The sequence below is a fragment of the Emydura macquarii genome, unplaced genomic scaffold (genome assembly GCF_026122565.2).
Source record: "Emydura macquarii macquarii isolate MOO-44397 ecotype Brisbane River unplaced genomic scaffold, CSIRO-AGI_Emac_v2 contig_1498, whole genome shotgun sequence".
NCBI classification, from domain to species: domain Eukaryota; kingdom Metazoa; phylum Chordata; order Testudines; family Chelidae; genus Emydura; species Emydura macquarii.
The window spans coordinates 1-57,914 of record NW_027131635.1 but is presented as its reverse complement, the minus strand read 5'-3'; the positions used below and the strand labels follow the sequence as shown (position 1 = coordinate 57,914).

The window sequence follows — 57,914 nt, the reverse complement described above, 5'->3', positions numbered from 1 at the left end:
TGGATAATAACTGTAACTGCGCAAACAATAGCTTTTTTGGTTCAGTGACAAATGAAAAAGTGAAAAAAAAATTGGTGCAGGCTGGCCCAAAGTGAAGGGGGTTTTTTATCATTATTTTATAGCAAATCAAAAAGTCAAAAATTAAACATTTTTTATTGAGGGTTTTTAAACTTTTACTATGTTTGTTTTTAATAAAACTGAGGAAAGCTCTGAAATAAAATGTCTTCCTAAACAAAAACTCAATATATTTCATTTAAAAAATATGAAAATTAACCATTTCAAAGTTTCTGATATGTATTTTTTATTCAACTAAACCACTTCCCTGAAACTGACTGAAATTCAGTGATTATTTCAGGTGACCTGAATCTCCATTCTTCTGTAAAAATAAATAAAATGGTTGGCAGGAAAAATTTCACCCAGCACTAATAATCATAATAATAATGAATGTCCTCACTCATCAGTATACTCCCAAAGGAAACCAGGGAAAGTCAAACTCGTTAGAAATAACCAAGTCCCTGGGGTGGACTGGGGAGATGGAACCCTTTATTGCTTGCCCGTTCCACCTCGACGCCACGAGTGAGCAACAAGGGGGTTACTTTACAATTCTTTTATCCATAACAGTATGTAACTGTATACATTTTCAGCAACTACCGTATTTGGTTACACTGACACCTATAAAATGAATATTAACAACTACATACTGAATATAATTATACCCGCCCCTGTTTGTTGTTTACAGGATTACCATACAGAGGTCAGGCACATCACCTTAAAACCTATACATTTTACACTACCATTCTTTGAAGTAAAGGCATGCCAGGGGGAGAAGGAAGATAATACTTTTTCCCACCAAAAGACCTTGCACAGAAATAGCAATAGACTCATTCCCTGCGCAGATGGCCAGGAAGGGAGGAGAAAAGGAGAAATAACAGACGCTAACTAAAATTCACACCAATTAACAGAAACAAAATTTGCCCTTGCCTTGATCCTGTTCCCTGTAATTTAGGCCTGACTACTTGTCCAGCTTTTAACTCTTTACTCTCCTACAGTGCTGGAAAAGATTTCAACAGTTTCCCCGTGAAGGTGCACATGTGGCTGCATTGGCACCAGCTGTCCACATTGCTCAAGGCTTTACAGCAAATGGCACAGCTGACCCATAAACAATCATGATTTTAGCCACAGCTTAGCAGTAGAAGGCAGTCAGACAGATGGGCCAAGACTGGCCACTGAAGAGAGGAAATACAAAGTTCAAGAAGCCTCACCCAGAATCCTGAGGGGTCCAGCAACGTCTCCTGCCCTGATTCCAGTGTGGCGAATGGGAGCATTTTAAAACATCCTTTAGGGAATGTGGCTGCAGAGAGATCAGATACTTGGAACTGGTGTTTAAGAAATAGAAATGGATTGGAAGAGAATGAAAGAAACCTCACTCTCCCATGAAATTTGATTTTTGAAATAAGCAATCATGGACCTGCAGATATTGGAACAAAATCACTAATACATTCTAGCTGGAGCTGGGCAGTAAACAGAATCTCCAGTCTCTGTCAAATCATTTTTATAAAAAAAAATTGTTCTGATTCAGAATGAAAAACTGAAAGTTTCCTGTGAAATGAAAATTCAGAATTTTTTTGATTCAGGACCATTGACACATTTTGTTTTGACAGTCATTTCACCTCATTTTTTACACGTTTATATTATAATATTATACTTTCGTGTAATTAAAGATTACTTATAAGTCAAAACAAAATGAGTCATAGCTTCTAAGGATGGAAGGGACCACTGTGATCATCATCTAATCTGAACTTCTGTATAATGCATAATCACAACACTCTCAACGTGAAATGTTTTGACATTGTAGAAACAAAATTTTGACATTTTCCCCTAGCAAAATTTTTTGTCAACATTTTCACAAAAGTGTGTACATTTTGAAAAAAACACATTTTCAATGGAACTCTATTGCACTGAAAAATTTAAGTGGTGGAGCAACCAACTAGGGGCCATGCTCCTCTTGACCTGCTGCTCACAAAAAGGGAAGACTTGGTAGGGGAAATAGAAGTGGGTGACAACCTAGGCAGCAGTGACCATGAGATGGTCAAGGTCAGGATCCTGACAAAAGGAAGAAAGGAGAACACCAGGATACGGACCTTGGACTTCAGAAAAGCAGATGTTGACTCTCTCAGGGAGCTGATGGGCAGGATCTCCTGGGAGGCTAATATGAGAGGGAAAGGAATCCAAGAGAGCTGGCTGTATTTTAAAGAAACCGTATTGAGGGCGCAGGAACAAACCATCCCGATGTGCAGAAAGAATAGCAAATATGGTAGGCGCCCAAAAAAATATGGTGGCTTAACAAAAAAGTCTTTGGTGAGCTTAAACACAAAAAAGAAGCTTACAAGACGTGGAAGCTTGGTCAGATGACTAGGGAGGATTATAAAAATACTGCTCGAACATGTAGGAATGAAATCAGGATGGCCAAAGCACAATTGGAGTTGCACCTAGCAAGGGACATGAAAGGGAACAAGAAGGGTTTCTACATGTATGTTACCAACAAGAGGAAGATTATGGAAAGTATGGGCCCCTTACAGAATGGGGAGACAACCTAGTGACAGAGGATGTGGAGAAAGCTGAGGTACTCAATGCCTTTTTTTGCCTCTGTCTTCACAGACAAGGTCAGCCCCCAGACTACTGCACTGGGCAGCACAGAATGGGGAGGAGGTGAGCAGCCCTCAGTGCTGAATGAACAGGTCCAGGACTATTTAGAAAGATTGGACATACACAAGTCCATGGGACCAGAGACAATGTGTCCGAGGATGCTGAGGGAGTTGGCTGATGTGATTTCAGAGTCATTGGCTATTATCTTTGAAAACTCGTGGCAATTGGGGGAGGTCCCTGATGATTGGAAAAGGCAAATATAGTGCCCATCTTCAAGAAAGGGAGGAAAGAAGATCCAGGGAACTATAAATTGGTCAATCTCACCTCAGTCCTTGGAAAAATCATGGATCAAGTCCTCAAGGAATAAATTTTAAGGCACTTTGAAGAGAGGAAAGTGATCAGGAACAGTCAACATGGATTCATCAAGGGCAAGTCATGCCTGACCAACCTGATTGCCTTCTATGAAGAGGTGATTGGCTCTGTGGATTTGGGGAAAGTGGTGGATGTGATATAACTTGACTTTAGCAAAGCTTCTGGTACTGTCTCCCACAGTATTCTTATCATCAAGTTAAAGAAGTATGGGTTGGACAAATGGACTATAAAATGGATAGAGAGCTGGATAGATCATCAGAGTCAATGGGTAGTGATCAATGGCTCCATGTCTAGTTGGCAGCCAGTCACAAGCAGAGAAGAAATAGGGGGGATTGGATAGCAGCCTTTAACTAGCTGAAAGGGGATTCCGGGGAGGATGGAACTAGGCTGTTCTCAGTGGTAGCAGATGACAGAACTAGGAGCAATGGTCTCAAGTCGCAGGGGGGAAGTCTAGGTTGGATATTAGGAAAAAAAAGACCTTTTAACTAGGAGGGTGGTGAAGCACTGGAATGGGTTACCTAGGGAGGTGGTGGAATCTCCATCTTTACAGGTTTTTAAGCTGTGGCTTGAGAATGCACTGGCTGAGGTTAGTCCAGCTTTGAGCAGGGGGTTGGACTAGATGACCCCCCTCAGGTCTCTTCCAACTCTAATCTTCTATGATTCTGGGAGCCAAATCTCTGATAGGTGAGTGAGCAAAAAGCACTAATAAAAAGAGTTAGTAAATCTTTTTCTCTCACTCCATGTACATATGTAAGTTTATTTATAACCCTTAAAACAGTTGTGGATATCATCATCATTTTTGTTTACACACACTTTCAGGGGGGAGGCAGTAATTCCTCAAGTTTCAGTACTTATTACTATCACAAGTTCATATGAAAAATATAATTATATATGCACACATACATATTTTGGAAGAATTTATCTTTCTCAGTCTGTGTAGAATTGTGTTCAAATCCTTTAGAGAGCACATCAGCTCCTTCAAAGCAGGGAAACAAGTAATAGCCTCATATCCCTTTCAAATTTCTCTTGATTCTTTGCAGCAACAGTCTGTAATTTGCACCATCTTTGGTAAATCGAGTCCCCTTCATTTGTGTGGTGAGAGAGCCTGCAGTCTACTCCAACAGAACTGGAAAAGCTCCTAGAACACAAATCTTATAACAGTCCCTTCTGGGTCTGGAGCTGTTCTGTTAATAATCTGTCTCCCCCTTGCCAGGAGTGTCCATTTATTCCACTTTACTCTCAGTAATTGACTCGCTGATTAGCAGGCCAGGCTGCTTGCCCATAATGGAAGTCACTTAAGTCATCTTCAAACTGCTAACAAGCATAGCTGGCATCTGCCTCACCCAATGTCTAGATGATTCTGGCCAACCAGATAAGTCACCCTGACTGCCTCCAGCAAGTCATCAACCACACCAAGTACCCCAAAACAAAAACAAGAAACTATGGCCCAGATCCACAAAGGTATTTAGTCACCTAAGTCCTGTTTATAGGCACCACTGTGATCCACAAAACTCCCATTCAGCTGCTGTCTAAACCCAGTAGATACGTAAACTCATTCAGTACCTAAATTTTCAGGGTAAATGTCCCCTAGAAGATGTCTACGTTTCTGCCTCTGGACATGGGCACTGTTGCCTCACTCTAGATGTTTGGACACCTATATCCCACATAAGCCCCAGTGCGATCCATGAACCAGGGAAAGACAGGCATTCCACCTGTCACACACAGGTCCCAAATGGTAGGTATTGTCACCTACTGGAGCACAGCCAATTCATAATATGGCCAGAAGAGAAGGTAATGGTGCTGCCCACCTCATAACTTTTTGACCCTTGGTTAAAGTACTGATCTAGGATGTGGAGAGACCCCTGATTCAAGTCCCCCATCTCTGCAGAGGGGAGGGAAGGATTTGAACAAGGGGTCTGCCATCTTTCCGGAGACCTTCCAACCACTGAATTAGGGGATAATCTGATTGGGCGAGGGAGGGATGTGCAGCATCCCTAACTCCAGCACCTGTGGAGCCGGCCCTCTGTCACAGGAGACCCAATTAAGGAAGGAGAATTGGAGCTGGCTGAGTAAGACTGCACTTAGCTAGCCAATAGGGAGCAGCTGCCGGCCTTGTTGGCCAGTGGCTACAAAAGTTCACAAGAAGGCACTGCAGATGGAAAGAAAGAAGGGGAAAAGCTACAGAGTAAAGAGGAGGGTAAGCATCTTTTGGTGGGTGGTAGAGACTATAAGGTTTCTATGGCTGTTAAGCTGAACAAGGCTGGGACTGGAATTGCTGGTGTTGCTCTTTATGGAATTCATGAGTGCTCACAGAGCTTTCATGTAACATAGCTGGGAGTGATTTTACATGCTAGATGCTGTATGTGAACAGGCCAGGAGTGGAGGTTCTTACAGCAAAGTAGTGTAAAAGGCACTTCAGTTTGGAGCATTGAGGGGACACAGCTGTTCAACAGTCCAAATTTACCCTGGGGAATGTCACTGCGGAAGGTCTTAGCACACACTCCTCTTATTAGCATCTTGCATTGGCTAGTTAAGCTGCTCCCTGCCTACCATGCAGACTTCTGCAGCTTGCATTCTAAGGTGTCTGTCTCTCCCCAGGGACAACTAGGGAGCCTATTCGCCTACCTCAGGCTATATGGATTCCAGTGTTGTTCTGTAACTTTTCTAGGTACCTAAAAGATAGGTACTGTGATGCTTGGCGTAACAGCATTTAAGGCCCTTTGTGGATCTTGGCATGTGTATCTCATTGAATTCCCTGTCTATAAAATAAGGATGATGATACTGGTCTCGCACTGGATGATCTGGGACATGGTGATCATTGCAGGGGATGTCTGGATGGAGTATCTGCTTTTTAAGGGTTGGGCAGAATTTTTTTTTTTTTTTAATGACTAGAAATATTTCCAATTTTCCACTCAAGGTGTGGAGGAAATCCAAACCAGGATCGGTATGAAATGAACCAGAATCAATCAGGGCCCTGCTGTACATGTTTTACTTTCCTTCTTTCTCCCTCCCTCTTTCATTCAACAACTTTTTCTCCAAGTTGCCAGGAGAAACTACTAGCTCTATTAAATGGCACTGTTGCACACATGTACTTATATGCACATGGTTTGAGACAAGCACATACTTTTAAGAAGTATTCTTTTGGGTGGATCGTTGGCAGTGATGAACAAACCTGGAACAGGTGGATCTTAATCTATGAGCCTCTAGTGCCTCAGCTAAAAGATTGAGCTCTCTTTGACCAGGCCATAGTGGGATCCTCAATCTCCAGCTGGCCCAGCCTCTACCAGAGGGGGACAGCACCATACTGAGTAGTCATGGCTTACATTTGGATTCTTTAAAATCAGTGCGGGGAACTCTGCCTTGATGGATTCTTCTCTCTCCATTTGTAGCTGAAGGAAGGGCTGCGTAAGGGGCCCCCGTTCTCCAAGAAGAGCTCACTTCCAATTTCATCATTGTAAAGTCCCTAGTAAGAAGTGATCTAAAACTGCTCCCTGTTTTCCTTTCTGATTCTTGTTAGGTGGCATAATGATACGGGGGGAGAAGCGGTTAAAGAGGACCTCAAAATCAAACAAATAACTACAAAAGAATTGAAATAATATATATTTTTAATGGAAAGCCATCAACCATGCACATAAGAGGTAAAAAATTCTTGGCACAGGACAAGAGCAAATCATAATGAGAAGCGAAAAAAAAGCTAGTTTATAAAAATGATATCTAGGCCACTGGAGTTAAAAAAGCTGTCCATGTGACGTGAGTGGGTGCTGGAACAAACAGCCTCAAGCTGGTTCCACACTCTGGAGGTTGCTCTGGATTTTGGAACCGATTGGCAGTAGCAGCAGTAAGGGCCAAGAACAGAAAGATGGTTCGTGAAAACTTTGGAGGTCTGTGGTTATTGCTCCTTCCGCTGAAAGAGGAGCCATCTCCTTTTATAATAGCTTACTGGCACTCTCTGTGAGCACAGCAGAGAACTTTAACACCATGGTAGGGACCCTGTCCTGAATTCTGCTGTGAGTGCTGTGTTTCAGCAGAGAACTTAAATAAATTATATGGGAGTTGGGTGACTTTAAATAGGACTCCATGCTAAGCACCGCACAAGATGGAGCCTTTCAAAAAATAGATAAGAGTCAACGGGATACTCCAAAATAAGATTCCCATACTTTCCATATTCTCTGCATGCAGAGACTTTAGCTAAACTGTTCCTTTTCACAAATACAGAGGTTTAGCCTTGCACAAGGACAGGCCTCAGGTTTTCCATTTTTTAATGTTGCACAGTATGGAACATGGTAGTTTCTCACACCTGGAAACCTGAAATGCAGAAACATTTTACTGTCAGACTGACAAGTCATATAGCAACATTCATAAACCGTTACTACGATAACACAGGTATGACTCTGATGAACAGAATAGTTCTTAAATATCTTGTAAGATAAGCAAGGGTATGAAAACAGTAAGCCAGGAATATGACTAGAGGGATATCAATGCCCCTTATTCCTGACATCCAGCACCCCCAGTTATTTAAGGTCCGGAACTTAACAGTGCTTTCCAACACTTCAAAGACCTGACTCCTCACACAGCTCAGTTCTACACTGTTTTCCTTGTACGTTGTGACATTATACCTATATTCGTTTCTTTTTAGTTTTTTCGTGGGCCAATAATTTGTGTGCTTTTCTGAATCTTGGGATGACAGCTGGCCAGAAGAGGAATAATCAGGAAAAAGTCAGTTGTATTCATTTCACAGAGCTCACAACAGATCTATTTTCAGAAATTTTTCATGAAATTCTTAAAATGATTTTCCAAATACTTGCTTACAAAAAAAAAAAAAGGTCAGTGACCAGAACATCGAGTCTGCTCTGTAGCAAAGTTTCTGCAGCAAATATGCAGGGAAATAGTAGCACAGTCTTACACATTAGTGGTGAGAACAGTTCCATCTTCCCAGTTCCAGGAGCCTTTGGTTTTGTTATAGAATAATCCTATCCAATAAGAAAGTCTTGTCAGTGGTTTTATGAAATCCTATGGAGAGAGACAAAAATATGGTAGAATTGGTAGAAATTCAACTGAAACTTTTCCATAATGTGCTGTTTCACCAAAGTCAAAATGTTTCCCAAGGATTCTTTAATCTTGACTAATTTTTTATTTGTTTTTCCATTTTAGTTTGACAACTGAAACATTTTTTTTTAAAATTTTTGTCCTCTGGCCATCTCCTCTCCTTTCCTACCTCTCTTCTTTTTTCCTTCTTTCCCCCTTCCCTGCCATGTAAAAAGTGAGAGAGAAAGAGTATGTGGGAGGAAGGGGATGAAAAAAGAGATGGGCAGGAAGGAGAGAGAAACTATAAAACCAGAATACTGAAAAATAAAGTTTTTTATTTAAAAAAAAATTAAATTAACATTTCAAATTAAAATTCAAAATGTTTTCTTTCACTTCTTTATTGAACTTGTCATTGACAGTTTTCAAATAAAAGAATTTAATTCATTTTAGAAGTAAATTTCTTGACCACCTCTTCAGAAAAAAAAACCCAAACAAACAACCAACTAACTCTGTCTCTTGCGTCTGCCCTTCCTGACATTATCTGAATTTGAAGGAAAGGAATAAGGCCAATGTTGTAATGGCGAGGCACTTATGTAGGTCAGACTGCCTGCTGGCCAATCACAGAATTCCTTACACCCAGAAAAGGGGCCATAATGTGGGTTTTGTTTTATGGAGAAAAGTTTCGTTAATGTACTTCTCCTCCTCTCCATGAAGGAATACGTTAAATCATAGTGATTCCAGCTGAGGGGGCAGAATGGGAGCCCTTTGATAACCAAGTCTATGTCCCAGAGAGTTGAGGACCATGAGACATGCCCTCCCTTGGGAGCAGAGTGCACTGAGCCTACAGCATTAATAGCCAACTAGCTCTGAGGGGTGAGACATAATTGAAAGGGATAACTAGATTTCCAACAGCTTACCAAAGATAATACGGCCTTGTCTACACAAACAGTTCACTGCAGGCTGGTGGTGTAAAACCTAGCGTGCACTAGCCTGCTGAGCAGAAAGTGGCCATGTGGAACCTGCTGCCATGCACTAAAAGTTTCTTAGTGCACTTTAATCTAATCATGCTTTGAAAGAGGAGCAACCAAAACAACATATGGAATGAATGAGCCAGCTCTATTTACCACAAGGGCAGTGCGTGTACCCCTGCAGACACTCCCACACCTTTCTGGCTCTCTAGCATAGCAAGACATATTAATCCAAAGATTACAAAGCTCTGCCCAGGCTCAGCACTCGTGGTCACTGCACAGTTAACTCGACTTATCATTCAAGTCTTCCCTCTAACTCAACTCCTGTCCTCCCACAAAAACGTTTATTTGCAGCTGGTTTGTCAGGGGGCAAAGGCTAAAGCTTGAGTTAAGGCAAGTCATCAGCTGCTACCATGATGACTCTAGTGTGGACACAGGCTAGCTACACTGGCGCACTATTAGTGGGAATGCATTGGAGAACAATTCTCCCCCCTAGAAAGAACAGATAAGTTCTCCCACAATTCACTGGGAAAGAACTCAGAGCAGCTCAATTTACTGCAAAGCTGAGAATCATGGGATACACCCCAGAAGTCTTGATAGTACATAGAGGGGAATTCAGTGCTAGTGTGGACACAGCATCTTCAGTGTTATTTCACACTGTGTCTGCTCTCACTCCCACTAGGCCTACTCAATAGAAATAACTCAAGTGTAGATAACTTCCGTTAAAACTGCCATGAAGACATACCCTCAATTCCTTTAACTGCTTAAATCAATGATCATTCTAAATTCTTCCCACTTCTTTAATACATAGCTTAGCCAAGGGTCCCTTTGACTCAGAACAAACATCTGGTATGGATGAGGTACTCTTATCGTGCCAATGTCCATATCAGGAGTAGAAAAGATACAGTTATCAAGAAAAGTCCTTATTTTCCCAGGCTATTAAATGGAGAGTGATAAATGAATAGTTCTGAAGGGCTAGGACGATTTTGTTGTTGGTATCAGTCAAATTTCTACATTTTGTATATATTTTTTCCATAAAATTCTTATAGTGATTAGACACTTCAATAAAATATATAACCTCTTCCTCTCCCATTTTTGGCAAAACAGTCATTTGTAGCTTGGGATATACAGGAATTCAAAAAAGAAATGAAATAGACTCTACCAGTTCTTCTTTGCTGTCTATCCTCAGCAGTCTGGATTCCAGGGAAGAACAATATTCTTTACACGCAGACCAAGATTTTATACCAGACGAAAGCTCATAACAGTCCTTCCCATGCTGTATCCAGTTCTTTGGACAAATAGTGCACTTCTCTCCTTCACAAGAAAATACATGTACAGATGGTCAGACCTGAGTGAGAGTCAGTAAGAAATTGGGGTCTCTTTCCAACAAATCAACATGAGCTGACACTAATACTCCACCCTCTGTCTCTACAATGTGTAGTGTAAATAGAAAAGCTAGCCAAGAAATACCAAATGATTTTCCTCAGGAGTGTTAAAATCATTTTTGTTTTCCAGAATTTCCTGAGGGTTTTTTTTTTAAGTTTCTGCCTCCCCATTCCTCTTCTCTCCCCAATTTTCTAGTGGCAAAAAGTTAAAAGGGGAAATGAGTGGGTGAAGGAAGAGATGGCAAGAAAACAAGGGAAGGGATTATACAGTTCAAAAAGTTTTTTTTTTTATTTTTCATCAAAAAACGTTTCTCAGAATTTCAGATTTTTTTATTATTCTATTATTTATTCTATTAACGAGAGAGAGACAATGTGGGTGAGGTAGCATCTTTTATTGGGCCAACATGTGTTGGTGAAAGAGACAAGCTTTTGGTGAAAGACAGGTTACACAGTTTCTTCCTCTTGAGAAAGCGCTCTGTGTAACTCGAAAGCTTCTCTCTCACCAACAGAAGCTGGGCCAAGAAAAGATATTACCTCACCCACCTTGTCTCGCTAATATCCTGGGACCTGCACAGCTATAACACTGCAAGCAGTTAAAAAGAAAGGCAGTTATTCATCACAAGATGCAGGGAAATTTTTTGATCAGCTGTAGTTGCTAGAGCTTAGCTGAGATGATCATTTTCCTTGGAAGATCACTTAGCACAGTGTGCACCAAGAACAGGTACAGCCTACACACTCTGTGTCGTCATGGACTTTATGTACTGTGCAGACAGCTCTCTTAGGATGTCTGCTACCCTCTTATAAGCATGGCTCATGCTTACAGTGTGGACTGAGTCCACCCGATCTGTCAATCTCATTATGTTACAGACATACGATCTCAACACAGATGATCTGAAAATAAAGCGCTGTACCTGACATACTAGGTTAGTAATAATGACAGCTGACAGTTACATAGCAATTTCCAACCAAAGATCCCAAACTGGTCATTAAATTTTTATAAAGGGACAATGAATCGAAACAACTGTTAAGGAGCACAGCAATGCTATGTTTGACAATGAGAATTTTCTTGTGTGAGACTGTAAAAAATATATTGTATCTAATTAGGCACAATTTAGTTAGATAATATTTTTAGTCAATTTTTAACCCAGAAGGATACCAGAACAATATTTCTGTTTGCCAGACTGGGGGGAAATGGGTCTGGTTTGTTGCAAGAGACTTCAAGAGTTCTTGTTTTTATAGCCCATGTGAAAGATATTCCCTCCAGCATCACAGTGCTCCCTATAACATAATTTAAATTAAAAAAAAAAAATCCTTCCCCCAATTACAAGCAATGAATGAGTGGAGAAAGTTAGTGGGGGGGATGTAACTATGAGGAACCTCTTCCACTCCTGCCAGTTATCAACCAAGTACGTACTGCCACACCCAGTCTCTTCCAAGCTGGTTTATTCTCTTTTACAAGTGGGTAAACAAACAAATCATCTTAACTCACTTTTTGTTCTCAGGCTGCAGGGTTAACCCTCGCAGGGGTCTCTAGAACCCTGCTTCAGGCAGCTTCCCCGATCTAGTCAGCTCAGCTCAGCTTAGCTCTCTTCCAGTAGATCCAGGGCTGCCTCCAAGAGCACCTAGTCCCTTGCTCTAGGGACTCACCACAGGAGTTAGCTCCACTCTACCAGGGCTTTCTTCCATAGGCACAGCCTAGCCCAATCACTCTCTCTTACGCCTGGCCTTTAGCAACCCATTGTAGGCTCAGGTGTAGCGCAGCTCCTTTTAATTGCATGGACTGGGCTAACCAGGGGGGTGCTCGGTGACTGTAGGGCCTACTTCTGCTCCTCCCTTCACTCACGTATCCCAGCAGAGTCCCTCTGGGCCGCGGCCACTGGCTCCCTAGACACCTCTGAGGCGCAGTGGGTGCTCTCTGGGGTTCTCTGCTCGGTGTCCCCTTCTGTCCCTGTAACCCTCACTCCTGTCCCTGTTCTGTCATTTGTTGTCCCCCAAAATCATTTGAGCCCCTGATTCAGTTGCTCCTCCCCTTAGGCTCAGGAAGGGACTGTCTGACGCAGGTGGGCTTGTGCTGGCCCACCTCCCAGAACTCAATAGATACTCTAGCACCAGGGAAGTTGCTCTGTGACCGTGAGGCCTACTTCCGCTCCTCCCTTCACTCACGTATCCAGGCACTGTTCCACTGGAGCACGTCTGCTGGCTCCCTAGACACCTTCGAGGAGCAGTGGGTGCTGTCTGGCAGTCTCTGCTCGGTATCCCCGTCTGGCCCCTTACTTTTGACCCGGTAACCCTCACTCCCTTCCCTGTTTTATCATCAGTTTTTCCTTGGAATTGCTTGGGATCTGGGTCTTGTAGCTTCTCCCCTTAGGCTTAGGGGATGGGCCGTTAGCTGTGGGAGGGTGCAATCCCTGAATTCCCAATATGTATTCTGACACAGGGCACTAGGCCCAGTCTATTCACAGGGACCAGCTACCCTGTGACAAGGGAACAAGGCATCCGATGGCTAAGGGAAGTGAAGCACCCCCCTGGTTAGCCCAGGCCATGCAATTAGTAGAGTTATGCCAGCAGAAAATGTATATTATTGTATATGTGTATAATACCAGTTGTTTGGCCATTTCCTTGAAGAAGGTGTACAAAAGGAGCACACAGATAGATACTTTGGTATAGGAAGCAGGAGAAAAGGGTTCTAATTAACCTAAAATGTCACCACCTGAGCTGCGGAAGTGTTGCAAGCTCTCAGAATGTGAGTAAATATTAGAGTCAGATCATGGCCCACACCACTTTCTTTTTCCACTCTGGTAGTGCAAGAGGATGGAAACTGGCTTCTGGGGATACTTAGAGGGTGAGGGAATCCCTTGCTGGCAAACACCTCCTTCAACCCCTGGCATGGTGTATATTTGGGGAGGAAAGGGGAACATCCCAAGATGCTCTTAACTCCCCCAGGGCTGGGGCCTGTGTAAAACCAGCACCGGTTTTACTCCAGTAACTGACTCCCTCATGATCCTGATCAGCACCACCACGTCCAGCCGAGACTTGGGGGTTGGGTGATGTGGCTCGCATGTCTCTGGTTAGAAAACGGACTCATTAGAGCTAGTTGGACTTTTTTTTTTAGATTGAATTTCAAAAAATGAGGGAAATTTAGAAACAACAGATAACTACATTTCCCACTTTTTCCATGCAGTTTCAGAAGTTGTGTTGAAAATGACCAAGATTAAAACTAAATACAAGTTACACAGTTGTCTGCCAAAGGGACGCCCTTGTACCTCGTGTCTGCAGGTTAGTATTCTGGGTTTGAAAATGATCTCTCTCCATAGTGATGTTTTCCAAAATTTCCTGTAGCTCACGAGTTTGGTTTTCCAGGATAATTTTCTGGCAGGTCAGATTTTGCAGAATTCCCTGCTGCTGGCTGAACTTTTGCTGCCACCTGCGAACTAAATGGAAAATCAGAAAATAACATCCCACTGTCTTGCAAAATAGAAACACAAAGAGACGCATGTTTATTATTTCCAGTTCCAATTATTTTTCATGTCAAAACACTAATTTAAAAACTTCTATCATTCAGATTCTTCTTTCATTTTAACAGTCTTTTCAATGTTCAAGGCCTGTTCAAGGAAAGCTGGGGTCTCCTCTGAAGCCATATGCTTGGCCCCAATGTTCAGCGTGCAGTTGCCTCTGACACACCTACCCAGACTTCCATGCCTTGCCATTTGGAGGGAGAATAGGAAATGGTTTCAGACATGCTGTGTGTACTTGTGGAGACAGTTAAGGGAATATTGGTTGAATGTTTCCTTTTAAGTAGGAGAAGCTGGCAACTAACAACGCGCCCCAGTAAGCGCCATGATAAAGGGGGAGTAACATCCCAATTCCCTGAAGGCTCAAATTGTTGCTACAGAGTTCTCAGTCACACAGAGATTTTGATACCTCACAGCATGGAGCAGCACAGCATGAGCAGTGAGCATCAAACTACTATTTTCCATCTCTGCCCACTGATATGGGATCCCCAGAGACCCTCCTGCCACTATAGGTTTAGTAGCTTTGTCTGAATTGGCCTTCTGTAAATGTAGTGTTACTGAAAGATGACAGCCTGACAACCTCAGCCGTGTGGGTCATTGTTTATCTGTGGCCCAGACAAAGCACTGCACTGACACTGCCCACTTCACCACACTGCCCCATCGATGTGCCTCCTCCTTGGTTTGGAGAGAACACCATTTGGTATGAGAGAGGAGTCATTTCCATGACCCAGTCACATTTCAGTCTGCCTGCAGAGACTGTGACCACGGGATAATCACCATCGACTGTGGTGCTCGTTGTTGTGATGGACACCTGCTCATTGGTATCCACCTGTTTGTTGTGTACAGTCTTATACTTGGACTGTAAGAGCTTTGGAGCGGAGGCTGTCTTTTTCTTATACAGTTGTAAAGCAACCAGCACAATGGGGTGGGGCCTCTAGGTGCTACTACTACTCTGCTAACAAGAAATCATTTCACATCCAACTGTCGGCAGATGACAATAATTTTGGTTTTTAATCTCTCAGAATGACCCGGATTTGAATTTTTGACCTAGAGATTAAAGTCTCTGTATTTCATTACCAGTGTCGTAAGCCAATGGGAGAGATGAGTTTTAGCATCTCTGAAAATATCAGACTTAAGGTGTATCAAATTGGTCACTCAAAAACTGAGGCCCCCAGAATGAGTGGCCACTTTTGAAAACATGGGTCTTAGTGTCTTCTCCATAGTACTTACCTAGAGCACCCAAGACCCCTGATGTTGCCAATAAAGCCAGGCAGAGGATTCCTAAAATTACTGCGCAGAGCCTCCACAGTGGAGAAGGAGAATCTAACAGAGAGAGCAGGAACAAAGACAGGCAAAGTGAGTCCCTCTCCTGAGACTCTGGGGTCAGATTGGGGCTTATTCAGACAGTGGCAGATTCTCAGATCAGAACCATCTAGCCAGGACTGAAGAGCCCAGCAATTTCAAATCTCAGACCAATAATCCATCTACTCCATTGTCATGTCTTCGGCAGTGGCCCATGGCAGTTCTTCAGAGGACAGTGTAAGTGCCCAGTAATGGACAACTATGGAATAATCTGCCCATGCAGGAAATTTCTTCCTAACCCCAACAGCTGTTTTATGTTATAGGCATTGAGGTGGATGTGGAATACAGCAACCAGCAAAATAAGAGCTTCCTTTGTTTGGATGCTTAGTAATTCTGGCAACCAATGAGTGGTGGGGGAAAACAGACTTCATTGTTGGCTGGTAGGTCTGAGAACTTTCCACATGCGCATGATTATTTCCTGCATTTGGATCCCAGGCTCCCTGGAACATGACATTAACACATGCAATAGAGAGCAAACCTAGAACTTTCCAATTCCTGGAATACCCCACTAGGAGCAATGGACAGTTAGTGGACAAAGACCTTTGACTATGGTCAGCAAGGTCATACCACAACATAGTGCCTCCCCGGCTCCAACTTCCCCACCCTATGTGTCTCTGCCCATTTGGAGTAGCAGTGGCAGGGCAATCCACTCCCCACTCAGACAGACAGGTCACCAGCAGAGGCCCCCTTCTCTTTAGGAGAATTAGGGGATGCTGCAGATGCAGTTCCCAATGTTCGTCCCAGCAACTGGGGTGCATCTGCTTAGCTACGCTGACCAGCCCTGCTTCACTCTTTCTCTTCTGGCACATGTAAACTCCATGGGTGGGGTGAGGTTGGCATGCATCTCCCAAGAGCAGTGGGCCTTGAAGTTAACACCCCATTGAGATGAATAGGGCAAATCACACTTCTCAGAGCTATTGTTTCAAGCTCTTTGCAGATTCAGGCAGGCGTGAATGCATTTGTTATGGTCAATTCACATTTTAAGCCTTTTTCATTTTTCACAAACATGATGGCTAGATTTTTTTTTAAAGTTAAAGCTAGGATTCTAATGTAATCATATGACTCCAGGAGCTGGGGTATGAGGCATGGGCCTCTAGTCCCTATGTCTCAATGCAGTCCTCAATAAAACTCCAGAACATATGGAGTCAATAGCTTGTAATGCAAGATACCTTTGTTCTTGGAGTTCTTAGCTCTTCGTCTGCTTTGCTGGTGAGTAGGAGTGTGAAATTTCAGTTCTGAGTAGGTCACCTCCTGCTCACTCATTCTGGAGAGATATAGGATAGAAAATTTAGATTCTTCTTTGGTACACAGAGGTGGGTGTCGGGGTTGAATGAGGAAGTGACATGACAATCACAGAAAGCAAACAAATCACAGAAAGCAAACAAATACATAAATAACAAGATTGTTTATGCTTTTGGTCTATGGGAGCCAGAATATTGGGCTGAATTAAAAATTCATATTGAAAAAGGAGTTCAGTAGGTACTTCTCATCATTTTTATCTACTTCTAGAAAATTTAGTTAAGCTGCAAAGAAAAGTTGTTAGAACATATCGATAACTAAAGCCAAACAGACCTTAACAGAATTGAAAGAAAGCAACCTGATTGCCAGCAAAACCCCTCCAAAAATCACAACTGTAAAGGGTGATCACACCCTCCAAAAATGATTGTGTAAAAATGGAACTTACCCAAACACTTTATTCTGTTGTGTGTATTTGTCTGCTGTCATTATTACTAAAACTAAAAGTTTTATACTTTTTACTCCTGCTCACCCTGCAGAACCAAAGCAGCTCAGAGAGAGGGACCTGGATTATATTCCTCCATGATCAAGACAATTATTACAACAATCCAATCACTTACCCCTGTAAAAATTCACTATTAACACAAATCAAAATTATCTGCATACAATTATCTATCTATCTATCTATCGTATATACATATAAATGTTAATATGCAGATATACAGTCACAATGCTGTGGTTGAAATCAAAATTCAAGACAACACCCCAAAGCCCATTTTGGATATTCTTCACATCTCTCCCACCACCCCAGCAAAAGCAAAAGTGAAAAGATGGACCTTTCCCCATGCCGTGATAATCAACAAAGTCAGTCAGGCTTCGAGTGAGAGGGCAAGAACCCTGCACCAAAAATGCCTAGCTCATGTTCCCCACAATTCATACTGAAGGACTATCAACAAGAACTCATTGATTTCAAGAATACATCTTTTGTATAGGAATAAAATGTTTGTCTTGATTTCATTTTGTTGGGCCCTGTCTATATTTCTAACCTTTTTATATGACTTCTCCAGCTCCTCTAGAGTTCAGAACACCTTTTCTTTTAATATCATTTGAAAATGTTATTAACATGTTAACATGTTAGTTACACCCTTTTCCTGATAAATAGAGAACTTATCACCAATTTCCTATATCCCCTATTAGCTGCAGACCCTAGATTCAATATATTGCATATTTTATTAGCATTTTTGTCTCGTCCCTCAGCAAGCTTTCAGTCCATGAGACAATGCTGATTTCTAAGACAACATGAATTAACTTTTCAATAAGATTTCTTGAGACTTTTCACCAAACAGTTTTCTAAAATCAATATATGTATCCCATTCCTTTCCTTCCCTGGTTAGTGGAGATCTCATATCTTTGTAATAGAATGATATGGAACACACAGTAACAAATGCAGAATCAGAATGCTACAAGGACTGCTCAAAATATTTCATTCCAAATATATTTGTCACTTGTACTAAGTTTTATAGTTTAAAAAATACAAAAGTTATAAATACATTGAATCCCATTACCACTCCTATCATGAACAGGACAGGAGAGGTACATCACACCTACAGTAATTACCTATTTTAACAAGGAAAGTCCCGAAGACCACTTGGTGGTGATACCTGTGTAGATGTCCAGAGGTCTGTCAAGTGAAATTCTGGAGCAGAACTTGAAGAGATGCACTTGTGTAGTCAGTCCTACATCGATGTCCTCAGGGAAAGAAGAGAGTTCAGAGGCTATCCTCTGAGGAGATGGTCAATGTGAGCTGAAAGACAGAAAATTCTTTACTCTGCAATGTTCCAGCTGCATCTGCACAGGAAGTTCTCACTGTACTAAGGTGAAGTGCGCTGCCCCCGCACAAGGCGCTCAGAACAAAGGGACTTTCAGTTTTTTGGGTTAAAGCATCACTAATGAGGCCAATGGTGTTAATTTCAAAGCCTGGTTGGAGCCACTGAAATGCTTGAACTTCAGCAGTAAGCCAGTGTGTCTAACAAAGATTTAGCTGATGTCCAAACATGTTTTAGAATATAGTTTTACTCATCCTCAGGATGGGCTCTTTGCCAATCTGTTCTCTAAAACAGGACTTCTGAACATATTGACTGCACCTGAAGGAGATCAGGGAAATCCTCTGCCTCTGCGTCTTTTGAATTTCCCCTAGTTTCCATCAGAAGCCTCCATATCAGAACCCTGCAACAAAAGTTATAATTACCCTGGGCACAGCAACATTGTCACTAGAAGAATCAGCGTGAGCAGCACTGCCATCAACAAAATTGAATCAACATCAGAAAGGCTTCAATATCAGCAGCCTCATAATCCCTTTTATTCCTTTTACAAGTCACTTTAGTGCCTAAATCAAGAGCAGAACCAGATACAGGACAAAAACAGTGTCAGACTTGGGTCAGTGGGAGATGGTGGGACATGCTGCTAGAATGGGACATGGGGATAAAAGCAGGAACCCAACCCATCCGCCACCCTGCTCTTAAAATGGAGGAATCTTAGAGTTAGGGAAACCTTGTTTTTGACTCATGAGGATGCTTCTTATGGAGGATGATAGGAGACAGGGTGGAAGCAATGGTCTCAGCCGTGTGACTCACTCTAAGAAAACAGGACAGAAACTGAGAATGATGAAGGTGAGTGATTGACCCCAGACATGGTGTGGGAAAATCCTCAGAAAAATAATCTCACTAAAATTAGGGACAGTGTGGATTGGTTTGAGTAGAATAATAAAAGGCCTGGAACTTTTCCTAAAGCTCAAGCCAATCTTTTGGTTACACCAGTGACTCTAATTACACTGTATGTAGAGTTCCAATACTGTGTAATTACACTGTGGTTATGTTTTAAAGCTAGTTACCCTGCTATATAACAGTCAGTTAACTACATCACTGCAATTTCTATTATCCCTTAGGTTTCATATTTAATAGATACACTTTTAGACAGCAGGTCAATTAGCTACAGCCTATTGTATTTACTCACAGTCATATAGCTAGGCTCTTATTAACTAGTGACAGGTATCATAAAATTACAGTCACTGAATTACAGTCACTGAATTAATTGATTGTTGATCAAGTGCCACTGATTTCATTTAATTTGGCAGTTCCTGTACTTCCTGGTTTCAGCTAGAAAAGTAAAGAAAGAAAGACAGGTTACCTGAGGATTTCCCAGCCTGGCGTTCAGGTGCAGGAAACTCCACAGGAAACCATGTACCTGGGAGAATTCCAGGCCAGATATGTCTAGGCATGATACTGATCTCATCTTTATGTAACCTCTCTGATAAATTACTGGGTACCTATTACTTTTGCACAGATTCTCAGGTAACTCTGAAAAGGATTGTGACTCCTCCTTACATGGTACAGGAGCCCTCCCCAAGAAATAGACCAAAACTCAAGGTTTAAATAAACTGTTAAACTGGGGCCTCTCTAGAACATTTATTACTATTGAAGTATGACTATGAAGCGTTACTATAAATAATGGTACTAGCCTACATTTGTTCAGTAAATGAATAACATACATTCTTTGATGCATCATCTCGTCTCTTTTAGTTTGTTCACTTCAGGCTTCACCCAACACCCACTGAAGTCAATAGAAAAAATCCCACTGACTTCAGTAGATTTTGGATCATCGCCATTCTTGCTAAATAGTTTTAAACATCAAGGTCCTAGACACCTAACTACTACTTTAGGCACCTAAGTCCAACATTTAGATCCCACTGAGATCCACAAAATCCCTGCTCAGCTGCCTCTCAATTCTGTAGGTTCCTAAAGACGCGTTCAGGGATGTGATTTAGGCCACACCCCTCTCCTCGGAATTTCCTACTGGCTATCTTAGGCAGCTCCCCACTCAGTGTGCTGGCTTTTGTGGATCCTATTTTTAGGTGCCTAACTCTCCCCATCCACTATATAAAGAGCCTGGACACCTAACCTGAGGCTGAGAATCCCCCTAGGTGGCAAGGCACCAAAAGGTTAGAGCTGTAACACTGAGAATTGTGATGCCTTAGTCTGTGTCTACACTATGGAAACGATAGTGGCATAGCAGCCTACTCTGACCAACGGGATTTTTCTGTCAGTAAGGGAACACCATCTCCCTGAATGAAGGTGGTTAGTTGACAAAATAATTCTTTCATTGATATAGCTGCATCTGCACTGGTGATTGTGTCAACATAGCTATGTCAACAAGGGGTGTGGTTTTTTTCACAACCCTGACCAAAGTAAACAGGTTGAGCTGAATTTTAAGTGTAGACCAAGTTTAAATCCCTTAATAGATCTGCTCCAGAATCTTTTCCCAATTATTTCTGTTCTATGAAAACTTTAAGGCCAATATTTTTAAACTTGCTTTCCTAAAGTTTTTAGGTGCCTAACTTTCAGGAGTGCACTCACAGCTCTTGTCTTTAATCTTTTAAAAGCTTGGACCCAATTTTTGCAGAGCATTTTAGAGACTAAAAGCAGAACTGGTCAAAGTTTGTTCTTTGAAAAAGTTTTAAAGTACAAAATCCATTTCAAACATTTTTCATGAAAATTTAGTATAATTCAAAATTTCTCATTTCAAAATGAAATTTGTCATTTTAAACTGAATTGAAAACTTTTGGTTTTCATTATTAATTTCCTCCCTTCTTCCTCCCCTCCCCTTTTTTCCACTGGAAAGGGTGGAGATGGGGAGAATGAAAACTGTAAAAAAAAATCATGTTTTCATTTAAAGAGAAAACTGTATTTTGTTTAAATTTAAAATACATAAATAAATAAATAAATAAATAAATAAAACCCCCACACTATCAAAAAAACATTGTGAACATTGTTTCATTTCCTGTAAATTGTTTTATGGAAGGTAATTATTATTATGACCGTATCTAATTAACAGATATATATTTAGAGATAGAATCATAGAAGATTAGTGTTGGAAGAGACCTCAAGAGGTGATCTAGTCCAACCCCCTGCTCAAAGCAGGACCAACCCCAACTAAATCATCCCAGCCAGGGCTTTGTCATGCTGGGCCATAAAAACCTGTAAGGGCGGAGATTCCACCACCTCTCGAGGTAACCCATTCCAGTGCTTCACCACCCTCCTAGTAAAAAACTTTTTGCTAATATCCAACCTAGACCTTCCCCACTGCAACTTGAGACCATTGCTCCTTGTTCTGTCATCTACTACCACTGAGAACAGCCTATCTCCATTATCCCTGGAACCCTCTTTCAGGTAGTTAAAGGCGGCTATCAAATCCCCCCTCACTCTTCTCTTCTGCAGACTAAACAAGCCTAGTTCCCTCAGCCTCTCCTCATAAGTCATGTGCTCCAGCTCTTTAATCATTTTTGTTGCCTTCCACTGGACTCTCTCCAATTTGTCCACATTCTTTCTGTAGTGGGGGGACAAAACTGGACACAGTACTCCAAATGAGGCCTCACCAGTGCCAAATGGAGGGGAATAATTACATCCCTCAATCTGCTGGCAATGCTCGTACTAATGCAGCCCAATATGCCATTAGCCATCTTGGCAATAAAGGCACACGGTTGACTCATATCCAGCTTCTTGTTCACCTTAACCCCAGTTCCTTTTCTGCAGAACTGCTGCAGACAGAGATAGATAGATATGAAATTACTTCTATTTTAGATTATTTCAATTAGAACAAACAGTATCCATGATTTTCTAAAGTGATTTGACTTTCCTCCATGTGAAAACATAATAAGCATAGTGGACGCTGTTTTTATTAATTCTACAGAAGGTCCCCCATGAAATAGTAGATACAGTAACTAAATAAATAAGTAAAGTAAATAAACCATGAAACTAGTCTGAGAACATAGACTCACACAGTGCACTTATTTGAAAGAAAGAAACAATAGTTTTTTCAGTTTCCACTCTACTGAGTAATCAATGTAAAGTGTTCTCTGTAGCAGGCTATAAAGGCTGTTCAATTGACAGTAAACAGGAAAAAGGTTTAGTGGTAATCTAAAATTGGCATAACTATACAGAGTTTTTGCAAAGTGGATGCAGAGGTTTCCCGGCCCCCGTTTAAGTGAGATGTTCCATTAAGCTAGTGGCTACTAAGTGGGTTTGATGGTAAAGATTTCCTCTGCAAAAAGCTGTCACAACTTAACAAATGTGTTAGCTTGCTTGACCCACCCTGCAAAACAATAACTGCGGTTGAACAGCAGCAGCTCAGTTGCTCACAGTTACTAATACCAGCCTCCAGGTGTTCACAGAAAAGCTTAAGTTAAATGTTATGTTGCAGTTATCAAGCCACAGCATGTACAAACCAAACTAATTCAGGCACTTTTACTAACGAATGTGCAAGTTTTCCAGTTCATCAGTGAATTTGAGGCCTTCTCTGCACACGGACTTGCACCAGTGTATTCAAAGCACTACAGGAGATGGGCTAGACAACAGTGCACATCAGGGACCCTGCCTGCAGTACCAGCCCCAGCACTCACACCACTGCCAGGCTGCTGCAGAGCTCCGCATGGGAACACACTCTGCTACTGAGGACACCTGAGACCTGGCTCCAACCCCTAAGGTAGCATCATTGCCAGGCTGTTCTACAGCCTTGCGAAAGGGACACTCTGCTGCTGCTGCGTCATCTGTTCCTGGGGACCTGCTCCATCCCAGAATTAGCACCTGGCCAGGCTGCTCTGTCGCCAGCAGGGAGGGGCGATCAGGGGAGACATGACTCCTGGCTGCATCCCACAACTGACGCTCTTCCTGGATTGCTCTAGTGCCCTGCCGGGAGAGGAGTCCTGCTGGCTCTGCCAGGGAAACACCAAGACTTGGTTCCATCCAACACTGACATCACGTCAGTGACCCAAAACTCAGCCCTGGGTGCTCTCCTGCTGCTGCAGAGTGACCACAAGGCCTAGCTGAACACCCAGGATTCATCTGACTGACAGGCTGGTGGATAGTGCGGCAGGAAGGAGACCTGGCACCCTAGCCCTGCTGCTCCACAGCCTGGAGAGGAGACACAGTCTGCTGCTGTCCTCATGGCTGGTTTCATCCCTGGACCTGACATCACTGTTTGCCGATCCAGTGTCCTGCAAAGAAGAAAGCTCTGCTACCACCCCACCTTTGGAAGAGATGCACTGTAGCTACTTATTGGCTCTCGTGGCTGCCCTCTCACTGCAGCTACTAATTCCCTCCCCCCTGTAGTCAGGACACTGAGATGCTTCTACTAAAGCTGCCCCCCTGTCCTTCCTACATGCCCAAGGCTATGAGAGAGGACGGGCTAGAGACACTGCTCTGGGGAAATGCTATGTGGTCTGCTTGTCATCCACTCTGTGTCCTCTTGCAACACAGCTAGGGTGACCAGATAGCAAATCTGAAAAATCGAGATGGGGATGGGGTGTAATAGGCACCTATATAAGACAAATACTGGGGCTGTCTCTATAAAATCAGGACATCTGGTTACTCTAAACACAGAGAAGGAGTCCCTACTCAACACAGGGACCGTACGAATACAGGAGAGATCTATATCAGTACCCATGTAAATAGTTAAGAGGTAATATACCAGTATATGGCACTCAAGCATATGTATCATAGTTCCTAGGTTCTGCAGGACTAATAAATATTTCTTATTGTACACGGAAAATGGCTTCCTTTGAGTACCACTTAACACCTAACGTTTAGCCTGGCCTAAGCAGTCATGGAAAGGAACTGCTTGCTGACTACACTACATGAACCCTCTTGCCAACCCTATTCCATCTATATGAGGTACCTATTTGATTCCCATTACTATAGTATCTGAGCTTCGTATAACCATAATTGTATTTAGGCTTTACAACACCCCAGTGAGATAAGGAAGCACTTTTACACAGAGCTGGTAAAAAATTCTCCAACCGCACATCGTTCTGTTAGAAAATTCAGTGAGAACATGTTGATTCCATCAAAACTTTTGACAGAAACCCGGCAGGTAGGCAGACAAGCATATACCCCTTTGTTTAGGACAGACCTGTTTGCCAGCTTCTGCCTGGATAGGGCTGTGGGCTTTGGAACATGTGCTAATAACATCATACAGGGAAATCTTATAGATTCACATAGGATGTTGCTACATATATTTCACCATGACAAAACAGACGAAGTTATGAATTTTCTAATGATACCCCACAAGGCATACTTTGTACAGCTATTATTACAATTGTGTGCAGGGTGCGAATGCAGGGGTGTAGTCTGTCACAATGGGTGTACAACTGGTTGAGACTACTCAAAAAGTAGTTATCAATTATTTGATGTCAAACTGGAAAGACATATCTAGTGGGGATCTCACATGCATCAGTGCTGCGTCTGGTAATATTCAATATTTTCATTAATGACTTGGATCATGGAGTGGAGATTATGCTTGTAAAATTTGTGACTGACCTCAAGCTGGGAGGGATTGCTAGCACTTTGAATGACAGGATTAGAATTCAAAATGACCTTGACAAATTGAAGAATTGGTCTGAAATCAACAAGATGAAATTTAATAATGACAAGTCCAAATTACAAAATTTAGGAAGGAAAAATCAAATGCACAATTACAAAATGAAGAGTATCAGGCTAGGTGGTAATACTGCTGAAAAGAATCTGGGGTTTATAGTGGATCACAAAGTGAGTATGAGTCAACAATGTGATGCAGTTACTTAAAAGGCTAATATCACTGTGGTGGGTATTAACAGGAGAATCATTTGTAAGATACAGGAGGTAATTGTTCTGCTCTATTTGACACTGTTGAAGCATCAGCTGGAGTACAGTGTCCAGTTCTGGGTACCACACTTTAGGAAAGATGAGCACAAATTGGAGAGAATCCAGACAAAAGTAACAAAAATTATAAGAGGTTTAGAAAAACTGACCTATGAAGAAAGGTTAAAAAAACTGGTCATGTTTATTCATGAGAAAAGAAGACCAAGAAGGGGACTGATAATAGTCTTCAAATATGTTAAGCGCTGTTACAAAGAGAATGGTAATCAATTGTTCTCCTTGTCTACTAACGTTAGGACAAGTAGTAATGGATTTAATCTGCAGCTAGGGAGACTTAGGTTAGCTATTAGGAAAAGCTTTCTAAGTATAAAGGTAGTTAAGTTCTGGAATAGACGGCCAATGGAGGTTGTGGAATCCCCATCATTGGAAGTTTTTAAGAACAGGTTGAACAAACACCTGTCAGGGATGGTCTAAGTTTACTTGGTCCTGTCTCAGCACAGGGGCCTGGACTTGATGACCTCTTTTAGAGGTCCCTTCCAGACCTACATTTCTATGATTCTATAAATGTAACAAGATATCCATGAGAGAAAGATATTTATAGGAATGTTCAGGAATCAGAAATACAATGGGAACATAATGTATTCATGGATGAACGCTTTGTGCTATCTCAGGTGATTTTTCCATAAAATGTGGCTTTGTGATGGAATACTATGAGTCAATACTTTTATAGGGAAAAACACAGGTCCAGTCATTGTACAAGCAACCTTAATTTTGGCATTACCTTGAGTGCTTGCCTTTGTAAACTCTTTCCACAGATTCAACAGTCCACCACCCCCACCTTGTCCTGCTACTAACTAATGCAGTTAGTCCTGTGGTTCATGTGATAGCAATTTGTATTGCAGTGTTGGAAATTCAGAATTCGGGTGATGCTCATCATGTGGTAGTTACATGTAATAGAACTTATTTTTCCATTAAAAAAAAAAGAAATTCCTTTTTAAAAAACTGTTAAGAGAATGTCATTTCCATTGCAAACTGAAGCACTCAAAAATTAGAAAATGCCAAATTATGATTGCCTGTGCACCTTAATTCAGCCCCCTGATGTGTATGCATTATGATGCAGTCTTTAATGACATGAACAAAGGCACCTATAAACAAAGCACTTCCTAGCCTCTGAGTGCTTGACTTTGCAACTGCAATCTTTTAACTTTTTTGTATGTAATTATGTTAACATTGACCAGTCGTATTCATAAATATCTCAGCCTGTGGGCTTTTCATCACTTCTCTCAAAAGAAACTATTTCACAGTATAAGAAGTTATTTTTATATGCAATTTAAAATGTATATTGAAGTAGGTCAATGAGGTTTGACCCATGGTGCTAGTCACTGTACAGACATATAGAAAATTCAGTTGTTCACTGTAGAATGTGAAATCATTGCTGCAATCTCTCACAGTCAGTGCTTCAGTTTGACATCATTGTTACATATACAAACCATAGAAGGAGCCTGAGAACATATAATGGCAATGTAATTAACTGAGAAGAAAAATTTGTTCAGTTTCCTGTATGGTCAGTGATTGAAACTAAGTGTTGCTTGATGCAGGACATAAATGCTTTTCAATTGACATTAAAAAAGAAATATGCTCAGTTGTAATTGATATTAAATGGGCACAATTATGCGGAAGTAGAGCCAAATGAATTGGTTCATAGAATTTCTTTTTTTTATTACAGGAGATTTTCCATTAAACAAGCAGGAAGTAAATGGGCGTCAGTGTAAATAGTTGTGTTACAAAGAGTTTTCATACCAGAATACATTTGTTAACTTGCTTACCATGCTATGCAACAAAACAACAACAGCAGATCAGCTTCTAACAGATGCAACACTCTAGCTGAAGGTGTTAACTGCGAATCTTAACTGAGATGCTTTAGAAATGTTAGTTTCTGAACAACAGCCATTTCAAAGCACACACTCAGGTGCAGTCCAAGTACCTTTAATAATAACAGTTTTAGATTCAAGTGAGGAAATATGTATAAGGAAGAGACAATGGGTCAAACTCAGAGATGAATTTACGGCAGTCTAACTGAGTTTAAGGTCTTATCTATACAGAAAAGTTGCACCAGCTTAACTAAGATCACTTTTCAGCTGGATGTAGTTTAAAGGCCTGTGACAGAGTGGTGGGATCCAACAGCTGGGCCAGTATTCTGGTCACTTAAACACAATGAATGGCCCGAGGGTGGACCTGATGGCTATTAATTAGCAGATTCCAATGGGCTGCAGGGGAGAGGAGGGGAGGGGGGAAGAAGAGGAACTAATGGGAAAATTGACCCATTAACACAGGTGGTATAAGAAGGCACAGGGGGGCAGGGAGGACAGTGTCTAGAAGCAGGATGGAGCTCTGTGTTTGGAGATTGCTGCCTTTCCTCTTCTTGGCAGAGAACTGAAGAGAAACTGAAACTGTAAAAATAGTCTGGTGTCTGACTCAGTAAGGAGGTAGGAAGAGAAAATGTAAATGAACTGCACAGTGGTGTTTAACAACTGAAGGTCTCCGAGTTTGTGTAGACAGAGCAGAAAACAGGACTGTGATGTCACACTGCCCCCAAACCCTTCTGTGCACATAGTTACATCTGTTCACTCCTTGCTTACGGGAATTTAGCTTAATGTGGTAATATACCAGGTGAAAACTGATCTAAGGGCTAGATTCATAAGGGGGACAACTCAGGCATTGCGGTGCTGAGCTTTGCAAGGCCTAACTTTTAGGTGCCTTCCACCTACTGGAATGCACAGTCCTGAGGCTCCCCGGCTCCCTGTGCAATTGGTGGGGAGAGCCAGACACCTAAAAAAGGGATTTGCAGAGGCCAGCATGCTGAGCGGAGAGTGGCCTAAGCTAGTCAATAGGAAATGCCCGGGAGGGGTGTGTGACCAAAGCCTTCTCTCCTCTCCTCTCCGGATTCACAGCCATGACCCCTCGCCTGGGCATTAGGTGCCTAAGGCAGGTCAGTGCTTTCTCACAGGAAGCCGAGGAGGAAGTGGTGGTGCCCCCCCAGTGACTAATAGTTAGCGCGCTCACTTAGCAGGCCTGTGTTCAAATCCTCACTGTGCCTGATTCAGAGCAGGGACTTGAATCTGAGTCTCCCGTGAGTGCCCTAACCCCTGGGCTACAGAGTCATTCTCTTTCTCGTCCGATGAATGTTTAATACGAGGTGGAACAGCTCCAAATAGGAGAGGTTGAGAGAAACCAGAATACCCAATAGCCCAGGGATTAGGCTTTGCACATGCCCAGCTGCAGAATTGTAGGTGCCTTGGAGACTTTACCGGTGGAAGCTCAGGTGCTGAGGTCTTTAGGCTCCTATGGGGTTGGATAGTAACTAAGTGGGGGGGGAGAGTTGTGTATGCTGGTGGTGCCTAAATGTTGGACTTAGGTGCTTAGCTGATCCCTTTAAGTCCCCCTGTTCCTCTTACGAATTGTGCTCCAAGCTTAATTGAAGTGATTACAAACCAATTTTAGTTAAACCACTATGATTTTTGTGCATTTAAGAGGAAATCTAATTGCATCTACCTTTGGCTAAAATCCACACTTATCCCTTCTGCTACCTTCCCTGATTGGTTGTGATCTTGCAGACACATTGTGAAAAGGTAAAACAACCGTTTAATGTAAGGCAAAAAACAAAACAAAACATGGAATTACAAATGCAGAACTTTATGATACAGAGAGTGTGAAATACCCAGTGTATTTTGGGATGCAATAAAATAAAAATCAACCCAGTTTCTTATCTTCATGGTGAACTAATTGATTCTTTAAAATAAACTCTGATTCCCAGGCATGTTTGGTAAATCATTGTGCATGGTAGAAGTCTTTTGACTGGCTGTGGGTATTTCCAAAAGGGACATGGTTTATCATCTGAATTGCTGCTCCTCACTGAAAATGGCAACTCTGTAAACTCAAGGGGTGAATTATCTTTCCCTTTCGAATGGCCCCGGTTATGATTGTCCAGGATACTGCCATCTTCTTCGTGACAGTTGAGTAGTCTTTAGCTGAGAAGCCCTTTTTTCACAAATAAAGAGATATTGGCCTGTACAGTTATGGGAGAAGGCTTCCCCAGCTTTGAAAACTGCACATTTTTCTCCAGGTTCTTGTATCTTTACTGGAAAACTTTTAAAAGAAACATTTTGCTGTCAGACACACCAGAAATTGGATCAGTAATAACTATGTGTTTGTCCTTAAAAGTCTATGCTGTGAAACCATGGATCCAGACAGGTCAGTCTGAATCTGCATGATTTTATCCATAAAATAACAAAAAAATCCTCACAGCAAGAAAAACTCAACTCTGTAATCAAAACAAAGCAACAAACATAGGACATGTCGAATGTGTCCAGAAACCCCTGTCCTGGCTTCCAATCAGTAAACCCTACTCTCTACTTCCAAGAAGGAGCTCAGTCCATATATATACATATGATGTTTCTGAGCCTGTCTAGACTCAGTTGCACCTGATGGCTTGGACTCTGAAACCCCTTGGAGAGATTTAACCAGCCCCTTCCCCACAAAAGCCATGCCACTGTCTGATTCGGAGGCTCTTTCTAAAGGCAACATCAGGCCAGGTCTGTCAGAGCTGCAGAACCTACTCTGGGATACCGAATAATCTTTATTCTCCTTCCCAATGACATACTTAAAATTTGGTAAGAAATGCACAAGGATATAAAAATAACTGAATAATTTCTAGGTGAGCCTGAGACTTACACGTTCGTGGAGTGGGCTGTGCCATCCAGCCACACCCAGCCATGGCCAAGTGCCGTGCGGGATAGTCCAATCCAGTACATTGTGGCCTGAGACTTTATGAACCCCTGTGTGGAAATAAAAGCAAATCAGCTCAAACCCCAGTATGAGTGTGTGGATATAAGGGATGGGGCGGGAGGGGGAAGCTAATGTCATGGCAAGAGCCATCGTGCTGAGGTCCCCAGATATTGGCCAAACACATTCTCCTCTTTCTGCATAAGACTTTACAGTACATTTTACAGAAAACATTTCTAAAATGTAATTCCTTTTTTCCTTTCAGGTTCAGATCCTAGCTACCTTCCTGCTGGATGGGAACTGATGGGGACTGCCTTGGGAACCTGCTTCTGCAATGTCATAATTACTCAGGGGGATTGCTGTTTAAAGAGATGGGACACTTCCTTCCCAAGGTTCAGAGAAACCTTGGGCCCTGTTAGTGAGATACTAGAAATGCATTTCTGCCTCTCACCCCACTTCCATCCCCACCCATGTAGCTGTATTGAGCATTAAGCCCTAGACCACTGGGCCTGGTGTCATCGCACTTTCTTTAAGCCCTTCAGTTAGTTTTAGAATTTTAATTCATTCCCTTCTCTGGTGTCCCTAGCCTTGGAATACAACAAAGGGCAGTTTAGAAGGTCACATTATCCTACCAACATGATCATTTATTTTTATAACCGTATTCTACTTCCCCATCAGAGTGTAGTTGAGTGACAGGTGTAGTTTAGAATACACAGGAAACAAAGCAACAGGGTAAATTCCCTACCAGTTCTTCCTTGGTCTCTATTTTAAGCAGTAGGGATCCCCAAGAAAAGCAATATTCTTTGCTCTTGTCCCAGGTTTCCTTTTCTTTAGAAAAACGGTAACACTTCTCACCATGCTGTATCCAGCTCTCTGGGCAAGGTCTGCATTTATCTCCTTGAAAAAGACACAATAGAGATTCATCACATTTCTGTGTTAAAATCACAGAAGATTAGGATTGGAAGGGACCTCAAGAGATCATCTGGTCCAACCTCCTGCTCAAAGCAGGACCAACCCAACTAAACCACCCCTTCCAGGTCTTTGTCAAGCTGCAGATTAAAAACCTCTAAGGATGGAAATTCCACCACCTTTCTAGGTAGCTCATTCCAGTGCTTCACCACCCTCCTAGGGAAAAAGTTTTTTCTAATATCCAACCTAGACCTCCCCCACTGCAACTTGAGACCATTGCTCCTAGTTCTGTCATCTACTACCACTGAGAACAGCCTAGCTCCATCCTCCCTGGAACCCCCTTTCAGGTAGTTAAAGGCTGCTATCAAATCCCCCCTCATTCTTCTCTTCTGCAGACTAAACAAGCCTAGTTCTCTCAGCCTCTTCGCATAAGTCCTGTTGATGGGTGTGATGCAGTTTCATGTGAGAGGTCATAAGGTATTAGCTAGCGTGTACATGCACCACCACTTTATACTGGAATAGAGTCCTCAAGTGGCTCAAGTCTGTGATTTGAAACCAAAAATAATTAATTCTGCTGCTGAGTCTGTGTGTCTCTGGTTCTGTAGCTGACCATGGATTTGTGGCAATTAGAAAACAAACATGCAGAATCCAAGAGGTAGAATCCCTGGTCTGCAGATGCTGATGCTGCAGGTGCAGATCCAGCATAGCCTCATCTTCCCTGCTTAAAAGAAGATAGCACCATTAATGGAGCTAGACTCATGGGTACAGGGGCTGGGATTTTGTCTGGACCACGCAAAGAAATGCAGTTGGGGAAGGAAGGTTCCTTGCACCTTCCTTTACACCCAAACATGGCCAGACACCATCTGCCCCAGAGAAGATCATATGTGCAACCAGTGTAACACAGATGAGACACTGTCTGCTCAAAGATCCAATATACGGGCAGGTGCAAGTGAGATACATCTCCGTATTATCAGAAATTGTCAAGATTTTTCCATTAAAAAGTGAAAAGGAAAAACTGTGCATGAACCTGAAAATTAAAATTAAATGAAAGAAAGACACCAGGATGTCTCTCATCTGTCACCTTTGAGCACAGTCCTTGGCATGTGCGTCTGCAAGCACAGTCCTAGAATGGAAGAGCTTGATCAGCTGTGGGGGGAGAAATTTTAAACAAGTGTATACACTAGTGTTACACTACATCCTACTTAATGCTGATCTTCTTAAATGCTGACCCAGCTCATCAGTGAATTGCATTATCTATGGTCACAGAAACTGCAATTACTTCTGGGCCATACCTGATGAACAAGAGAGGCAATGAAAGCACCCAGGGCAGAAGAAAACATCAAATATGTCTTAGGTGACATGAACGAGACACGAATCAGTTTGTCATTCCTGGGTGATTTCCTGTCACTCCCAAACATAAAGCAAAGACTCAGGTGACGTAAATTGGGAATGGATATGCTCATGGTACAGAATGATGAGGGCAGTGTGTCAGAGATCATTGAGTATAACCCCTGCTGGATACCCAACACTTCCCACAAATATTTTTTTGTGGCTTTCCTTGCTATTAACAATTAGTTCAGGCCCTTGGGCAGTGTGTGCACAGGGACAGAGAAACCCTGAGAAAGCTCTTTAGATAATAAGGATGAGGTCAAAGAGGATTCTAATGACACAAAAATGTTACTCTAAGGGGTATAAAGGAATAGTGAGCTTGAATTGATACCTTTAATATTCGCAGTATTTGTGAGGTTTGTGTTCTTTGCTTGGAGATCATCTTTTTGCTGGTGGCAGATTTCCAGTGTTTTCTGCAATTGGGTGATATTGTCCACTATTTCATGTTGTTTGTTGAGGTTTTCATTCTGCAAAACTGAAATTCACAATAATGTAACAACTGTGCCACTCGTAAAAATTTTTGTCAGTTGCCTTTTGGCCTATAGGTCTGCTTAAAGATGTGTTTAGTTTTTCAGATTATTTTAATAGTTAAGGAGCTAGCAAAATAGTAAACACTACTTGGATTTTAAAAAGAGCACTGGGTGGTTTTAAAATCTGACTAACGGAACATGTGTAAAAAACAATTGACAATTTAGCTTGAATTCTCATCTCTGGGGTGGATGCAGTGGGTATTTTAAGAGACTGAAAGATAGTAAAGTCAAAAGGGCTGATTCATGACTCTGTTAGACCAGTTTTGTCATCATGACTCCATTGAAATCAAAACTAGATATACTGGTGTGATAGAAGGATGAATTATGCTGCCAATATCCAAGCTAAGTAGAAAGGAAAACGGGTAGAGACTTCGGTAGAATGAAATAATAAGAGTGCACATGGATGTGCTCCAAAAAAACCACAATCGAGAGAAAATCCATTCAAATCTTGCTGTAACCGAGATGTGCAGCACACAACATTGCTACCATGAAATCCAAACAAGCCGTGCTGCATTGGATGAGAGAACCTGAAAAATCTGATGTTTTATTGAAAATGATGAGAGAAATCACTTGAAGGAAAAAGGGAGCTATCCATAAATTATGTGATACATATTTTGGTGAATTTGAAGACCTACCTACTCCCTTGTAATGCTTTTTAACACTGAAAAAAACCCGTAAAATTAAGGACTCACCTACCCCCCAATGCATTATACAATTTATGGATAGCTCCAAAGGAAGGAAGGGAGAGTGACTGAGAAGAATAATCTTGAGTATGACTTTGAAATCTACTAAGTAAAATGTTCAGAAGAAAAGTTGAAAACTGTTAACAAAAACATTAAAATGAAGGAATTAATTGATGAAACAAGGAAGGATTGGTGGAAGAAGTAGAAGTTTTCAGGGTGAAGGGGAAGGAGAGAGGGAGGAGTTGAGCTTCTCTCTGAAGAAGTCCTTAAGATTCTGCACAGTGAAGGAGGAGCGGTGAGAGTGGAGAAGATTTCTGCGTGGAGTCAAAGGCCACAAATAAGTGCCAAGAATTGTGGGTACAGGGTTCAATGAGGGTGGAAAAGTAGCATTATTTGGCAAGGAACCCAACCACTTAGAAGATGAAAATGTCCCATCTTAATATATGCTTCATCTCTTGAGGAGGAAACTGTATAGGAAAGGGAGCTAAGTAAACTGAACTTAAAGACTCAGCCAAGTGGAATCTGGATGAAACAGGCAGTTGAGCACAATTACATTTAGTAAAAGCACAGAAGAAGATGAGATCAAATGATTATGAATGAATAGCCCCTTCTCTGTTGCGGTTCACCTGGTATAAGGAGCAAAAGATACATCTAGTACTGATCCATGTTCCTGGTACGTCTTCAGTAAAGTGCTAAAATTACAGTGGGATGTTGTAGAGCTTGGTGAACTTAGATACTTTTGGGATCTTTAAGAAATATGGTTATTTGTACCTAAAACATATATACGGGCCATTGAGGCCCATTATGCATGAGGTGAACTTGACAGGAGTGTGTGCGTGTATTTGAAAGTGATAAATTGAGAAGCTGGTGTTAAGGGCCTGCCCAAGACATTCCACTTAGTGGAAACAACAATTGCTGAAAGGTGATGGTGACCTGCCCAGGTCTTTTCATGCATATATCCAAAACAACTGGTGAAATGTGACGGCAGCCTGCCCGGGACTTTTTGATGGAAATTGTGAGTGAAGGGCCAACGCCTTGAAAGGAGAGCATAACAATAAGATGAAAAAGAAAGGTCTTAAAAGGCAAACAAAACATCAGCATGGATGACGCTACGTAACGAGCTATAAAGGATGGACTAAAACATCTGTACTTTGGAGTCTAACATCAAACCAGAGTCCCAACTTTGAAGAAGCATATAGTGCCGGCTCCCCATGCCTTAAGACTGGATCGGACCCTAACTGGCCATCCAATCCTGTCTTCGGACTCTGATGCAGGATATTTATGGTATGAATGTGGAGTGAGTTTACCTTGTAATCCATAAAGTTAATCAAAGTATTATTCACCAACACTGTGTCCAGTGTTCGGTCTTTTTAGCCTTCTCCCCCATCCATCTATCTCGAGCCTAACAATACTGGTGACTTGATATTTAAAATCAGATACTGATCATTGGCTGTTTACTGACCCAGGTAAAGCTCTCAATGACCTTGGTTAGACTACAGTTTTTAAATGTGTTTGCTCAAATATGTTGATTGGCAATCAATTAACACCACACAAGCACAAAATCCTCTCTAGACTAGGACAATGGTCTCTACTCTCCATCAGCCTCTGTCTTCTGCCCCTCTACTCCACACAGACCTTGAACATGTTTTTTGTATGGTAGCTTGTGGGTCATGAACAGAGGAGATGCAGAAAATCAAATATATCCGAAAAAGGCAGCAGGAAATACCAAACAAACAACCATATGAACATAAAACAATATTGCTAAGCATAACACAGCATTGTACTCCTCACAACAAAGTGCTTCGGCACCAGAGAAACCAGAGAAATCTGCTGTAGAGACACAGCGGCCTTTTTAGTGTGAGTGGAAAATACAGTAAGTCAGGAACACGGGGAACAGAGAAGAGGTGGAAAATGCTTTGTCTAATCACAGGAACTGACTGAGGAGGATGCAAGGTGCACAGTATAGGTGGGCCTATTTGTCTGTTGCAGTATTCTTCTGTATATATGTGAATTATTTTGTTTCAGTGTCATCATTTTGGATCCTGTTGTGCATGGATTTCTATTGCAACTTCCCTAGTGACCATAGTTTAACAGCCTTTTCCAAAGAGTGTGCATGACTTCATTATTCTCCAACAAGTATCCCATACAATTACATGACCAATTCATCTATGATTCGTTGCCATTCCTGGGTGATTTCCTGTCACTCCCAATGGTACAGAAAGGAATCAGGTGATGTAAATTGGGAATGGATGTATAAAATCCGGAGGGCAGAGTGCCAGGGATCATTGAGTATAACCCCTGCTGGATACCCAACATGCCTCGCAAAGATTTTTTTGTGGTTTTCCTTGCTATTAACCATTAGTTCAGGCCTTTGGGCAGTGTGTGCAGAGGGACAGAGGAACCCTGAGGAAGCTCTTTTGTTAATAAGGAAGGTCAATGAGGATTCTAATGAAACAAAATGTTACTCTAAGGGCTATAAAGGAATAGTGAGCTTGAACTGATACCTTTAATGTTCACAGTATTTGTGAGGTTTACGTTCTTTGCTTGGAGATCATCTCTTTGCTGGTGGCAGATTTCCAGCGTTTTCTGCAGTTGGGTGAAGTTTTCCAATATTTCATGTTGTTTGTTGGAGTTTTCATTCTGGAAAACTTAAATTAATGACAAAGTAACAAAAAACTGGCACATAAAGCTAAAATGCAGCATCCTTTCTTAAATCAATTGTCTTTTGCTCTATAGGTCTGCTAGATGACATATTTATTTTTTCAGATTTATTTTAGCATTTAAGTAGTTTGCAAACTAGTAAAGCACTACCTGGAGAGTAAAAGAAAAGGACTGTGGTTTTATAACCTGGCTAACAGCCCATGTGCAAAAATAGAATATCTGCATGGGTTAAATTGGGGGAAACAATAGTGGTACTAGCCCAAGCTCAACACACAGTAAACATTTTTTTCCATGTTAGTCATCAAAATGAGGCACCACTTACACAGATTGTGTTCAAAATCTGACCATGTGTGCTCTCTGAGCTCCACTGGGCTGCTCCTCAGTGTTTCCTGAATATGCCCATGGGCTCTGCTAGGCTTCTTTGGCATGGCTCCTTTTTGTCCTTGGTGGAATTTAAAAAGTAGTATCTCCAAATTGCAGGCATGCTGCACATGAAAATGAGCTGTTTCTCCCAGCAGATTGTGCTGATTTGTGATCCTCCCTCTCCTTTCTTACATGAGGAATTAAATTGTTAAAGTTACCATTAAAATTATCATCAATGGGCATCTGTGTTAATACCTCACTGAAAGGATGGAGGCAGATCATCTCTTTCAGAGCCATTGTTCCAGAGACACTTAGGCATGTCTGCAATTCATTGCACTTAGTTCACATTTTTGAGGTTTTATTTGCAACCATAATAACAGGGACTGCCTTTTTTTTAAAGGAAAGCTGAGATTCTGCAAAACTAAATAGCATCATCTTAAAAAAAAGTTAGGGGCCATTCAGATGAGAGGGTACAATTGTGATATGGGAAACTACATGCTTAGCATTGTCCTCCTCACAAATAAGCACTCCTGCAAGAGGCAAACCACAGCAATCTGCTGAAAGGAAACCATGATCTTTTTTTAGTCAGAATGAGCAAATTAAGACGTCAAGGATTAGGAAACCCATCTGCGTAAAAGAGTAGGTGGGAAATGATCTAGTCTAACCAGAGGAGATAGATTAAGAAGATGCAAATTTGTCATTATATCTGAGCATGCAGTTTCTTCCGCATATGAGTCATCGATTTGGTATGGTTTTCAAATGGTCTGTGAAGTGATAATGCTGCTGATGAAGATAAACAACGTAGCACATTGTCAGTTAGTACTGTGGAGAGGGGAAAGCATGATGGTCTCTCTGGAATAAAGTTTATTTATCTCTTTCACTCAGGGCCCCCACATGGGGGGGGGGAAGGGTACACTTTACCAGGGCCCAGAGGCCCTGGGGGACCAGCCCAGGCTGAAACCCCCATTACCATGAGGAAAAAATGGAGGCTAAACTGTAGATCATGCCTGAGGATATTTATAGAAACTTATTTCCCTGGCTCTATGTATCTATTGTCCAGATGTTGTGAGATTTGCTGGATCCAGTCAGAAGCAGTGTTAAAGCAGTCTCAGACAACATTTGGAACAGTGAGTTACTGGGTGTGCTGGCCCAGCCCAGGCCCTTCTCTAGAATAGAGAGTGTGTGCTCGTGCAGTTAAACTAGGACTTGTGGTTTGAGACTGAGAGACAGAGAGATTTGTGCTCCTCTCTGTAACATGGTCTATCATAGCAAGATCAAGAACTACCAGTCCCCGAGTTCCTTGTGTATAGGCAGGAGGGAGGGACAGTTGGTGCGAGGGGCAAAGCAAAGCACCATAAGACAGTGGGAGTCAGTGCTGCTTCTTCTTCTGGATTTGCAGGCCCCAAATATATGTGAGTAAATGTCTAATTCACTCACAGTCACACAAACACCCCATACTGCCATGTCTGGGGGTGTCTATAAATACAAATCAGGCAGCCAGAAATGTAAGGAGGTAAAAGAAAGGGAACTAAAAGAAGCTAAAGGACAATCTAGCCTCCAGTTTTTCAGATCAGACAAGGTCTTTCTGCAGTCAGGCAATATACTAACTAGGGAAGCAAATGAACAAAATCAAGATGAAAATTATTTCAATATAGAGACTGTGTCTGTGGCACTGGCAATTGATGATAAAGAAAAGCTGCCAGAATATGCATCATGTGACTCCAATCTAATGCTTGAAAATAGTCCGGTAGTATCACCATTAGCACCACCACATTCAGGAGGTTTACAAGAAGCAGGAGAGAGCAGTGCTACACTATCTAATTCTTGTCTTTTCGAAGATCCAGGCTTGTGGCCTGAAAACATAACAGATTCTAGCCATCAAAAAATTGTTCTATCTTGTGTCCCGACTTTTGAAGAAATGCGGAAGCTAGCATAGTCAATGCCAAAAGATGTTGATGGGCATAATTCTCCTGACTTTTCTCTCTTGTTGGAAATCTTACATTTGAGAAGAAATATACCAAGAGGCATTTTTCAGAAATGTAGAATATGTAACAGTAATTTCAGAATTCAAACATTGTCACGGCTCATGAGATTGTATGTACGGGATGAAGGATTGTGGTATGTGTGTGTGAGGAGGCCCATGTTACAAGTTTGTACTGGGCCTGAAAAAAATATGCTTGGACCCTGCTTCCACTAGTGAATCTCTCTTTCTCCATAGGCCAGGTATACACTAGCAACTTTAGCCAGTATAGCAATCTCAGCTATGGCAATATTTTTTTACTGACTAACGGTCTAGTATAATAAACACAGCTCATATTGGCCAGGAAGTGCTTTTGCCAGTAGAACCTATTTTGCACAGGGAACCAGTATAAGCTATACCATCAAAATCACCTTTTTGCCAGTGTAAGAGGCATCTACTCTAGGACAGTTTGCTGGTATAGCTATTCTGCCACAGCTATGCTGGCAAACCCTTTCTAATGCAGACTTTGGCTTATTGATGAGTTTATCTTGTACCTTTGTAATCACATTAGATTCTTTTGTGCATTGATTCTTCATGCAAGTTTCCAAGAAGTCACAATTTAACAAGATTCCCTTTAGTGTGTGTGTCTCACTTCATTAATCTCCACCAAGTGTCCCATGAAAAATATTTGATTACATCAGCTTTAATTAGTTCACTGTTCCCTTAGGAAAGAATCAGAAGGGTATAAACAGGGAAGGGAGATTCCAAGGGATAATTTACTACTGAGGACTCCATACCTTTGTAAAAAACTGTTTTTGAAGGAACAATACTGTGTTTCCTTTCTAAATTTACAGCACTTACTCTTTGAATACAGAATGTATTATCTGAGAATATGCAGGTAAATCTCTTAAAACAATGAAGCCATGCCAATTTACACCAGGTGAGGATCTGGACCACTTAGTGTACTTACCCTTAGCACCCAGGACCCCGACTGTTACCAGCAAAACCAGGCAGAAGACTCCAAGAATTGCTAAAATGAGCAGCAGCTGTGGAGGCAAAGAGGAAGAATCTAACAGAAAGGAGGAGGGAGAAACACAAATAAGGTGAGCCCCCCTGTCCTGAGAATCTGGTGTCATACTGAAATTTGTTTAGGCACTATCAGGGACACATGGACAGAATCCAACCAATCAGGACTAAAATAAGAACACAGAGATTGCCATGATGGTTCAGAAGAATTGCCCATCTCTCCTGTTTCCAACAGTGGCTAATACCTGATCTTTTAGAGAAAGGTGTAAAGCCCCTATAATGGACAATATGCAGAAACATTCCTAAGGAAAAAATGTCTTCCTGCTCAGGTAGCTGGTGACTGACTTATGATCTGTAACATGAAGCCTGATATACAAGCAATAGTTTACATTTATTAGCACTGTAGCTAATTAAAGTGACTATAGTAAATAGACACTTTTGTTGGTTTCAGATTTGTGAGTAGCTCTGACTGAAAGATAGAATCCATGAATATTTTTCATTTCATTCAACATTTTTCATTATTATTGTTGTTGTTTTGGTGACAAAAATTGAAACAAAATTAAACAAAAAATTTCAGTTAGTTTCCAACTGAAAAAAAAGTTTCTTAAGTGTTTTGCTTTTGGAAGGGGGGGTTGCACCATTTTATATCACCTTTTATCTTCCCTCTCTTTCTCTTTGAAAAAAAGTAAATAGGGTGAGTGAAAGTGGGTTTAAACACCAACACAAAACAAAAACCCCCAAACCCTTAACCTAAAAAACTTAACCTAAACACATTTTTTGAAGTGAAACAAAAAAAATTTTCAACATTAAAATAAATGAAAAATGTCAATCAAAACAAAAATAAATCAGAGAATGATTTGATTGAAAAGCTATCTTTTTTTGCTTTAATATCTTTTTGATGAAACACTTTCAATCATCAATAGTTAAGGTTTTTCCAACTGCTATAAACACTTTGTGCTCAGATTTGTTATAAACTTCCAGGAACACGACATTAGCCAACACAGTAGCAGAAAGTTAGTTATTGGAGGAAGAGGTTTAATTATTTACATTAAACCTGTATGTGTAGAGTTAGGAGCTTGTAAAGCATGGTACCTTCATTCTTGGTTTTCTCAGCTCTTTGTCTGCTTTGCTGTTCAGTAGAACTGTGAAATTTCAGTTCTGCATAGGTCACATCCTGCTCACTCATTTCTGGTGGGTAATAGAACAGAAAGTTTAGAGTCAAGTGCACTGAGATGGGTGATGGGATATGATGAATAACTGACATGACAGATCTATGAAACTCTCATCAAAGCAAACAAAGAACACCAGGGCCAATTTTATGCCACAGAAGAACTGTCTTTTATAAAACCCAATCAAGGTTCTTGTGATGAAAGAAATCATATACTAGGACAGTGTGAGTTTATTACATTTTCTAATGTGGTGTTTCCCAAAATGTGGGAATTTAGTTGAAAGGGGACTCAGTTTTCAAAACTTTGGGAATTGCTGTTGTAATGTATGACCTCTGTTTATTTTTCCAGAGGATAAACTTGGCCAAACTGGAGCTGACTGTCAATACATGTTAATAATTTAAACAACAAAATTTTAAAAAAAATTAGAAAGTCAGGTTTTGGTTTAATTTTAAAAAAATATTTGAGGGGAGAAATTTTCAAAGGGCACCTGGTTCTCATTGAAATTCAAAGTGAATTGAACGAATTTCCCCAAGTGTCTTTGAAAATCTCACCTCAAAAGTGTGGTGTGACAATCTGGGAATCTGTCAGTGTACAACTTTTATCTGAGATTTTGATGTCTCCGTATGTACGCTTATCAAAGAGCAAACTCTATTCTGAATGTGGGGCTGGTCACCTTCTTTTTTGACTTTTTACCTCCATGTTGGACAGAAATTCCAAGGGGTGGCAACACAGGGAAATGGAGCCTACGAGTTTGTCTTTGAAAGAGACAGTCATTAGTGGTGGAATCTCCATCCTTAGAGGTTTTTAAGGTGTGACTTGACAAAGCCCTGGCTGAGATTACTTAGTTGGAGTAGGTCCTGCTTTGAGCAGGGGTTTGGACTAGATGACCTCCTGAGGTCTCTTCCAACCCTAATCTTCTATGATTCTACAATGAGGGGCTCTTACCTAGTGAATAGACCTGATCCAGACAGAAAAATAGGATGGTTGAAGAGTAGGAAAAGCCAGTTTGCTCCAACTTCTCTGCAGGGGCTTGGGATTTGGAAAGTGGAATATCCCCAGCAGCAGAACAAAATAATCTAGTGTTCTAGAAACTATAACAAATAAATAAACAAATAAATAAACAAATAAACTTGAGGGACTCACACAGCAGGGAAGGTACAGTAAGCTTTGGACAGAAGAGAGCAAGAAAGAGGCCTGCTGTTCTCATGGGGTGTTCTCTTTTAACTCCAACAGCAGCCAAGGTTAAACAAAGAAAGCTGGCCCATGGCCTGGAATAGAGAGAGAGGGAGAGAGTGGGGGAGTGAGAACCCATGATTCCGGAGAGAAACTGAGCTTAGGACATGAGGATCCTGGAGACCCCAGAGGCTCGACCCAAGGCCAAAGACCTCTCCCAAGTGGTGAGGAACCTGAGGAAGGGAAATGTGCAGACAAAAATGATTATTTTGCTTATATCTGTGTTCTCTTGCAATCTACGTAAAGAGTAATAGTGTTTAGAAACTCTTACGAATCCGATGTGTCTGTTGCTTTCACTAGCACGTATGCCTGAAGAGTTAAACAGTAAATCTAGGCTGCCTACAAGTCTGGAGTTCTGGGGAAAAGGTGTGTTATAGGAGAGTGTAGGGGGTCAGCACTGGTCCTGGGGGCTATGGCAGTTGGGCAGTGTAGCCCCATTTCCATGAAGTGGTAACAGACCAGCCTATACCCATGAGATGTGCCAGAGAAGCCAGTGGAGGAAACACTGCTGCAGCCTATTGATACCCAGGGAAGCTTCAGAGCAGATGGGTCCAGTGGATTGGGACTCAGCACAGCAGCCTGGGGAGTGTCCGGCACAGAGAGCTCTACTAGAACTCCTTGTGTGACATATGGAAACAGACTCCAAAAAATTCAAGTGAGATACTACTCCACAAAATAACTCTGTAAAATTGGCAGGTGTGCGCTCTGGGCATATTCAAATCAGAGTTGCTGACTTAGTTTAGTGTAAAAAATAAGTTAGAATTTTTTTATAATTCCTTTTAGCCCCATAGTGCCAATATAGCTCAGACAGAGGGAATTGAAGTCTATTCCTACTTGTCCATCACCAACTAGAATAGAATTGCTTAGTGAGTTCCAATCAATTGCATCTGTACAAACCCATTAAAAACAAAAATTAAAATATGCTCCCTACAGTTGGTATTGTCAATAGCCAGACCCTCACTACATAATTTCTAACACTCTCAGTTATATAACACAGAGTAAAACCCAAAATCATCATCCCAAATCCAGCTCTGGGCAAGCAATCTGTCATATTCCAGCCTCAGAAAATGCAAGAATGAAAAGAATGTCATGCCCTGAAGGTCAACAAACACATGCGCCACCAAAATAATGAAAGCAAGTTAAAGCTGAGCATCCTATACCAAAAATCCCTGAGCCAGCGCCCACCAGAGTTCATCTCAAGAAATTATTAAGAGAAGCAACATGATTGTAACTATATTGCATAAGAATAGTACCTTTGTCCATTTTCCTGCCATTATTTCTAACCTCTCCAGGTCCTTTTGTACTTTTTCTCTGACTTCTATAGTGTTCAGAACACCATCTAGTTCAGCATAATGTTATCTACAGCAGCCCAAATCATCCCTACTCCTGATTTAATTTACTGACATTAGTCATTGCACTTTAGTTTTGGTCCCTCACCCATTTTTCAATCAGTAGGACTAGGATCATTTCTCAAACAGCTTCAATTTATTTTTTCAGATAGGATTTTTTCAAAGTTTGGAAACAATGCTTTTCTGAACTCAAGATCTGTTCCATGTGCTGCCTTCTCAAGTTGGAAATGAGCTTACAGCTTCGGTGAAGTTTTCAAAAGTGCTTACATTATTTAGCCATTTTTAAAAAGGTTTTCCCTTGATGTTTAATGCTAAAACAACCAATACATTACAGAAGGCAAAAGGCGCCCAGAAATACAAACGCAGATTCATATACTGCAGGGAGAGCCCATACTAAGGCTAATGCTAATGCTGATTAAAACAATAATAATGTTTCTAGCCACTTGTACTAAATTTATCAGAAAAAAAAGAGAAAAATTAGAGTAAAAAACCAACCGACATCAAGTATCTAGTCTAATAATGAAAGCCACTAAGACATTTGGTGAGGATACCTGGGTGGATGTCAGAGGTCCTTGGCTGGAGTCCTGGAACAGAGGTGTAGATATCCTCATATAGCATAAAAATATGAGACAGAGTTTGTTTGTCTTGCTAGTAGAGAGTCAGCATGAAATAAGAGAGGAAAAAATTATTTGCTCTGTGATGTTCCGGCTATAACTGCACAGGAAGTTTGCACGTTACTGGTTTAAAGTATGCTGGCCCCTCACAAAGTGTTTAGAGGAAAAGGATTTTCATCTTTATGGGTTAAAGCATCACTATGAGCAGGGATTAAATTAAAAAGCAAAATCAGTTATATTCTTCCAGGCTTCAACCACACACCAAATTCTCCCCATTTGAGTTATGAAAATGTGACGCAACTCACAGCACATTACGTAAATGTTCAAAATATTATCATGTGGACTTTGCTTGGCTTTTCAGGCTTGGCTCCCCCTCGGAGAAACACTCCCGGGATCAAGGCACAGATGTAATAAGCATAAGCCCAGGACCACATCTCCCAGAGTTGTGTGTCCGTATCAGCATCTAAGCATTCATGAAAATAAGATTTTCCTATTTCTTATGGTTGCAAAGAAAAGGATGAAAATGTGACCCAAATGTAACTAATGCAGTGACTTCTGCCTGAGTCTGCAGACAGCCTCAAGGAAGGTAAGAGTAGCAACCATCAGAGCCGGGGGAAAAGCCACCTGTCTCCACATCAACCAGCAGAGCAGATCTGGGCCCTGTTCCTCTGGGGTGGAGGTGCTGACTAGCTGGGGATCTTGGATTGCCCCACTGGGCTTTGTGGGATTGGCTCCTCCTCAGTGGCCTTGTCTTAACCAACAAAAAAGGTGTTCTTTTAAATAAAAACATTGCCCAACCCCATTTCAAACACCACTAGTGCAGATGCAGTTTAACACCTTTATAACTGGATTAGCTAGTTGGGGTCCGCAGCAGATGGGGCTTGGAAATACCAATACTCCACCATCCAGTTTTGACCAAAAGTCTGTTTTAACTATTAAATTGTGTCTACACTAGGTCCTATGTGGTGTGTCAAAATATCAGTGTGCCCTTGTGTCTGCTCATGTCTTAGCTGCCTATAAGACAGTGAGCATTCTGGGGCAGCAAGCATCCCAGAGCTTCTTCCTGGGGGTGGGGTGGAGCTTGTAGCCTGATGTTCAATGTGTTAGTTATTTAATAGGGTTATGGGTTTGCCAGTTGATTGGATTAGAAGGTTCTTGTCCTAAATCAGGCTCCAGAAGAATTTTATAAGGACCCCCCGGGTGTACAACAGGAAGTTCTCAGTGATAACAAAATTTGTATAATTTTATAAGTTTTATTAAGATAACATAAAATGATAGACAAATAACTGATATAAAGAAACTGAACAATCAAATGAATAATGGATAATACAATCTTAAATTTAGAGACTTATATGATATATATATTTCTATGATATGCTTTGAATTAATGTACTCACGCCCTTCCCTGGTTGAGAGAGATGTTTGAGTCCTCATCTCTTGAGTAGAGGGGTGGAATAAGCACTGCTAGAGAGCTAAGAGCTATAAACTAAGACTACAAATAAGACTATAAAATGAAGAAGGAAAATCTTAACACAAACTAAAGAAACTTCAAGCAAGAGTAGATGACAATCTCACCAAATAGCACAATCTTTCCCTTTTTATACCCCAAGAATATGGGTCCTCCTTCTAAGTCCATATCTGGATTTTCCACCCCCAAATTATTGGGGTATGCATACTCTACAGGCTGATAGGTTCATGAATATTAAGGATATCCTTGACATTATCACTTATTCCATGACTTCACTTATGTGGGTTTTGTGGTGTACTAGTTTGGGCCTGACATCATTACTTTCAACGCTTGTCTAGGCCAAAGGTCCTGAGTATGTATGCTAACTGCTAACTCATTTAGGACAAACATGACCATATATGTCTTGTTTTTGTTATACCATCAACACTTTCAACACTAGTTCCCAAATATATGTATAATAATAATAACGTAGCTGTCATCCAGGATGCCCTGTAAGGTACCTTGCATTACAGCAAATATATATATAAATTTATAACTCTATTATAATCACACAATCATACTTAAATCTATAAGAAAAGATATATATCTCTATATAATGCAAGCAAGCAGGCTAGTTCTATAGGCTACAAGCTCTGGTCTTGGTGGGGGAAGAGAACACAGCTCACCACACCTTTTAGTTGTCTGAGGGGAAACATCTGCACTGCTTTGCTGTGTCCCAGGGAACTTATGGAACTTGGAGTGCTTGTAACAGCTTCACACTTTCTCTTCCAGCTGAAAGGCAGACTGCAGGGGCCACGCGAAAGAGATTAGGGGAAAGGGCAGTTTTGGTCTCATAGGGGAAGAGAAAACAGTGCAGTATTCCTTAGAATTTGTTAGAAGAACATGTTTGTGGGATTCTCCTGGGTCCCAGGGGAGTTACAGAGGTTGGAGTGACTTATCATGCTTTAACTTTTGTCTCCTGGCAGAGAAGCAGGCTATCAGAGATGAGCAGATCAGGACAGATGGGCCAGACGCAGGTTCATTCTCATGTGGGAGGTGAGATTAATGCAACATTCCGTTAAAGATATCCGAAAAAATTTTTGAAACAATGTGCTTGCATCAGGGCCGTTTTAAGAACTTTGTAGGCCCTAGGCACACTTGCCTTCCTAGGACCCCCCACCGAAATAACTAATTTGATTTTAAGCTATTAATAAATAGTTTTTAAAATAAAAACAAAAAATGATATATAAATTTTTTTTTGTAGGCCCTGAAAGTTTCGTAGGCCCTAGGCACTGTGCCTATTGTGCCTAATGGAAAATACGGCCCTTGCTTGCATCCAAAGTAAGATATTAAAGTTGCCATATGTCTCTTTCCTGTCCATTTCATGGCCAATAGACAGGCACAAAGACAGGTCTTTCAGGGACAGGTAGGGGTTGCGTTCATGACTCCTATCTCCTTTTGCATGAAATCTCCCCATTTTAGCTCAGAATTTTGTTGATTTCCAGTCTATTCTTCTCCCAATACTGGAAGCATATTCCAGCAAATTTTTCATGCAGCATGAACTCCAGTTGGTCTTTCAGGTTCATGGGGTGTGCAAATCTGTTTGGACTTCCTCCTTCACAGCTCGTCCAGCCCCTCCATTCAGTGATATGGAGAGGAGTTTCCATTCACATAAACATTTCCCTGGCATAGATTGAAGACTTAAAAGCCATTTCTTTTTTCCACTGAAAAAACACCCTTCTTCAATGGTTGTCCAGCCTTAAAGAAGAAAATTGAACCTGATAACATAGTCCCCTTGGAAGGAATTTCCACACTATCCTCCAGCCTCTTGAGACATGATGAATGATGAACTTTTTAAATGATTAAAAATACTACTATTTTTTTAATCACCATTATGTGCAGCTGGTCTTTTCATTATGAGCTATATCAGCTTTTTGAGAACCAGGGCTCACAACACGGAGAGTTTAAAATTATCAAAATTTTGGCCTTCTACGGCAAAGTTATTTCATGGGGGGGGAAGAGGGGATTTTTTTAAGTTTTCCCAAAGTCAAACAAAAATCAATAAAATCTCATTGATTTTGCAGATGCTTTGGCTTATGAAACTGAATTCATCCTGCAAGAGGGCAGAATGAGAACCCAAGAGATGGCAGAGGAAGGTGAAGAAGGGCCACGGAGGACCTGCTTGCAGACATGAAGCAGAAAAATCAGGAGCAGTTTGAGCTCCTGAGGGAAGAGAAAAGAATTCTCTCTGCAGTAGGAGAGATTTCTGGGGCAGTTCTTAAAGGAAGAAAGACAGCATCAAGAATGAGAACATACACTAATGGAATGGCTAGTTGGATTAGTGTTTGACAAAGTCCAGCGTCTGCCTGCTACTGGGCCAGCTCATCAGCCATAGATAGCCTCCTCCTGCTGCTTCTTCATCTGACACCCAGGTGCTGCTACAGCAGGAGCTCTGCGTCTGAACACACATCTCCAGCCAACCAGGAGGACAATGATGGATCTGCTGGAGTTCTAGGGAAACAGTAGTTACTGGCCCCTGCAATCACTGTTTGAAGACACAAGCCGTTCTGCCGCAGCATTCCCTCCTGTTGAACAAGAGCAGAACAGTTCAAAGAGACTAAACCTGGGCACATTTCTCAGCTCCCAGTCCTGTTGGGAAACATTTGCCTTCCAAAATAATGTGTTTTCAAATCTTGCCCTGAAAATCATGTTGCCACCCATGAGACAGCAGCAGTAGTGTATGTTTGTGTGGTACTGTGATAGTATATGGAAGTTGTGTTTGATTTGCACATTGATTGTCTTTAACCTGTTAATGTTACTGTTTTTGAAAAATGTAATTATCTACCTCACCGTTTTATTAAATTTTAAAGTGTGATTCCAAGTGTGTGTCTTTTCACTCCTCGCATGGTGAACTGAAGGTGTGTTTTGGTTCTGGAATGGACCCCGCTGTGAGGATAACTGGGTGCCTGGCCATAGCTTGGGCTAGAGCAGGCCCGGGCTGAAGTCGGGGAGGAGCAAGCTGGAGCAGGAGTAGTTTTTCAGAACTACCAAGTAACAGGAGGCATCCCCAACAAGATAGCATCATTGAGCAGACTGGCAGTTTTCATTAGGAGCCTATATACCTACCTTGCAGCCAGTTGGTTTGACCCTTGCTTATGGACTGGCTGGGCCATTAGGACTCACAGGTAATTACAGGTAATTCCAGTGCTTCACCACCCTCTTAGTGAAAAACTTTTTCCTAATGTCCAACCTAGATCTCCCCCACTGTAATTTGAGACCGTTGCTCCTTGTTCTGTCATCTGCCACCAGTGAGAACAGCCTAGCTCCATCCTCCCTGGAACCCCCTTTCAGGTAGTTAAAGGCTGCTATCAAATCCCCCCTCATTCTTCTCTTCTGCAGCATAAACAAGCCTAGGTCCCTCAACCCCTCCTCATAAGTCTTGTGCTCCAGCCCCCTAAACATTTTTGTTTCCCTCCACTGGACTCTCTCCAACTTGTCCACATCCTTTTTTGTAGTGGGGGGCCCAAAACTGGACACAATACTCCAAATGCGGCCTCACCAATGCCAAGTACAGGGGAATAATCACTTCCCGCGACCTGCTGGCAAGGCTCCTACTAATGCAGCCCAATATGCTATTAGCCTTCTTGGCAACAAGGGCAAACTGCTGATTCATATCCAGCTTCTTATCCACTGTAACCCCCAGGTCCTTTTCTGAAGAACTGCTGCCTAGCTCATCGGTCCCCAGTCTGTAGCTGTGCATGGGATTCTTCCGTCCAAAGTGCAGGACTCTGCACTTGTCCTTGTTGAACCTCATTAGATTTCTTTTGGCCCAAACCTCCAATTTGTCTAGGTCACTCTATATCCTATCCCTACCTTCCAGTGTATCTACCACTCCCCCTAGCTTAGTGTCATCTACAAACGTGTTGAGGGTGCAATCTACTGCATCCTCTAGATCATTAATGAATATGTTTAACAAAACCGGCCCCAGGACCGACCCCTGGGACACTCCGCTTGTGAACGGCTGCCAGATAGACATGGAGCCATTGACCACTACTCATTGAGCCTTATGCTCTAGCCAGTTCTCTATCCATTTTATAGTCCATTCCTCCAACCCATACTTCTTTAACTTGCTGATAAGAATACTGTGAGAGACTGTATCAAAAGCATTGCTAAAGTCAAGGTATATCACATCCAGTGCTTTCCCCACATCCACAGAGTCAGTCACCTGAAAGCAATCAGGTTGGTCAGGCATCACTTTCCCTTTGTGACTGTTCCTGATCACCTTCCTCTCTTCCAAGTGCCTTAAAGTGGATTCCTTGAGGACCTGCTCCATGACTTTTCCAGGGATTGAAGTGAGGCTAACTGGTCTGTAGTTCCCTGGATCCTCTTTCCTCCCTTTGTTGAAGATGGGCACTATATTTGCTTTTTTCCAGTCATCAGGGACCTCCCTCAATTGCCATGAGCTTTCAAAGATAATAGCCAATGGCTCAGAAATCACATCAGCCAACTCCCTCAGCACCCTCGGGTGCATTGCATCTGGCCCCATGGACTTGTGTATGTCCAATCTTTCTAAATAGTCTTGGACCTGTTCCTTCTGCACTGCGAGATGTTCACCTCCTTCCCATTCTGTGCCACCCAGTGCAGTAGTCTGGGGGCTGACCTTATTTGTGAAGAGAGAGGCAAAAAAGGCATTGAGTACCTCAGCTTTCTCCACATCCTCTGTCAATAAGGTTTAATGTACAAGGTTTTCTATAAATATACTACCTAGATACAAAACCTAAAATTATTTACAATATATCATACTCACTAAGCCTGGAGAGCTAAGCAGTCACTCAGAAGGCTGTATACAGGAACAGCTGTCTTCAGGGGCCCCACCAGGGAGTCAGTGGATCCTCTGGTCCAACCGGCAGCACCTCCCGCAGAGTCAGTGTTGATAGAGCACCCCCCTTTGTCTAAATAATGACTACTTATACCCTTCCATAAAAAACCTTCACCTAATTATCTCTCTCACTATCACATATGCTAATTACCTACATTGGGTTTCCACCCTTAACTTCATTCCAGTCTCACCATAATAATTGGCGTCATCAAAACAACATCTGGTGATAGGAGGGGCAGAGTAAAAGTATGTCCCTTGGCAATAAAACAGTGTACCCCAGACGTTCAAGGATAACTTGTTGTTCCCATCACCGTTATCTATGTGCAACTGCAAGCAATACAGTATCTGTATTTTGTCTTATTATGTGCCGTGCTTTGCAGAAACTGAGACATCTATAAGGTTATTCAGTCTCTGCCAACTGGAAGATGTCATGCTACGGGGTCAGAATAGCCAAGTAAGCAACTGAAGCTATGCTAGGCCTGTGGACAAGCAACTCAAATTGTACTGGGCCTCCAACACGGTGGAAAAACATTCCTCTATAACCAATATGGTTTCTCTCTGAATTATCCTGTCACACAGTGGCCTGGTTTTGTAACATGATTATTTTTGCTTCTGTATTTAACAGATTATATATAGTAACGTGCCTGATCATCCTTATTGAATTATAAAACACACAGCAGAGGAACTTTGATCTAAAAAGTAAGATAACATTTTTTAACCTGTCCTGCAGGATTAGGAGAATCTTTTTTTTTTTTTTTTTTTGTAGGAATTCAATGTTATTCAATATAACTAACTCTGTAGGGCAGGAAATCCTCTGAAGGACAAATGGAATTTTAATTTTCCTTCATAAGCTTTAGCTAAATTTTTACCAAGCTATTCAGCAACCTGAGATAACTCCATTAACTTCAATGGTGTTACTCATGCACTACTGTGATGTATATGAGATCTGACCCGGACCCTTTGTGTGTAAGCTGAACCTCATCCACATTTTAATAAAAGAGACTTGAGTCTTCATTGCCTCGCACAGATTTTTACATTGTGCAAAGTTAATATAAACTCTGTCAGATCAAAATTCTTCACTTATAGCAGTGCTGGCATTTTACACCCATTGTGCATCATGATAGGGGAATTCTCAGATGTTGCCTTAAGGCAGCTTTAACTTAAGAGGATCCAAGGATCTGACAGAGTATAGTCAGACGCTATTCTCTTTTGTCACTGTTTGAATAGCTCCAAGGACTTTCCAAGAATCTCCTGCAGTGTGAGCATCTCTAAATGATTGCTTGAGGATGCCTTTAAATTGAAAATGGTAGCCCTTACTCTGACATGAACCATTCTATAGTTAACTATAGCCTAATGTATTAGAATGGCCAGTGAATATCTTCTGAAGAACGTGCTCATCGCTGAAAATCAGAATGTTCTTATAAAGAAGAGCAGCAACAGCACCTTGGTAGCTTTAAGTCATCACTATTTTAACACTGGAGACCTAGTCAGATGATCCAAGGCAGTAGCTGATGCGTGTAATGAGTCTTGACCACAAAAACCTGTCTTTTTGATACACAGAAGATGAATGCTCATTGCTGGCACATTCAGATGAGTTTCACTTCTGAAGCTGGTGCTCAAAACAAGCAAAGAGAACAACAGCGTCAAATAATTCTTAGCTAAGCTGTTGGGTGAGCTTAGTTTTGGAATTCAGGGGGAGGTAAAGTCATCTCCAGCCTGTAGATTGTTAATGGTATCCTCAGGAAGATCAGTTAAGAAAAGATTGAATAGGCAAGAGTGCTGGTGTGCATCCCTGCCTGGTATGAAAGGAGCATGACACAGGACCTGGGATCACATATTTATGTGGGTCACAGAGGGTTATTTTTATAGCACTGACAGCGCACTCAGGGATGTACAAGACAGAAAAAGTCAGTCACTGCTCCCAACAGTATACAATTTAATAAACAGAAGCAGAGAAGGTGAGATTCACTGAGATGTTCCAAAGAAGGAAGAATTTAAGAGTTTTTTAAAAATATGTTTGGTTTCATTCACTTTTGGAGCTGTCACAGGAGATGTCACAGGAGGGACTTGCATGCAGGAAGGATGGTAGCTTGTTGGACCAGGATGGAGGAGGTCTACCATTCATACAGCACAGCATGGAAAAACTCACAGAAACAGAAGTGGGACAGTGAAATGAACATGGCATTGAGATTCGAATTGGTGGCTGAGTGAGATGGGAAAGGGACACAGTCAGAGACGAGAGAATGGAAGTAGGATTTAATGGGATTGTGAAATATCTTGAAGGTGATGAAATGAGGTTCAAACTCCTAGAAGGATATTTCCTGACCAAAACGTGTAACTAAAAATAGCACATGCTTACTCCTAAGAACATGCTGGTGTGAGAAGGTGCATTGATACAGCTGTGTATGTATGTGTGTGACTGTAGGCCGCGGAAGATATTTGTAACGTGTTAAACAAAGATAGGGGCTTCACAGGCCTGGTCAGAACCGGTTTAATAAGAGGCACTGCTCAGTTCTTAGCTTGGTAAACAGGCTGTGCAAAGCCATATACATTTGTCTATAATACCAAAATAAATAAATAAATAAATAAATAAGCAAAATCAAGTGCTGTAAATTAGCCAATGCTTGCTCTTCCCTAAAAAATGCTGAATAAAAGCTTAAAATGCAAACTGCGCAACAAAACTCGGCCATGAATCCACCTGGATTGCATGGCACTGATCCCCCGCAGCCCGCTTCGCAGAGTTGCCTCCTAGGGTCTTCCTCTGCCGTTTAAAGCATATGCTGTAATTAAAAATAAGTGCACCTAATTGGTGTGGGCGTGTTTTTATTCCTCACCTGGTATCCAGAACCTGCAGGCAGCAGTAATTCGGCTCTGCCTGGCATAACAGTGACCAGGGGAGTGTCAGGGGTCAGCAGTGGTTAGGTGTGAGGTGTGTTAGAAGAAGTGTACAGGAGAGGAGAAGCTTGCATGGCCTTTGTGTATCCTATGTATGGCTGTCTCCATTGTGTTTGGTTATCACCCTTACAATTTTTCCATCACTTATATGGCCAAGCTATGACAATCCAGGATGCAATCCAGACCAGTGAGGTTGTGACATTCCTCCACTGCAATCTGGACTGGTGTGTAGTTGTGTCACCCAAATTCCTCACTGCTGGGCCCCAACTTACCGTGCTTTGCTGTGTGAACCACCCTCTCCTGGGTCAGCCCACACCCAGCCTTCTGCGAGTAATTGGTCCCTGACCTAGAGAAGAAGCACTTCTGATAAGCCACTCATAGATAGAGCCCCAGCAAACACCCCCAGTCCCAACTGCAGCTCCGGGAACTGCCATCTTGCAGGAATCAGTGCTGCACACTGCACCCTGCAGGCTCATTTACACTTGTCCATCAGTTTATCCAAGAAATTGATATGCACCAGCTCTGTCATTCTGAGTGAGTTCTCTGCACACACTCAATCCACATGCACTGTTTTAGATAAAACAAATAAATAGGTTTACTGACTTTGGGGTTGCTTAGAAGATGAATTCCAGGGGAGAGCCACAAGAAAAAGACACCTCAGCTTTTAAAAAGTTTCCCCAACACCCCCTGTGGTCAGGTGATCGGGCATATCTGGCAGTAGTCCAGGAACTTTCATTAAATAACGGCTCAAATCCTCAGTCTCTCCAATCCTGGGGCTGGGAGGAGCTAACCTGGCCCCAGGTAACTTAGACCAATTTGGGCAAGATGCTCAGCTGTTCTGACTGAGTGAAGTTTTGTTGACTTCAGTTACACCATCTGGGAGTCTGGCCCTTCATCTCTTATTATTGTTAAACTTCATGTTAAAAAGCTCTGAACAAAAAGCTTATTGAAAGAGGCTGTGACCATTCAGGAGAATAGTTTCAAATACATATAGACTGGGACACTAAACGAGCATCTCTAAAGTGAACAAATTGGAGGGAGGAGGGCAGCTCTGTTTTCCCAGCACTCAGCACATAGCTTCCCATAGCCCTAATACAAAGCTACTGAAGTCAGTGAGAATCTTCCCATTGAGTTCTGTGGTCTTTGGATCAGGCCTTAGGTGTACTTGACTGAAGTCCCAGTGTAACACTGATACCCAGCTGGCTGGAAGCTCGGCGATACTAGAAAAGCTACTCCCCATTTCCCAGGATTCTTGTTACCTAAACGTCAGTATTGATTTGAGGACGCAGCCAGAGGTTCTGGGTCTATTACAGGAGTGGGTGGCAGAGGTTCTCTGGCCTGCGTTGTGCAGGAGGTCAGAATAGATGATCATGATAGTCGCTTCTGGCATTAAAGTCTATGAATCTATGAGTACTGGACTGTTTACAAAGCCCTGGTGACATGTGTCTATCAGCCACAGGTGTATTGTGGATTTTGCCCATCTCCAACTCAGCTATTCTTAGTGTTAGAGAAAGGTCATTCAGGCGCAGTTGCTCCATTCTGGGTGCCTCTGATACTGGCAGATTAGGTGCCAGCTCTTGCCAAGACTTTATGCCTCAGCCAAGCATTGACAAATTCATTCCCAGTAACCAGTCTGTTTCACCTGTGTGTTAGTATGGTTCAGATTGGTATTGATCTAATAAGAATGTGTTTAGTATTTAGGCTTTATGAAATGTTTGTAGGTTGCTGCATGCATTAATATCACTTATACAAGTAAACACTCGTTAGTAGCAATGTATCGGCGCCCTTTTACTATGTTGCTCCTAAGTGTTTTTGCTGTTATGGGGAATGTCGTCTCTCCAAAGGCAGCTTGGTTTTTCTGAGAAATAAAACAGTTGCAGTAGATGCTAACAATCTATAATTGTAACAATGGGATGTATGTTTGTTACTATTGCTACAGCATTACATTAGTGTAAGTATTTTAAACGTGCTCTGTTCTGCATTTGTGGCCTACTACCATATTGTATCAAGAAAGCAGTATTAACTGAGTTAATGGTATAAAAGTATCAACTTTTATTTGTATGTTTTAAGAACAATTGAACATCAACCTGACAACAAACACAGCCTCTTGCTTTTACTTGTAAATTAATTAAGAATAGATAAACTCACTCATTTCAGGTGAGACAAGTCTGTTAATTTGCTCTGCTTCTACTTAGTCACAATTTTGTTTAGAAGATAGGATTCAATGTCCCAAAGAGAGCAGTAGACCCTGTCACCACGTCCCTCTAACTATGAAAAGTGCTGACGTGTCTTCAAAGCCTTCAACTGCTCGGAGGTGGAACTTCCTCAAAATCATCCTCCTGACTCCCTTGACTAGCCTCTTGATTAAGAGATGTTTCCTCAAGAGAAGCTTGTTTCTGAGGCCTGGCAGCAACTGCAGTGCTCAGTAATTCCTCATCAACATGCTCTCCACACGTGAGCAACTCCCCATCCAGCTGTAGCAGCTACTAAGTCCTCTTTTTCCATGCTGACAGAAAGTAGAACATCGTTCAGGCAGTCATCAAACTCTTCAATATCCTTGTATTGCACAACTTCCACTGGCACAACAAATTTGACTTTCCTGAAACAGTTGGGAATTGTTGTCGGCTTTACATCTTGCCACACCTCAGCAACAAGATGAACGCAATCTAGAAACTTCACAGTTTTCAGGACCCTCTGAACTTCTTGGTTGGGGTCTGCATCATGAGCAACAAAAATCCTATGTGAAATTTTTAATCGGTAATGTCCCTTCATGTTCTTAATCACACTTTGATCCATAGGTTTCATCAAAGCTGTAGTGTAAGGGGGTAAGAATTTGAGCTGAATGTCAGTGAGAACCATGCCTTGGGAATGCAGAGCAGTTATCCAGTAAGAGTCATATCTTTCAGATCTGTGAGTGAAGCTAGCGATCCCACGTTTTTAGCCAGTTGATGAAAATCTCACGTCATCCAGGCATTCGCTGAACTGACATAACTGAAGGGAAGTTTCTTGAAATCCTTCAGAAAGTATCTGGGTCTTTTAGACATCCTGATCATGAACAGTGGGAGTTTGTCACTCCCCTCCATGCTGGCATGGATGAGCTCAGTGACTCTGTCCTTTGAAGTTTTCCCTCCTTTCAGCTTTTCATTTTTTCTAATTGTCCTGTGTCACAGAGCCCTTCAGATAAAGTCTCTGTTCATCAGCATTGTAGATGTCAGCCGGCCTGGGAAAAACTTTTCGAGAATGTGAGGAAGTTTTTCACACTGCCACAGCTCAGTTGCTGGTTTGTACGCTGTTTTTCAACATGCTCTTTTTTGTAAGCGACGTTGAAGTGTTTTTACCATTTCGTAATCAACCATCACTTGCTTTAAAATTGTTCAGTCCCAGTGAGGCAGCAAGCTGAAGGACTTTCTCCTTGATTGCTGGTCCAGCAAGCAGTGCTCCCTGCGCCCTTTTATCCTCAAACCTTATCCTGGTTGACATCAGGGGTTTTTCCATCACGCTCATGCTTATGACAGGTTTTTCACTGTCTATCCTCATATTTAGCCAAACCCTTATTCTCCCGTTTCTGTATTTTGCATACAACTGACCTTGACTGTGACTAGGTTTTGAATAGCCCCCGGAATTTGACAGTCTCAAATAATCTGTACTATTACTTTCCGTGTACTATTACTTCTTGGCATTTTGTCTGATTTTGCCACAAAAAAGTGATCCAAGTAAGTAGAGGATGTGGTGTGACAACAACACAACTATTACTCTTCGGTGATGGCTATGTTGTTGTTACTGAGTAGATAATTCACAGTGGGGAGAGTGTTCCCCAGGGAAATGTTGCTTGTAAGTGCAGTGGTGCTGCAAATAAGCATCTACTGTAATATCTTTATCACAAGATATAAGGTAATATTTCAGTTTTTGATTTGTAACTAAAAAATGTTTTCTCTGACACTGAACCCAGGCAGGAGAAATAGCCTTCTGTCTATCAAGAAGGGCCACCAAAACTAAATGGCCAATTCTGAGAATTCACAATACAAAGACTGGAAGAAGGAAATAAAAGTAGCTGAAAAGAAAAAAATTCAGTTTTTGCTGTTTGGACTCTCACAAGGCCAGAGCTGCAAAACATAATCAGAGATCCCCAGGGATAACTTGGGCGAGCCCTAAACGACGTTCAGAGCTGACCGATTACTTCAAGTCTGCCATCTTTAGGAACCACAGACTGTCTCTCATTTGTGCATATGTCTGCCTGCTTTAACCTTGCAATACCTCTAATTTCTTTTCTTATTTCATAAATCCTTAGATAATTCACTACAGGATTGGTTACAAGTGTTGTCTTTGGTGTGAGATCCAAGGTACAGATTGACCTGGAGTAAGTGACTAGTCCTTTGGGACTTGGAGTAAGCTGAATATTGTTGTGATTTTGGATATAAAGTAACCAACTATCATTAAGTCCAGCTTGCCTCGGTGTCAAGACAGACTGGAGCGTCTGTGTGTGACTCCATGAGAAAGCTGTTATAGCGTTTTAGGAGCTCACACGTTACTGAATTGGTGAAATCCAATGATAGATACACAGCCAGTTTGGAGTCTCTGCTCTGCTTCTTGACAGTCTGCCCTGAGTTGGCAATCACAATCATGAGCTACTCCGGGCAGTGTGACAATGTCAAATATAAGCACTTCATTTGTTTCTCTCAAGCTGTAGACACTCATGGTTTTAGCTCTGGAGACCTCCGGTTCAATCCTTGCTCATAACCAGGATTGCAGTTGCCATAAAATGGAAGCTTATGTGGGATTCAATCTACTGACAGCCTGAGACACACGAGACAAGCTTTCTCTGTCCAGGGAAA

The 57,914-nt window shown here is 41.7% G+C and overlaps 1 protein-coding gene across 1 annotated transcript; it reads right to left on the bottom strand.

The window, feature by feature from the left end:
* Positions 1 to 10,146: 10,146 nt before the first annotated feature.
* LOC137157429 (oxidized low-density lipoprotein receptor 1-like) lies at positions 10,147 to 18,304 on the bottom strand. Its single transcript, XM_067554678.1, has 5 exons — positions 18,168 to 18,304; positions 16,440 to 16,534; positions 15,139 to 15,231; positions 13,660 to 13,827; positions 10,147 to 10,325 (listed from the first exon to the last, which is right to left on the bottom strand). Exons 2-5 carry the CDS (start codon positions 16,531 to 16,533, stop codon positions 10,147 to 10,149), a joined length of 534 nt encoding a protein of 177 aa, XP_067410779.1. The 5' UTR covers position 16,534; positions 18,168 to 18,304.
* Between the last annotated feature and the right edge of the window lie 39,610 nt (positions 18,305 to 57,914).

Coding starts and splice junctions, on each gene's coding strand:
- LOC137157429 (XM_067554678.1), bottom strand. CDS start 16,533: ATGAGTGAGCAGGAGGTGACCTACTCAGAACTGAAATTTCACACTCCT. Junction 13,828..15,138: donor AGGGGTCTTGGGTGCTCTAG/GTAAGTACTATG, acceptor TTTTCCATTTAG/TTCGCAGGTGGCAGCAAAAG. Junction 10,326..13,659: donor TACTAACCTGCAGACACGAG/GTACAAGGGCGT, acceptor TTTCTTGTGAAG/GAGAGAAGTGCACTATTTGT.